Source organism: Panthera tigris, chromosome A2, assembly GCF_018350195.1.
Source record: "Panthera tigris isolate Pti1 chromosome A2, P.tigris_Pti1_mat1.1, whole genome shotgun sequence".
Classification (NCBI taxonomy): domain Eukaryota; kingdom Metazoa; phylum Chordata; class Mammalia; order Carnivora; family Felidae; genus Panthera; species Panthera tigris.
In genome coordinates, this window is record NC_056661.1 from 77,710,631 (window position 1) to 77,782,719 (window position 72,089).

General features: G+C 38.3%; 1 protein-coding gene and 1 long non-coding RNA gene across 2 annotated transcripts; one reads left to right on the forward strand and one right to left on the reverse strand.

The window, feature by feature from the left end:
- Positions 1–1,556: 1,556 nt before the first annotated feature.
- On the forward strand, positions 1,557–42,787 carry NAMPT (nicotinamide phosphoribosyltransferase). Its single transcript, XM_042964512.1, has 11 exons — positions 1,557–1,749; positions 16,637–16,793; positions 18,146–18,249; positions 20,403–20,531; positions 24,442–24,600; positions 25,313–25,449; positions 30,556–30,781; positions 31,591–31,710; positions 34,426–34,566; positions 35,655–35,789; positions 37,787–42,787. The coding sequence occupies exons 1-11, from the start codon at positions 1,693–1,695 to the stop codon at positions 37,895–37,897; spliced, it is 1,476 nt and encodes a 491-aa protein (XP_042820446.1). The 5' UTR covers positions 1,557–1,692; the 3' UTR covers positions 37,898–42,787.
- On the reverse strand, positions 37,162–40,809 carry LOC122233120. Its single transcript, XR_006210587.1, has 2 exons — positions 40,724–40,809; positions 37,162–37,492 (listed from the first exon to the last, which is right to left on the reverse strand). It is a non-coding gene; the product is annotated as an uncharacterized LOC122233120 (long non-coding RNA).
- Positions 42,788–72,089: the final 29,302 nt, after the last annotated feature.

A 72,089-nucleotide genomic window follows, 5' to 3' on the forward strand; every position in this document is an offset into this window, starting at 1 on the left:
AATAAAAAAATTTTAAATAATTCACTTAAATGTTTTAACAAGTTATTTTCCCCAGTAAACACAGTCAACCAAAAAAAAAGCCTCTTTTGTTTTCAACCTTTTTGCTGAAAATTACTCTAAATGTGTTATTATTTACTACTCTGGTGAGTGTATTGTCACTACCTTGGTATCTCACCACTTCCATGATCTTTGCCTGTACGGACTCCATACATGAAGGTGACTGTCCAGAACCTGTACTTACTCCAAGACCATAGTCTAGACCGAAGTTGCTATTAATTGAAGAGGTCTCCGTTTTCTTGTGATGAATTTCTCCATTCACAATGTACCCGTTTCCACCCCACTCTGCAGATAAAATGAGAGACTTTCACTAACTTGAAAAATAGTCTGTTAAGTCCCTGTACCAGTTTTCACTGAACCGTCCCCTCCATGGCTACTTGTATCTTGTAAAACCTAAATCTTACAACTAAAAAAAAGAAAAAAGAAAAAAGAAAAAAAAAAAAGGCAGCACCAGCTACTGACCATGTGGACAAAGGAAATCTGTTTCACGTAAAAATGCAACCACGTATAGGAACTGCGCAAGTGGATGGTCTGTACTTAGATGAAGTCATCTGACGTCGTTTCCCTTGCTTCTTATTTGGAGGTTGCCAAACCACTTCCCAAGATTTAACGATTCTAACAATGATGAAAGTCAGTTTTGCACCGTGTCAAAATCTTGGCCCGTTGTCGTTTACTTCTGGGCACTATTAGATTCAATCAGGCCTTGTACTTTCATTAGATGTGAGGACTGAATTCAACCCCCGCCTTCCCGCGCAGGGTATTTTCTCTGGGAAAATATCAAAACATCATTCAAAGGATCAAAGAGCTCAGCCACACAGTCGGAGGAAAGCGGAGTCGATGTGGCAGAGTAAAGGGGCCCCTCAGACCTTATTCCTCACCGCAGATCTTCCGATTTTAAAGAGTGGGTTAGAAGGACCAGGAGGGACAAGAGGGATGGAGGCAAAAGATTCGCTTTTCAATCCCAGCCGAAGACAAAGGTAAGTAACTGCACGGGGGGGGGATGGGGAGAGCGGCAGAGGGAGGCTCCTCGGCCCCCAGCCGGGTGGCGTGACTTCTGGAGGACTCAGAAAACGGGCCAGGACTGGGTAGGACGGGAAGGTGTCACGCGGCGGGCGAACCGGCTAATCGCAGAAGGAGCGAGGCTGGGAATTACCCCTCCCCCGCCCCTCACCGTCCCGCCGGGAAATGAAACCGAAGCAGGACCACAGATCCCCGGCCGGGACTGCCCGGCAGCCTCCGGTTTCCCGGAGCCAGCGTGCGGGAAAAAGAGCGCGTGCCTCACGTCCTCTCCGCCCAGCCCCGCCCCCCCGCGCGTTGCGCACGCGCAGCCGCGCCCCGCCCCTCGCCTCTGCTCCGGGATGATGGGGCGGGGGCGGTGAGCCGAGGTGAGGAGTCGGTCGGAGTCCCTGGGCTGAGAGCTCGAGAGCTGCCGCCGCCACCACCCCCCGCCGCGTCACGGCTCCCGGGCCCGCCCTCCTGTGGCCCCTCCTCCCCACTCCGCTTCCCCCCTCTTCTCCCCCGCCCCTCCGGCCGAGCGGTGACTTAAGCAACGGAGCGCGGTGAAGCCCATTTTTCTCCTTCCTCGCCGCCGCGCTGGGCAGCTCGCGGCGCGTGGCCCGCACACTCCCGCCCGAGATGAATGCTGCGGCAGACGCCGATTTCAACATCCTCCTAGCTACTGACTCCTACAAGGTAGAGGTTCGGGGCGGGGGCAGGTGAAGGGGGAAGAGAGGGCGCGTTCGGGACGAGCGCGGGGCTGTGGGGCGGGGGGCGGCCGGTCTGGGGTCGTGGCGCTGCGCGAGCCCGAGGGAAGAAGCGGGCGAGTGGCGGCGGCCGGATGAGGCAGGTGAAGCTGGCGCCGCAGTGGGGAGGAGGTGGATGGAGGAGGGATGGAGGGATGGACGGCAGGAGGCGGGGCTTTGGGGTGCGTGGTTGGGGGGGGGCGCGGCGAGGGGCTGAGGCGGGCCCCAGCCGGCGCCGCCCGCCTGCCCGCCGCTGGGCTCGGGGCTCGGGGCTCAGGCGGTTGTGGCGGGGTCGGGGCCCGGGAGGCTTGGGCGTCACCGGCCGAGCGCACGCTTTCCCCAGGAGCTCGGCCTTTTGGCCTTGGCCGGGTCGGATTGGGCCGGCCTGGGCGAGGGCTCTGCCGAGGAGAGCGGGTCAGTTAGGTAACGGCTCCTGGGGCTCGGCCCTGGAGAAAGGGAGTGGGGTTTGAGAAGTGGGTTTTCCCCGCCAAGCTGAATCGAGTGCACTTCCCCGCCCTTGCTGAGCAGGTACGTCCCTTCCCGAGGAAGAGGTGGGCGAGGACCTAGTAGGGGTGCTAGTAGGGGTGCCGCAGCAGCCAGCCACGTTCCTCTGCCTGTGGCCGGGGTGTGGAGGACACCTATCTGCCCTCGGGAAACATGCTGGATTCCCTCGTCCCACTCCACTGGGCTCCGTTTCAAACTCGTTTGCTCCTGGTGATCACTCGTGCTCCTTATCCCTGTTGTAAAGGCCGATCCCCTGCCCTTACTCCATTAGGGTCACTACAGGATTTCTGTGAAAAGGAATGTGAATCACGAGTTAAATGAACTGTAGTTTTAACCCTGGAGAACTTAGAGGAGTGGCACAACACAACATTGTGTTAATATGCCTATTGGACACTTCAGTGTATTGCTGCTCCATTAAGTTTGTTTGAAACCCACACAAATTAGTAAAGGAAAGAATGATTAAAGGAAAATGTGGCAAAGTTTTTCCCCCTAGTTTCCAAATTACATGAAGTAAACTGAACTATACTTTGCTAAAGCTTTGTTGGCCAACACACTTAAAAGATGAAATGTCAGGCCAGAAAACCCACTTGAACAAAATAAAGTTCAGTTTTTACTTGACAGTGTGGTGGTTTGAAATACAAAGGGAAAGCATATTTTTGGGTTTTGTTGTGAGGTTTTGCTTTTTGTTTCTTTCCTTAAATTTAATTGGACAAAGTATTTTGGAGAATCCCGTTTTACTTAAGTTCTGTTTTGTTCATTTCTTCCCAGGAGTTTAAGATTCTACTAACGATAATTTAGACGGGTAGTTACTTAAAACAGAGCCAAGTTTCCTTAACAAGTGGACTTTTAAATTGAATTTTAAAGTGGAAATCTACACCATTGTAAGGAGATCAAAGTATTATCAACTATGGTTTTCTAAGCCTTAAAACCTTCTCTTGTCTTAGGTCCTAGCATTTTGAGTATCTTCAGTAGTGATTTTAGAATGGTCTCATTCATAGTTTTCTCTTAATTAAATTTTTTCACCCAATTTTTTTCCTAACTAAGTCTTTAAAATGATTTCCAATTTTTATAATGTGGTAATTTATGATTTGATTGAAAATGGGAAATAGTTGATGGGTCTAACTTTTAAAAACAAAATGAGTGTAAATTCCTTTAGTTCGTGGTTCCTCGAGCCATTATACGTAAGGAATGTAAAATTGCCTTAACATCAGTTTTCTGGGATGCTTTTAATTAGAATGAATTACCATAAAGTTTTCTAATCTAGCAGGGCATACCTAATGCACTAGTAAAATTTGTATCTCTTTAATAGCTTATTCCTGCCCGTTTTCAAATCAGACTGGTATATTTTATTCTCTAATATGAAGCCTATTTGTTTTTTATATGTTTTTAAGTTTTTATTTTAATTTCAGCTATTTAACATACAGTGTAGTATTCATTTCAGGTGTACAATATAGTGATTCCATCACCCAGTGCTCATCACCCCAGTGCTCATCACAAGTGCCTTCCTTAATCCCCATCACCTATTTAACACATCCCCCCCGCCTACCTCCCCCTTGGTAACCATGTTTGTACTCCATAATTAAGAGTCTGTTTTTTGGTTTGTCTGTCTTTATTTTCTCCTTTGCTCATTTGTTTTGTTTCTTAAATTCCACATATGTGTGAAATCATGATATTTGTCTTTGACTAGTTCACTTAGCATTATACTCTCTAGTTCCATCCATGTCTTCACAAATGGCAATATTTCATTCTTTTTCATGGCTGAATAATCCATTGTGTGTGTGTGTATACACATATATACACATATATGTATGTATACATATATATGTACACACACACACACACCACCTCTTCTTTATTCCTCAATGGAGGAACAGTTGGGCTGCTTCCATATCTTGGCTATTGTAAATAATGCTGCTATAAATATAGAGGTGTATGTATCCCTTTGAATTAGTGTTTTTGTGTTTTGGGGGTAAGTACCCAGTAGTAAAATTACTGGATCGTAAGGTAGTTGTATTTTTAACTTTTTGAGGAATCTCCATACTGTTTTCCAGATTGGCTGCACCAGTTTGCATTTCTACCAACAATGCAAAAGTGTTCCTTTATCTCCACATCTTCACCAACACCTGTTGTTTCTTGTGTTGTTGATTTTAGCCATGTTGACAGGTGAGAGGTGATATCTCATTGTAGTTTTGATTTGCATTTCCTTGATGGGGAATTGATGTTGAGGATCTTTTGATTTATCTTTTGGCCATCTGTATGTCTTTGTTGGAGAACTATCTGTTCATGTCTTTAGTCCATTTTTTAATTGGGTTATTTGTTTTGTGGGTGTTGAGTTGTAGAAGTTCTATATATATTTTGGATTCAAGCCCTTTATTAGATACATCATTGTCAAATATATTCTCCCACTCAGTAGGTTGTCTCTTTTAGTTTTGTTGATGGTTTCCTTTGCTGTGCAGAAACTTTTTATTTAGACATAGTCTCAATAGTTTATTTCTGCTTTTGTTTCCCTTGCCTCAGGAGACATATCTAGAAAGAAGTTGCTACAGCCAAAGAAGTTACTGCCTGTGTTCTAGGATTTTTATGATTTCAGGTCTGACATTCAGGTCTTTAATACATTTTTAATTTATTTTGTGTATGGTGTAAGAAAGCAGTCCAGTTTCATTCTTTTGCTTGTAGCTGGCCAGTTTTCCCAACGCTCTTTGTTGAAGAGACTGTCTTTTTCCCATTGGATATTCTTTCCTGTTTTGTTGAAGATTAATTGATATGTAGTGGGTTTATTTCTGGGCTTTCTAATCAGTTCCATTGATCTGTGTATCTATTTTTGTGCCATACTGTTTTGATTACTACAGCTTTGTAATATATCTTAAAGTTCAGAGTTATGATGCCTCCAGCTTTGCTTTGCTTTTTCAAGATTGCTTTGGCTATTCGGGGTTTTTTGTGGTTCCATACAGATTTTAGAATTGTTCTACTTCTGTGAAAAATGCTGTTGGCATTTTGATAGAGATTGCACTAAATGTGTAAGTTGCTTTGGTTGTATAGACATTTTAACAATATTCTTCCAGTTAATGAGCATGAAATGTCTTTCCATTTCTTTGTGTTGTCTTCCATTTCTTTCATGAGTGTTTTACAGTTTTCAGAGTACAGGTCTTTCACCTCTTTGGTTAGATTTATTCCTAGGTGTCTTACTATTTTTGGTGCAAATGTAAATGGGATTGTCCTCTTAATTTCTCTTGCTGCCGCTGCATTATTGGTGTATAAAAATGCAAGATTTCTGTACATTGATTTTGTATCCTGCAACTCTGCTGAATTCATTTATCAGTTCTAATAGTTTTTTGGTGGAATCTTTTGTGTTTTCTATATGTGGTGAGACCATGTCTTCTGCAAACAGTGAAAGTCTTACTACTTCCTTACCAGTTTGGAAGCCTTTTCTTTTAGTTGTCTGATTGCTGTGGCGGGAACTTCCAGTACTGTATTGAAAAAAAGAGGTGAGAGTGGACATCCTTGTCTTTTCCATGACCTTAGGTGAAAAGCTCTCCATTTTTCCCCATGCAGGATGATGTTAGCTATGGGTTTTTCACATATGGCATTTACTGCATTGAGGTGTATTCCCTCTAAACCTACTTTACTGAGGGATTTTATCATGAATGGATGTTGTACTTTGTCAGATGCTTTTTCTACATCTATGGAAATGATCATGTGGTTCTTATCCTTTCTCTTATTTGTGTGCTATATCACATTAATTGATTTGCGAATAATCAGCCACTCTTGCAGCCCAAGAATAAATCCTACATGATCGTAGTGAATAATTTTTTAATGTATTGTTGGATTTGGTTTGCTAGTAATTTGTTGAGAATTTTTCATCTGTGTTCATCAGAGATACTGGCCTGGAGTTAGTGGTGTCTTTATCTGGTTTGATATCAGAGTAATGCTGGCCTCATAGAATGAATTTGGATGTTTTCCTTCCTTTTCCATTTTTTGGAATAGTTTGAGAAGAATAGGTATTAATTCTTTTTTAAATGTTTGGTAGAGGGGCACCTGAGTTGCTCAGTTGGTTAAACGTCTGACTTCGGCTCAGGTCATGATCTCACAGTTCGTGAGTTCGAGCCCCACATTGGGTTCTGTGCTGACAGCTCAGAGCCTGGAGCCTGGAGCCTTCCTCAGTTCTGTGTCTCCCTCTCTTCTGCCCCTCCCCTGCGTGCCCTCTGTCCCTGTCTTTCTCAAAATTAATAAACATTAAAAAATTTTTAAAAATATTTGGTAGAATTTGCCTGGGAAGCTGTCTGGTCCTGGCCTGTTGTTTGTTTGGAGTTTTTTGATTAGTGACTCAATTTTTTTGCTAGCAATAAGTCTGTTCCAGTTTTCTGTTTCAGTTTTGGTAGCTTATACGTTTTTAGGAATTTATCCATTTCTTCTAGGCTGTCCAATTTATTGGTATATCGTTTTTCATAATATTCTCATAATTGTATTTCTGTGGTGTTGGTTGTTATTTCTTCTCTCTCATTTGTGATTTTATTTATTTGAGTCCTTTCTCTTTTTTCTTGATGAGTCTGGCTAGAGGTTTATCAATTTTGTTGAGTTTTTCAAAGAATTAGCTCCTGATTTCATTGCTCTATTCTATTGCTTTTTTTAGTTTCTATATCATTTGTTTCTGCTGTAATATTTATTATATCCTTCCTTATGCTGGTTTGGGGTTTTGTTTGTTCTTTTTCTAGCCTCTTTAGGTGTAAGGTTAGGTTGTTCATTTGAGACTTTTATTGCTTTTTGAGATTGTCCTGTATTGCTTTAAACTTCCCTCTTAGAATCGTTTTTGGTTGCATTCCAAAGGTTTTGAACGATTGTGTTTTCATTTGTTTCTGTGTACTTTGCAATCTATTCTTTTATTTCCTGATTTACGCATTCATTGCTTTTTAACCTCCCTTGCCATCTTTCCAGATTTTTTCTTGTGGTTGACTTCTGGTTTCCTAGCATTGTGGTCAGAAAAGACGCATAGTGTGTCTTTGATCTTGAATTTGTTGAGGCTTGTTTTCTGGGCTAACATGTGATCTATTCTGGAGAATGTTCTGCGTGCAATTGAAAGGAATGTGTATTCTGTTTTAGGATGGAATGTTATGAATGTATCTGCTAAATCCATCTGTTCATTCAAAGCCATTGTTTATTGATTTCCTCTTTAGGTCATCTGTCCGTTGATGTAAGTAGGGTGTGTTAAAGTCCCTTATTATTATTGTATTCTTATCAATTAATTCCTTTATGTTTGTTATTAACTGTTTTATGTATTTGGTGTTCCTATGTTAGAGGCATAAATATTTACAATCGTTATATCTTCTTGTTGGATTGTCCCCTTTTTTATTATATAGCATCCTTTGTCTCTTGTTACAGTTTTTGTTTTACATTTATTTTTGAGAGACAGAGAACGCACAAGCGGGGGAGGGGCAGAGAGCGATGGAGATGCAGAATCCAAAGCAGGCTCCAGGCTCTGAACAAGCTGCCAGAACAGAGCCCAATGTGGGGCTCAAACCCACGAACCACGAGACCAGAACCTGAGCCGAGTTGGACACTCAACCAACTGAGCCACCCAGGAGCCCCACAGTTTTTGTTTTAAAGTCTACTTCGTCCGATAAAAAGTATTGCTATTCCAGCTTTCGTTTGACATTATTTGCATGGTAGATGTTTCTTCATCCCCTCACTTTCAATCTGCCAGTGTTTTTAGATCTAAAAGGAGTCTCTTGCAGACAGTATGTAGAAGGATCTTGTTTTTTATCTATTCTGTCACCCTATATCTGTCGACTGGAGTGTTTAATCCATTTACATTCAAAGTAATTATTATAAGATATGTATTCACTGCCATTATTTTTTTGTGATTGTTTCTGACGATGTCTCTGATTCATTCTTGTCTTTCTCTCATGGTTTTCTGGTTTTCTTTAATACATTTGGATTTTTTTCTCTTTGTTGCATGTTTATTAGTGGTTTTATATATGTGCTTACCATTAGGTTTGTATGTAACCTCTTTGGCATATAGTAGTCTATATTAAGTTGATGGGCGTTGGAAGTTTGAACCCATTCTTTACTCCTCTCCTTCCCACATTTTAAATACACGTTCTCATATTTTGCATCCTTTTATTTTGTGAGTTCCTTGACTGATTTTTTACAGAAATACCCATTTTTACTGATTTTCTGTTTCCTACCTTTATACTATCCCTTCTGGTCTCTGTTCTGCTCAGAGACTCCCCTTTAATATTTCTTTCAGGGCTTGTTTGGTAGTCATGAACTCCTTTAGCCTTTGTCTGGGAAACACATGATCTCTCTTTCTATTCTGAATGACAGCCTTGCTAGATAGAGTATTCTTGGCTGCAGATTTTTCCCATATAGCACTTTGGAACTAACATGCCACTACCTTCTGACTTGGAAAGTTTCTTCTGAAAGATCCACTGATAGCTGTATGGGGTTTCCCTTGTATGTTACTGCCTTCTTTTGTCTTGTTCCTTTAAACATTGTTTCTTTATTTTGCCACTTTAATTACTATATGTTTTGGTGTGGATCTGCTTTTGTTGATTTTTTTTGGAGGGTCCTCTGTGTCTCCTGGATCTGGATATCTGTTTCCTTCTCCAGGTTAGGTAAGTTTTCAACTGTTATTTCTTCAAATACATTTTTCATCCCCATTTCCTCTCTCTTCCGGGATTCCTATAATATGAATGTTACTGTGCTTGATGGAGTCATTGAGTTCTCTAAGTCTATTCTCGTTTTGCGTAATTCTTTTTTCTCAGCTTGATTACTTTCCATTGCTCTGTCTTCTAGATTATTAGTTTGTTTATGTTCTTCCAGGCTGTTGCTCATTCCATCAAGTGTGTTTCTCATTTCATTTACTTAGCCCTTTATCCCTTCTAAGTTATTCGTTATTTCTGTGTTAATGGTCTCACTGATGCCTTCCACTCTTTTCTCAAGTCCAGTGAATGTTTTCATGATCATTACTTTAAATTCTCTGACATGTTACATATATCTGTTTCACTTAGATCTCTGCCCATGGCCTTTTCCTGTTTTTCATTTGGAACAAGTTCCAAAATGTCTTCTCATTTTGTCTTAGTCTCTTTGCCTGCTTCTCTGTGTTAGGAAACTTAGCTACGTCTCCTGTTCTTGAGGGTAATGGCCTTATAAAGAAGAGGTCCGATAGTGCTCTATTGTGTAGTGTCCCCTGTTCCCCAGGGCCTGGCACTTCTGGGAATGTCTCCAATGTGTGCTGCATGTGCTCACCTGTTGTGTCCTTTAGGCCAGTCATCTATAGAAGTTCTCTTTGTCTGCCATGGGCAGTATTTGGTCCCTAGCCTGAATGTGGTGCATTTTAACTAGGTGTGCTCTGTTCTGTTTGTGAAGTGAGACATGTCACTATCACCAGTAGAACTGAGGCCCTGCAAATCTCCCACCTCAGGAAGTGCCATGTGCTCAGGGTTTGGCCCTCTTCTGGGCGAGGGGGCCCAAAGTGCTAGGACTGAGGCAAATGTGAATGGGAGGGGCAATTCCACCCAAGTGCACAGTGGCAGGGGGTCGTGGGGGCTTGGTGTAAGCAAGTTAGGTAGGGAGTGTGGGTGTTGCACTGGTTCCCACAGGTGGCCCTGTGCTTATGCTGAAGGGCAAGGGGAGTGAAATGGCTTCTGCCAGGGCCTTTGTTCCCAGAGGAATCTATCTATGAACGCTGCCTCTCTGGGACATGGTCCAAGATGAGCAGATAACCTCCCCACTGTGTGCCCTGGCTGTTTTGCAGATCACTGTTTTTTCACACTGTATGTTCATGGGCTGTTTGCCTGCCTTTTCTATAGGAGCAGGGCAGTGCCCTCAGCTGTATCCCGGCCAAGCCTCCTGACCTTTAAAACTCCAGGCTTTAAGCCCTGCTGATTGCAAGAACTCACAAAATTTGGCTCCTCTCACTTTCCAAGCCAAGTGCTATGGGGATTCATATTCCTCCGTGCTCCCTTGTGTGTTTGTCTGTCTGTAGCCCTTCTCCCTTCCACCATAGCGGCCACGATCTGTTTCTCCCAAACCACGTCTCCATACTTCTGCCTTCTTTTTTTGTGGCCTCTTCTCTACCTATAGTTGTGGGATTTGTTCTCCCGCCTTCAGGTAAATTTCTAGGGTATTTAGTATGATTTGATAATTATCTAATTGTTTTGAGACAAGGAAAGCCTAGGGTCCTCTTATTCTGTTGTCTTCCAAACTGGTCTAATATGAAATCTTTTTACTAAGATTTTTAATATCCCCCCAAAAAATATCCCTTAAGAGCATTTAGTCAGGTTGATATGTTTTATACCAATGGTTTACAACAGCACAATAAAATACATTGTGTATTCCATACTAATATTTTTAAATTTTATTTGCCTTATTAGTGGTCTTTATAGGCTATATCCCATTTTTACCTTTTTATCTTCTTAGATGAAAAGAGACAAATCAGAATCTTGATGTTAGAAGCAATGAAATTTTTATTTGGCAATTAAATGAAACTATTAGATATCCTTATCAGCACTTACAAAGTACTGGCTAGTTACAGTAGTGAACCTAGTGGTTTTAGACATGTTGATGGATAAGAGAATAACATTGATTTCTTTCTAAAACTGAAGAAAGAATAGTTGGTCGTCTAAGGACCATAAAAAGGTATTTTGCAAGTAGTACGATAGTGCTTAAGCACATGACAACACAGGTGCTTTGTTTGTCCTTGTATCCTCTCCAGAGGGTTCATTTCTGTAATCACATACTATATCATACATAATAAGGAACTGAGGAAACAGGTAAATGTGGTTGTTTTTCCATTTTCATCCTGGGTTCCTGTTTAATCATTTCAAAATGGCATAAAGCACAATTATCTACTGGGTTGTATTTACATTGTGCTAGGCCAGGTAAGGAAGGGTGCATTGAGGGGTGTTAGTCACTGCGGTGCTTAAAAGGCATTTGGAAATTTTCGTGAAGGAGACAGGTCAGGTTTCTGTTTGGGGGTGGAGGGTTCCCCACCTATCTCTGGGGTAGCCAATGATTAGTTTACAAATAACTGGCTCATTAAAAGATGCATTTCTGTTCCTTGTTCCTTTTCCTTCTGTGTGGATAATGTTTGTAACAATCTACAGCAGAGAATAGTTTCATTATTTCTGAACATTTATCCTGTTAGATAAAAATGGAAGATGTTGTCAATTAAGTTGAAAAAATATATATAGTGTATAACAGTAATCTCTAAGCAATTTACACATCACCCATTGTTATGAAATGTGTATTAAAGCATATCACCCATTGTTATGAATTGTGCTGTCCAGCGTGGGTTGCTTCTCAAAAGGTCATTTGTAAACTGGTTATCTAGAACTCAGCCCATTTTCATCAATTCATTTAATAAATATTGGAGATCTCCTAGGTATTTAAAAGACAAAAGATGTCTCTTAAAATTCAGAATGGGTGAAAATTGTTTTTAGAGAAGTTACAGAAGATTATATAATTTATGATGATGAGGCACCCAGGGTGGCTTTTGTAAAACAGATTTTGCTGTCTCATTAATGGCGAATAACAAACCTTAAAGGTTTGGGCTTTTTGGAAAAAGAGATGGGGATAGATGAGAATCCTCTCACTGGCAATTTTGTCCTGGCTGGGACTTTAGCAACCCAGTGTCTTTCTCTGACATGTCCCCATTTTTCATAGTTGCTTCTCTTTCATTGCTTCTGATCGGGCAGCTAAGTTATGTCACAGCGGCTCTCCTGGCAGCCTAATCTTTGTAAGGAGTGGAGGACTGTTGCAGTTTCTATGTCAAATTACCTGTGCATTCTTACAATGCAGTTTCCAGTAAGGTTTATACTATAAATTATAGGAAAAGCCCAGGCAATAGAAATAAAATCTTGTATGTAAGTTATGAATATAGTTCAGAGGAAGATTAACTTAGATCAGTAAAGTTTTATAAGATTTTGCAAAACAAAGATACCAGAAGCTGGTGTCCTCTTTGTCAGTTGATTAAATCTTTTTCAAGGGTGCAGCCAAAAAAGTACAAATTATCAAACGCTCTGTGCCAAAGAGGTTTAAGGGAAGGGGTAGTGTGATTATAACTGATTTGACAATTTCCTCTCTCCCCCAAAATGTAATCCAAATATTTTTAAGCCATACTTTTGAAGTTGTTATCGCTTCAAAAGCCAAATAGCAAAGAATTATTTTCTGTGGCAACAGAAGTATTTCCAGGACTTGAAAAATTTTTAAAAATGTTGAAAAGAAGATTGATTGATTGATTGATTTTTGCTATTTTAAGCACAGTAGCATTGAAGAGACATAAAGTTTTAGCCATTCATCGTAAGGCTGAGTGGATCGTCTTCTGAGTGCCCTTACAAATTTTGGAGATAGTAAAACTAATTCTGTGGCATTATACATGTTACCCCATGTGCTCTTATATACACGTGGTATTGTTAAAATGTTGGCTTATGATAATTATTTAGCTGTTAAAATTATAACTGGTAAAGTAGGTTAGTAGTGATTGCCTTTGGACATGTGATCCCATTATGAGAGGAAAGCTCTTGAAAAGACACCAAATAGACTTTATGGAAAATCTGGAGAAGCTCAGGAAAAAGTTAAGAGTCTGCTCTCACAGAAAGATTCTATGCAACTTAAATATTTCTCATATTTCTCTTTAAATGTCATACTTGGGACAAGGATATTTACCCTAGGGATTATAATTTTTAGAAGCTTTTCACGAAGTAAATCACTCACATGACTGTGAAATTAGGTTCTGTTAAAAGAACTGCATTTTCTTGTGTGCCTGTGTTCTTTACCACACGTGTATTTATGTACTGGTAGTGCTCTATTAGCTGTAGGAAAATCATGCTAGTTTAGGAAACATTTTTAGGAATAAGGTTTGCTGGGGATATTATGAGAAATTAGCTATTCTCATCTTATAAAAAATGCTAAGTTTACCGTAGAACCATTTTTCCTATTGATAGAAGCTAAAGTAGTGCTAAGAAAACCAACGTGATTTAAGAGCTTCTTTTGTGTAGTTTAATTTTGAATACTGTGAGACTTTGTTAGCATTACATGACATATTTAAAACAGCTCTAATCCATTCCTTCCACAGCCTTTCCCATCTCCGTAAACGGCACCCTTATTCACCCAGTTGCTCAAGCCAAAAATGTAGGAAACAGTGCTAATCCCTCCCCCTTATTATCCCCCACATCTAGTGTTTTAGCCTAATTCTCCTTTACCTCCAGATGAGCCACTGCTCTCACCTAAGCTAGTCTTTGGTGTAGTAATCTTTTACCTGATGGTCCTGCTTCCTCTTTGGTCACCTTGTAATCCATTATCCACCTCACTGTCCAGCTGATCCTTATAAAATATGAATCAGATCATATTCATTCCAGCTTAAAACATCCAGTGGCTTTCTATTGCACTTGATGTAAAATTCAAGCTCCTCGTGGTTACATGATCGTGTCTCTGCATCTCTCTGACCTTACCATGTATGTACTTCCTCCTTCTCTGCACCTCTAAGAACCAGCCATGCTGGCCTTCATCGTGTCCTGTCCCTTACGTCAGTGTGTCTTCTATCTCCTTGTTGTGTAGGTCACATGTCACCATCTCGGAGAAGCCTTCCTGGCCCCCTATTTACAGCAGTCTCTCAGGCCCCCTCTGGCCTATCATTTTCTTTTAAGTTTCCAAACCTCCATCTGTATCTGAAATTATGGTGTTTTTATATTGGTTTTCTCTGACCTTTCAGCCCTCATTAGCCCTTTGAGAATAGAAACTGTCTCAGTCCATTTTATTTCCCCATCCTCAGAATCTGAAACAGTGCCTGATATATAGTGGACACAGGATATATATTTGTGAATGAACTATTTATAAAATAACAATTAATTAATTTGATTTTCTGCTGTATCATCTTATTTTCTGAAGGTTCCCAGGTTCAGAGAGACCTTAACAGAAAGTAAAATGAAGAGGATAGTAAACCTACCAGAACTAGAATCATTGTAAATCATCTTTTGGCTGTATTTGTAGAATAGTATTTACTAAGAATCTCGGTTTAAAATTTTCCCCGATTTAAACAATGGTATAAGCCAATACAAATATATCTAACTATACTATTTTTTCTGTAAATGTATTGGGTGTTCATTGGTAGGTGGTTAATGGTAAATTAGATTTCATGGTTAATTACCTGAGAATTAGCTGCTTTAACAGTTCAGTTCTTAAACCTAGAGAACTGCAGAACAGTTCTCTAAAGCTGTCCAAAGAAGATGTTTTTTTAACGTTTGTTTATTTTTAGAGAGAGAAAGAGCAAGTGTGCACAAGCAGGGGAGGGACAGAGAGAGGGAAAGAGAATCCCAAACAGGCTCCATGCTGTTAGCATGGAGTCCAATGCAGGGCTCGATCTCACTAACCCGTGAGATCATGACCTGAGCCAAAATCAAGAATCAGACACTTAAATGACTGAACCATGCAGGTGCCCCTGTGCTAAGGTTTTAAGTACCATAATTAAAAAACATGGCAGAAGTAAAGCTTTAAAATTATAAACATGTTCAGTTATTGGCCAGAACTGGGACTCTATTTGTCTGATCGAAAAATTTTAGTATACTTTTAGACCAAAGAGGAGAGTTAAATGCTTTAGGGACATTTCCATTCAGCTTTAACTGTTTGGTCTACTCAGAAGATTCATTTACCTTCTCATACTTTTAAATTTGATGTAGAAAAAGTAAATTTATAAAGATGTACCTTTGAGTATCTGAACTGTAAAAGGTCAGGCTAACTACTGAGAGTCACAACTATGAATCTGGCTTTTATAAACTTGCATGATGTGATCCAGACCTTCCTTCAATTTTTACTTCATCATAGTTGACTTTTCTACCTCACTGCTTATTCCCACTAAAGGAGTTAAGAGTTATTTAGATTGTAAACTGGGCATTTTCATTTTTATGTACTTCTTGGGTATGTTTTTAGATAGTGTTCTCTTTTTCTAATCAGTTGAAATAGGGTATCGTTCATACGTATATAAATGTTGTTTTTGCATTTTAGTGAATCGGCTTGAAGATTTAACTGCTTTGGGTTTGGCTTTAGCTATTTCACTGAGCTGCTACTTCAGCCTCCAGTGGTATCAGTCTCCAGGTTCTAACCTTGAAAAAAAACCCTGGTGTAGTACTTCTAGGTTTAAAATTGACCACCCAGTTGCCTTCAAGCAGTGTACGGGTGCTGTTTTCATAGAGTGACAAGTTGCTTCTGTTGGAGCAGAAACATTTATTAAACATTTGTGATCTTTTTTTCTTTTGCTCTCTATATAGAGTATGTTCATCTTAGAATTTTTGTGCTAAGCTACAAAGGTTAAAGCCAAGTTTCATTGGGATTAAGATTGTGCAACCAAACAAGGAAAGCATTGGTTTCCCTTAAACTGAGGATCAGAGCTAACCAGGAACCATGGTTCATGTCACAGTGGTCATTCATGAAACTTGTGCTGCAAAGATTATTCCACCATGACCTACCTTACCACCCTGTACCTTAAGTTTTAGGACATGACCATTCCTAATGTTACAACAGAGCAAATACACATTATTCTCCCAGTTATTTTCTATAGGTAAAATGTTTTAACCACATTAAAATATTTTTTAAAAAATCCAACTATAATGAACTCACTTTTTTTCTTAAAACAAAGATTAATTTTCAACAATGACTCTTACCCATATTTATGGAAAAATTTATAATACTCATTTTTACGCTCCTAAGGATTTGATGTTGCATTGGATAGACTTATTTCCCAATTTGGTGGTAATTAGAGAACAAGTAGTATTATGTATGAAACAAGATATGTTTTCTCCTGCTGTTGCTTTCATCCAGGTTCCATGTGTTATTGTGAAGATCAGAGTCATTCTCCCTACCTGGCTGTACAGATGAGTCATGGGAAGCATTGCCTATTGACTTCTCAAACATACCACATTTAGATAGTAACAGTACCACCCTCTTCCAGTATGTTCTTTTATATCCTGGTTATGCCCCTGCCAGGCAGCTACGTCTCTCTTCCCCTGAAGGAAGACCATTCCCCAAGATCAAATGAGATAACTTTCTTCAAACTTTATTTTCAAGTGCCTGTCCAGCTTAGAAGCCTCCTACTTCCTTAAGTTCATTTGATTTGTTTATAAAAGTTAATACTCTCCTGTGGTTTTCAAAGTAAGATAGTGAACATTAAAAGTATCCTAATAAGTATGATACTTATTTTTTATTCTTTACAGCCGGGAAAAGAAGCTGATGAATAGCAAATAAGTTTAGTTTCTTTGGTTTTAAATAATTTCAAGCCCTTTCAGTCATGATTTCTATTCTGTTCGAATGTTTTCTAACTCAAGTATTGCTTTCCCCTTTAGGTTACTCACTATAAACAGTACCCACCCAATACCAGCAAAGTTTATTCCTACTTTGAATGCCGTGAAAAGAAGACAGAAAACTCAAAAATAAAGAAGGTGAAATACGAGGAAACAGTATTTTATGGGTTGCAGTACATTCTTAATAAGTACTTAAAAGGTATTATTTTTCCTAGTACATTTCAAACACTGCTTTTATGTAAGCTCTTTATAATTTTTCTCCTATATTGTTATATTCTTAATTTAAAGGAACTCATTGAACAGTTTAATTTTGATATTTACTAAATTATTTTGACTATTCTAGGTTTTTTTTTTGAATTGTAAAAAATGTGTTAATTTGAACACATAAATCTTATAATTTGGTATATGTGATTGGTTCTAAATATGAGAAAGGTTTTCTGAAACTAATAAACTTGGGAATAAGTTTAGAAAAGTCAGTAATTTTCTGAGGCTAATCTGGTATGTTAATAGATTTTAAGTCCTTAATTCACAGTAGAGGATTCATTATTGACCTGGGAACTCATTTTGAATCATGGTAGCAATTAGAATATTTTTATCATAGTCATTTTTATCTTAAAGGCCTATTTTTCAGAACTACCTGATGCTGCGGCCTTAGTCTCAAATGTATTTTAAAATGGAAAACCCCCAAAATAATTTCTGTGCAGTTTTATTTGAAAGTCCGTTTCTAGTTTGTTTTATAATGGTATTTCAAGGACGGTGGGGGGGGAACAGTTCCCAAAAGTTTTATACATTTTGGAAAATTTCATCTCTGACCTTTTGAAATAAAAATAATCTCAGAATTGAATACAGATTAAGTTGAATTTTACACAGATAAAAACTGAAAATTTTCCATAATCTTGACAAATTTTTAAGACTGATGTCACACTTCAATTTTACAGCTTAAAAACTTGATACAACATGACATTATTAATTATACCTAAAATATACTGACTACCTATTACAGGCCAGCATTATGCTAAGTGCTTCCTGTGTCTTAACTCAGTCCTCACAATCCTGTGAGTGGGTACTCTACTATTACCCTAATTTTACAGCTAAAGATAACTAAAAGTGTACTTGAGGAGCAAAAACTTAAACTTAGTAATTGTGAAAATTATTGGATTATCACCCCTGAAGACATCCTTTATGAATAAAGCAAAAATATTCACCTGGAAAATTGTCTGTATCAAATTTCAAGAGTATTTAAATTAATAGTGAGAGAAAAAACACATCTTAGAAGTTAACTTATTCCTGGGATTAAGAAAAAAAATACTCTCTGTAATAGTTGCTTCTGCACACCTGTTTTTCAAACTGGAAATTAACATAGGGTGAGTGATCAGAAGTTCAGATTCCATTTCTGGCTCTGCTGTTGACTCTGGGTGATCATTTAATCTCTCAGTTCTTGTTTTTTTTATCCACAGAATGGTGAAATAGGTAGAGACATGAATCCTACCACAGCTCAGCAATTCATAGAATGCCTTTAGAAATGTAAACAGGAAACGTTTGTCCTTTTAGGTAAGGTTGTGACCAAAGAGAAGATCCAGGAAGCCAAAGAGGTGTACAGAGAGCATTTCCAGGATGATGTCTTTAATGAAAAGGGATGGAACTACATTCTTGAGGTAAAAAATGTTTTTAATGTTTTGCTCTACTTTGGTTTTTCTTTCAGTTCAAAATTTCTTACAAAGGAATTTGAATAGAAGACTGTTCTATAATTACAACTTTTTTCTGTCTGGCCCAAATTTAAGAGCTATTTTAGACATTCTTGGGAAAAGTTAAGGGTAACATTTAAATATTTTTTTATGGTGGCAAATAATTAGTATATAGAATCTATAGCAGGTCTCAGTAATTTGTTGTAATATAAACAAATGATAATTTAAACTTTTTTTTTTTTTTTTAACATTTATTTATTTTTGAGAGAGACAGAGCATGAACGGGGGAGGGTCAGAGAGAGGGAGACACAGAATCTGAAACAGGCTCCAGGCTCTGAGCTGTCAGCACAGAGCCCGACGCGGGGCTCGAACTCACGGACCGCGAGATCATGACCTGAGCTGAAGTCGGCCGCTTAACCGACTGAGCCACCCAGGCGCCCCTAAACAAATGATAATTTAGATAGTGTTTTTCAGAAAGGTGATTTCCTCTTTTCTTTGAAAATATTAGGAAGGGGCATCATTATTTGGCAATTTTGAAATTTTGGTCTATTTTCTTGGCTGTAGCTTATCTAAGGCAATAGATGCAGTGAGTCTATCATTACCCAGTACTTGTAGGAAATTTCTCTTACTGAATAATTGGAATGGTTTGGTGTAGATCCATAAAGTTGGCTTTCATTCTTTATTGTACTATGATATTAATACCTAGCATGTTTGGATCAGTTACTTAATTTTGAGCATCCAAAGATACGGGAATTGAGTTAGAAGAGTTGAATGGTGGTGATTATTATGAAGATAGGTTGGGAATGGGATCTTTAGGCATCTTGGCGCGTTAAGTGTTAATTCATTTATATCTTAAAAACAAATGTCTTTTCCATTGTAGACTATCATCAACAAAATAATTACAAATACTTTAACTTTCAGGCCTATGTTGTCATACTGAGTTTTACTATTTTTTACTTATGGGTCTTTGAAGAAGTCAAGTAAGCACTCTGTGGTATAATTTCCCCGTATCTTAAGTAAGGTCAGTAAAATCTGGGGGCTAATTCCTGCACTTACCCTATTTGGTTTGTTGGGAAGAGAATAGGAATAGATAAGTGTTAGGCTATATATAATTCCCAGTAGCCAGGGTGATAAATCTTTTGATTTTTTATGTTCAGAGAATCGCAGGGATCTAACCTAGAGATGGTCTTATCTAACCCTGTTGGAAGAATAGTCTGAGACGAGAAATGTTGAATGACTTGCCCACAGTCTGAGTCCAGATTGTTGAGTCCGAGCTGGGATTTCTAAGGCAGTATTCTTTCTGCTGTATCGTGAGACTTCCAGTGCTTCTCATTAAACAGACTTTTCTTTTATCTATTTACCTATCCCAAATCACATAAAAACTACTAGGATTTCTGAAATAATTTGCCTTCCTAGCCAAAATGTAGCCACAGCCCTTACCTTTAAAAGAAGGGAGGTGTAATTAAATATCTGATCACATAGTCTGTAGCAAATATGTTGCAGCCTAGTTTTGGAGAGAATTGTTGTACTTGGATATTCATTGCCAAAGCTCTAGAAAGTATACTTAATGATTGGTCTATCCACTCTACGAAAACAGAATAAAGGGAAAACCTGCTTAAGGTTCTTGTACTGTCAGGGACCTCTCTCTCTTTTTTCCTTTTTTTGTTTGACATTATTTTGTTCGTGTTGCTCTTTAATAGTAGTCCCTTATTTTATCTTTTAGTATTTAGCTTTTGTTTTACAAAAATGGCGACTAGAAGAAGGAGTGTTCTTGGAAAATTTTTGGAATATGTTGGAATAAACTCTTCTTTTTTTTTGAAATCTTGAGAAAAAACAACTTTTTTGTTTTGACCAGTTTGAGATTATCTCTGTCTTCTGGTAGAAATGTTCTTAGCAGAAGTACTTGGACTACATAAAATGTAAAAATTAATGTCGGTGTCTAAACTGTTAAATCATCTTAGCTAATTTTAAGAGAATGAGGATATTACTAGCAATATAATAACATGTACAATTGCAGTTTCTGTGACAGTAAGTTTAGCTTCTGTAAAATATGAAGAACCTATTAAAGCAGGTATCTGATTATCATTTGCTGAATGAATAATTTCATTATTGTCTTTTACCAGAAATATGATGGGCATCTTCCAATAGAAATAAAAGCTGTTCCTGAGGGCTATGTCATTCCCCGAGGAAATGTTCTCTTCACAGTGGAAAACACAGATCCAGAGTGTTACTGGCTTACAAATTGGATCGAGGTGAATTGTTTTGTTTTGTTTTTAATTTTTATTTAACATTAATTGACAGATACCATATGTTTTCACTCTTATGTGGATCCTGAGAAACTTAACAGAAACCCATGGGGGAGGGGAAGAAAAAAAAAAAAGGAGGTTAGAGTGGGAGAGAGCCAAAGCATAAGAGACTCTTAAAAACTGAGAACAAACTGAGGGTTGATGGGGGGTGGGGAGGGGGAGGGGGGGTGATGGGCATTGAGGAGGGCATCTTTTGGGATGAACACTGGGTGTTGTATGGAAACCAATTTGACAATAAACTTCACATATTGAAAAAAAAAACATTAATTGAAGATGTAAAAACCATTCAACTGGGATTCTAGTTTTAAAATTGCTGCTGATAAAGCTGTGTAATCTACAATTTACTAAATCTTTCCAGGCCTTAGTTTCCTCATTTAAAAAATGACAGTTGAACTAAATAATCTTTAAGGTTCCTTCCAGCAAAATCTAACATTCTAAGACTTTATCTGTGTGAAATTATTAAGAACTAGTACCGGTAAGGCTCAGTTGGCTTCCGTCTCGTTTGTTGCAATCTGAAATCTATGTTGTCATAGAAAAAACTGAGAAAAACAGCACAGGTATATTTTTAGTAATTTAAGATATTTTGTGGATATTCTGTTCTAATTATACAAAGGGAATTTTGTTCAGATTTTTAACAGCTTTCTTCATTATCTAATCAGTTTAGAGCTGAGGCTTTACTACCTGATATGTCTCATCTAAACACACTCAACACTTGCTGATCATTAAGTCCAAAAAGGAGGATACATAATAGACTCTGAGTTTATATTGCAAGGCTTTTTATTTGTTTTCCTTTCATTTGGACCCAAGCAGTCCTGTCTTCACGTGCTCATAGTTTTGATATTATTTACATATGTAACCTAGTTAGCTTCTCAACAGTTCGATTTAGATTTTATCTATTAGAGGAAATATTCTAGAAAGTGACTATAGAAATACCACTTTCTATCTGAGAGGTGTTTTTTACTTAGTGCTTAGAACGGATTCTTTATCTTAATTAGTTTATTAAGCTCATTTGTTGTATTGTAAAATAATACATTTGAGGTTATTTATAAGGACTAGAAAATTTAGGGGAATTAAGAGGTCCAAGAATGTGTTTGAAATACAATTTCTAAGTTGACAGAAAATTTAAAACTTCTCTTTATGGGACATTAACTTATAGTAGGCTAATAGCCCCAGAAAAAAATGTTCAATTAACCAAAATAATGATTTTAAATGGTTTACTGCTGTGTCTTAAAACTTTGAATTAACTGTGAACTCAAAGTAAAAGAAAACTTATCTCATTATTAGTTTTTGTACAGGTGTTACAGAATTTGTACTGGGAAATATGTGATTTTAAGAGGATGGTATTATTAAAAACACAAGAGTAAGCGTTCTTAACCACAACATCTTGTCTACCCGTATATCCTTTTACCTTCAATGCCAGAAGAGCCCAAACAGATAAACCTTATTTTGAAAATCATCATCACTTTTTTCACTTTTTCTGTTTTCTGATTGAGGGTTTAGTCAAGAAGTACTTTTCCCTGTGTTTGATGGAATTCCCATAGAGCAGACATTTATGGAGGACTAGTTCCCAGTTCACCTGCCTCATGTATGTTTTTCTTTATCTTCAGAAGGTGAAAAAAACACCAGCCTTTGAAAACAAGCACCACCAAAAACCTGTTGTCATAATCATTATTTTGGTGTATTTCACTAAAACATAAAGTTAAAAAATTTTATATATAGACCCCTTAGAGGGGTAGTTTGTTAGCAAATAAAGAAATACCACTTTTAATACAAGAATTATTAAATGTGGGGTGCCTGCGTGGCTCAGTTGAGTGTCCAGCTCTTGATTTTGGCTCAGACTTTGTGAGATCGAGTCCCACTGATAGTGCGAAGCCCGTTTGGGATCCTGTTCTCTCTCCCCCACTCTCTCTGCCCCTCCTCTGTTCTCTATCAAAATAAATAAACTTAAAAAAAATTTAAAATAAAAATTTTTTAAAGTAAAATCCAGTGTGGGAGTGCTGGCTTTTGAAGGGAAAAAACATACATAGGTACGTGTTTTTATTTGCTTCTGCAACAGAACTTCCCTCAAATTTACCTTCTATTCTACTAATGTATATGATTTTAAATAACTTCAGTCCTTGCCAGGTATTTTTATCTAAGCCACAGTTGTTTATGGTCTGACACAATCCCTATTTTAGTTTCTGACAGATCCTGTGTTTTATAAAAAATTGTGTTTACACTAGATACCAAGTCTCCAGAAGAGACTTTTTCATAGTAACTTTGCATCCTTTGTGGGTTTCTGTTGTGAGGGTTAGAGAAGGTTTATCCTAATCTTATCCATCCCCAGCCCAAGTTTACCACCATGTGTATGAAATCTGTTACCAAATCCAACAAACTTGTTATTTACAAACTTAAAGTTGTTCTTCAGGCAACCCTTGTTTTGAAACATTTTAAATAATAGTGTTCCTTCCAGTAACCTCTCCCAGTGTATGTTCAAAGTTACTAATAATATCCTTTGATTGTTACTAACCATACACTGAATTTTAAAACCCACTAAAATTATTGGATTGCTTTAGCAATATCAATACTGGTGCTCGAAGAAACCTTAATTCTCGTCAGATTTCAAAACCTGTTTAAAAGAGCCTAAAGGTTTTGCAAAGGTGTCTCAGACTTACAAAGGGGCTGAGGAATGAACATATTGAGCTAAACTTAACTGTTTCTTCCAACCAAAAAGCAAAACAAAACCTTTTTGCTATTAAAAAGAATTGTAAAATAGATGGTGATCTCACAGTTTTACAGCACATGCAGAAATGTTTCATGTGACTTTTTTTTTTAATTTTTTTTTTTTTTTAATGTTTATTTCTGAGACAGAGCATGAGCGGGTGAGGGACAGAGAGAGGGAGACACAGAATCTGAAGCAGGCTCCAGGCTCTGAGCTGTCAGCACAGAGCCCGATGTGGGGCTCTAACTCACAGACCGTGAGATCATGACCTGAGCCGAAGTCGGACGCTCAACTGACTGAGCCACCCAGGCGCCCCTCATGTGACTTTCTTAAAATGACTTGCTAAAAGCCAAGGATGTAAAGCATAACTCAGTTAATAGAATTCTCTAGTGCTAAGCAAAAGTATATCTGAACTAAATAACCTACCAGTAGTCATAATAGATCCAAGAAAAATTAGGTCCAAGACTATAAAGAGGAGTAAATGAGTAACTTCTTTAGACCCAATACACCATTCAAGGTGTATTCCCGTGCTGCTGCATAAACTGTTTGATGCAGGTCCACATCAAGTAAAGAAATTGAAGATAGCCTAACTTACTTAGAAACTTCTACGGTGGGGCACTCAGGTGTTGGCTCAGTTGGTTGGGTGTCCGGATCTTGGTTTGGGCTCAGGTCATGATCTCACCATTTGTGGGTGTGAGCCCCGAGTCGGGCTCTGCACTGACAGTACAGAGTCTGCTTGGGATTCTCTGTCTCCCTCTCTCTCTGCCCCTCCCTGACTCGTGCTTTCTCTCAAAAATAAAAATAAACTTAAAAAAAAAATGTTTTTAAAGAAACTTTTATGGTAATTGCCTCAACATCCAAGTATGAGTGTAATATTATTTGCTTTGTGGCACTTTGGATAGAAACTAGGTAATCTGATGTTCTCTACTGTTAAGGTCCTGCTGTGCTTATCCTTTGTGTTGCTGAGCTGAGAACTGAGCTGTGCACTCTATCTGGAATGCACGTGGTAGGCATCTTGCAGTATGGTTGAGACGTCTCACTAGTATTTCCAGTAGTATGGAGGTCTAGGACATACCTCCAGAGAAAGCAGGGAGTTTCCTCAGAAAAACTCAGCATTTTATGTTCTAATATTTGTGATTAATTTTGTCACTACAGACTATTCTTGTTCAGTCCTGGTATCCAATCACAGTGGCCACAAATTCTAGAGAGCAGAAGAAAATATTGGCCAACTATTTGCTGGAAACATCTGGTAACTTAGATGGTCTGGAGTATAAGTTACATGATTTTGGCTACAGAGGAGTTTCTTCCCAAGAGGTATGGAAGTATGAAGTGCACTTCATTTAATAAAATGTGGTTTGTTGGTTAGATTGCCATTATAAATTTGGGGGGAATTTTGATAGTGACCTTGGTTCTGAGCAGGCAACATTTTGAAATTCCAGGGATTCAGTCAATATATATATATTATAAATATATATATATTATATATTTTTTATATATATTATATATATATATACATATATATTATATATATTATACATATATACGTGTATGTACATATGTATACATGTACATATACATGTATATAATATATATATTATATATGTAAACTACCTACTATGTGTTAGCTTCTGTTCAGAGTACCTGGAATAAAGCTTTCAGCAAATATCCCTGTCCTTTCTCTGTTAGATGGATGATGGATGGACAGACTTAAGTGTAACATATTATAATAAATATAGCAGATGTCAGATAATGCTACAGAGAAGCACAAGGCACAGAGTAAGGGAAAAGAGGCTGGTGGGAAAAGGGGGGGTGGGTCATTATTTGGTAGGTTTCTTTGAGGAGGTAACAGTTGACTCCTTAAATATTTAGGAAAAACTGGATCTTTGCCATAAGGAACTATTATGTCTGATAATGGTATCTCTAAGGATATCTGAAGACAGATATTCCTTTGAGAGCTATGCTGCTTTATACCTCAAAGTATGGGTCTTTTTCTTTTTTGGATTTTGGTTTATGGTTTATTTTCCAGACTGCTGGCATAGGAGCGTCTGCTCATTTGGTTAACTTCAAAGGAACAGACACAGTAGCAGGAATTGCTTTTGTTAAAAAATACTATGGAACGAAAGATCCTGTTCCAGGCTATTCTGTTCCAGCAGCAGAACACAGGTAAAATTCTGTCTTCATCTGCCTATTATCTAAACATTTGTTTTCTGAAATGATTTTTTTTCACTCTTGTATTGGTAATTCAGTGATATTTTGCTTAATTTCAGAGCCAGGTACTACAGTAAATCCTCATGAATTTAAGCCATACAAATTTAGCATTTATACTAGGCATAAGGACTAGTATCAGCGAGGTAGAGAACTTTGAACCATCCTCATGAAAACAATTTAAGAGCTTGCTTTCAACTCTCACATTCCCATGTAAGTTTTATTTTAGGAACTTTTTCAACTGCTCTATTGCCATATGCAGATAGGTTTCATGTGTTAAATCTAGAAGCACTCACTATAAAACTTGGTCACTTTTTCCCTTTTCCTGCTTTTCTACATGACCTCACATAACCTTACCCTGGAAGCTGTCGCTTGGACCCAGTGCCCTCAATTGTAGAAAAGCTAGTAAGGCCTTTTGATGAAAGGAAGAGAGTTTATATCCTTCCTACGCTTCCTTATGTGACGTTAACTAAACATCTCAAGTTAAACTAGGGGCTGCAGCTGCCCTGCTCCTAGTGATAACTTTGTCAGAAGGCAGTGGAGTTTTTACAGTGTACGACAAGCCTGATTTCTGGTTCTTAATAGCAAAAAATACTTACAGTAATGAGTTTGGGAAAGTTTAGTAAGTTCTGCTCATACTCGGATCTTGCAGGGTTCTAAAACCAGCAGTGAGTTTTAAAATAAAGCTGAGCTTTTGTCCAAGGCAATCTACTGGGTGCTAAAAGGGATAGGAAGATATAAAAAACTGACCCTATATTCAGTATAAAAATAATACACTACAAACACTCTGCTCTGTTGATTAAGTACTTTTAAGGTGTTAGAGTGCACTAGTGTGCAAGGGAAGGAAAGGAAAGATGTTCTCTTCCTGGCAGGACCGAGAAAGTTTTATAGAGACAGTATGTGAAATCTTCATTTCTTGAAAGAATGGTTAAATTTAATGGGAGACATGAGCGAGCAATCATTCTGAATAAATCTTTTTTGCGTGCCTACCACACGTCCAACATTGTCTTGAAAGAGCAAGAATGAAAGAGGAGAGTGACTGTGCTTTGGGAATAAGGGCTGAAACAGATTTTGTAGGGAACATGGGTTAGACTCAGAAGACAGGTTAACCTGTAAACGCCCTTAAATTCATCTTGACATTGAATGTTAACTATGTGCACATCATGCGAGGTTATTCTAATTCCTTTTTTAAATGGGAGTGGGCATCGAAGTTTTGAGCGTAAGCAGCTTTGTCATCAGAGAAATATTTTAGGATGGTTGTTTTGATAGGATATATTATGAATTGATAAAAAGAGAAATAAGAAATTAGGCTGAAGAGGAAGCTGTTCTAACAATTTGGAGAGATGCACAAAGGTTCAGAACGAAGTGGCTCAGTGAATGTTAAGTGGCTAAACACAGGCAATGGCTTAGGAGACAAAGTTGATAGAACTTGAGGATTCGGATTGGAGCTGGCGGAGGGTAGATTCTGCTAATATTTATGAGCCTTGCTGTATCAGTAGGGCCCTTGTTAAGGATTCTGACAGTCGAGACTCATCAGAGTCAGAACACAAGGATGTTGGTTCTACAGTTACAGTATTTTTATTTTGGACTTAAGGAATATCCATATATTAGACTCTTAACTGATGGTTTTGCTTCACAGTAGTAATATCACAAGTATGAATCTGAGAAGAAAGGTATCTTCTTTAGGGTTTTCATGTTAAGACAGGGTGAAATCCATTTTAAAGTCTCACAGTAGTATTTACTACATTTGTAAAATTTACTCTTTAATATATAAAAATATTTCAGATGCTCTTAAATAGAAAAGTCTTTTAAACAATACATGGTATAGTGAAAAGAGCTTGGAAGTCAAAGTTGGGAAACCTGAGTGACTTAGTGACCCTACAGCTGACATTCTGGGTGGCCTTGGGCAAGTCACTTCCCTCTCTTCCTCCGTTCCTCCATCCAGCCAGACAAAAGGAAGAGCTAAAATTTTTTGTCTCCAACATCAGAAGGTCATTAAGGATAAATGAGCTAACATCTAAAATCACTTGGCCACCTGGGTGGCTCAGCAGTTGAGTGTCCACCTCTTGATTTAGGCTCAGGTCGTGATCCCACGGTCGTGGGATCAAACCTGGCATCAGGCTGGGTGCTGAAAAATGTGGAGCCTGCTTAAGATTCCCTCTCCTTCTCCCTCCCCCCTCCTCCTTCCCCCTCCTCACACTCTCTCTCTAAAATAAAAAAAAATTAAAAACTTCAAAATAAGAGAACTCTAAAGTTTAGAGCATTGCCATTATGGTTATAAATATTTTCTTAAGGAATGTATGAATCTGGGCTTAGAAATATGCCACTATCATTGTTTTAACAGAACTTTTCTGTTTTCTTCCCAATGTTCTACCAGTTCACATAGTCAGATTATTTCTATTCATATAGTAGGTTTTCATATTCCTGATTTACTTATTCTGAGCATACTTATTCTGAGCCAAGCATATGTTAAAAAAAAAAAAAAAAACAAAAAACCACTGAACCCAAAGATGTGGGGAGAGTTTGGTTGACCAAAAAATTTAAGAGAGACATTAGACTATTTAATATAGAACCCAATTTAAAATTGTACATCGTGTGGTTAAGTGCTTACATTCTGTGGTTGATGTGAGCTTATGTAAAACTGCCTTGTTAAATTATATAAGTAAAACAAAATAAATCAATAGAAATTGAGAAAAAAAAGAAATATGCTATTGTGTAACCTTTCCCTCAAACTTTGGAAAGGTATCGATTTGATGCTGGAAATTAGAATAATAGCATTAGGAGAATTCATTGAACAAATATTTATGAGCTCCATATACTATCATCGGAAGAACAGGTGTTATGATTGGATTATGTAGAGGCTGCTGCAGGAAATGTCTCCAGGATGATGATGTTATAAAGGTAATCATCTCCCTGCCTAACAAGTAGATCTGGAGTCCAGAAGAAAAACCTGGACTAAGGGACAGATTCTGGAAACCCTTACCATGAGGGGATTTTTTAAAAGCTTTGAATATTTTTCACACAGGGAGTTGTATAGAGGAAAGCAAGTGTGCAGGTCAGAGCCTATGTTGGATTGAAGGAGAACATGACCTCTGAGGGGGACTGTAAAGGAACCATAGAAATAGGAAAAAATAAATAAATGAAAATGAGAGAGAGGTCACTGAAGTCATGAAAAAGGAAAGTTCAAGTGCCAGAGAAAGGAAGTAAGGTAAAGACTGAAAATGAACTTTGCTAGACAATACAAACAGCAGAGTTAGATGACTGTATCAGTGCATTGCTGGTGAAACAGAACTGTGTAGTCAAGGAGCTCTACCTGTAGGAGGTCATTATTACATTACAAAGCTCTCTGGCATCGGTATTGAGCTTAATTCTCTCCATCCTTATTAAGAGGACAATAGTAGTTGACAGAAGGGGGTTTTCTTTGCATCTGAATTTTCCCTTCAGCCTGCAGACGTTGGCATAAAGTCGGGAGTTGGCATCATAACTACTAGCAGCCTCTGGAGTTGTTAAGAAGAGTGTTCACTCTAAAATGAGTTTTATGTAAATAGACTATCTCTCTGTTTCAGATAAGAGTAGTCTCTGGGTAGCTGGCTCTTTATAACCCTGAAGTGTACATGCTCTGTTATCATCAGTGTATCATTGACAGCAAGGGAAAATAGTCTACCCCAGTCCTTTAGGAAAATAATAAAATAACAGTTTCAAATATAAATTAGTATGACTCTTCAAACAGTTCTGAGATAAACTTATACCTACATGGGGTTATATAATAAGTGAAATGGGCTCTCTTTCCATTACTTTACTTAGCAAAATGGATGGGGTAGAGGAGAAGACTAGAAAACTAGGGAGAAGGAAAAATTGCTGGGCATGAAGAATTGGTAAAAGTTTTTCAACATTATTAGATTCTATTTAAGAATTTTTTAAATGATTTATATTAATCAAGAAGTACTTGTTACAAATAATTATTCAGTAAGAACTATTATTGAGGACATTGTGAAAATCACTGTAACGGTTTTTGCCTAATAGAAACTCACATCTTACTTCCCATCATAATTATGTTTTGCTCAAACTAAGTATTAAAATTCTTACATTCCCTGGGCATATATTAACTTTATAGATGAAATAAATGACTGCCTGTTACTGGCCATTTGAAGATATAACAGGTAAAGGGTTGGTTGGCTGTATGTATGTATGTGTGGTATAGTATAAATAACTGCCTAAGTAGTTGCCTTTAAGTATAGGAGTTTTAAAGATAAAAAAGACTAGTGTATGTCCCTGCTATTATTGGTATATGGTTTTGAAAGCTCACAGAAGGGAGCAGGTCCTTGCGTTACGTAGCAAAATAACGGGAGTATGTGTTCATTGTTTCTCACATCTTGGCATAATGTACAGAGTGCATTCAGTAGCTGCTTGTTTTAGTCAACTAATTTTATTGTATTTTTTTTTTTTAATTTTTTTTAACGTTTATTTATTTTTGAGACAGAGAGAGACAGAGCATGAACAGGGGAGGGTCAGAGAGAGAGGAAGACACAGAATCCGAAACAGGCTCCAGGCTCCGAGCAGTCAGCACAGAGCCTGACGCGGGGCTCTAACTCACGGACTGTGAGATCATGACCTGAGCTGAAGTCAGACGCTCAACCGACTGAGCCACCCAGGCGCCCCAATTTTATTGTATTTTTTAAGTGAACTCTACATCCAGCGTGGGGCTCAAACTCACAACCCTGAGGTCAAGAGTTGTAGGCTTCCAGCTGTGCCAGCCAAGCACCCCCTAGTTAACTGATTTTAAATGAGTAGGTTTAGGAATACAAAAAAAACGAAAACAAAAAGTTGGTTGAAAATAGGAGTTAAAATAACTATGAGACAGGAATAAGATTCCTGATAGTATTAAACATCAGCCAAGGGGTGGTTTGGCCCAAATAGTCGATGATCCTTATTACATGCATTCAGTAAACTAAATCTCACCTTTGCAGTGTTGATGGTATTAGAAGTATGTAGTACATCAGATATGATTTAGGAATAGATAATGTGTCTGCTTAAGTAAATCTGTATTTTCATTTTGTTTTCTAGTACCATAACAGCTTGGGGGAAAGACCGTGAAAAAGATGCTTTTGAACATATAGTAACACAGTTTTCATCAGTGCCTGTATCTGTGGTCAGCGATAGCTATGACATTTACAATGCATGTGAAAAAATATGGGGTGAAGATCTAAGACATTTAATACTGTCAAGAAGTACAGAGGCACCACTAATAATCAGACCTGATTCTGGAAATCCTCTGGACACTGTATTAAAGGTAAATTTTAATACATAACTTGATTATTAAAATGCCTGTGGACCCACTGTATCAATACTGTTGTAGTTTCATTTATGCACATGACATTTCAGAACCATTTCTGGACCAGGCCCCTTATTTTAGAGTTGCAGCTCAGGGAGAGTAATAAATTTGTCCAAGGCCACACATTAGTAACAGAAAAACGATACCCACAGTTCTGGGTTATTTATGTACTGTCGAATAGATAATACTGTTGAACAGATATTTTCTGCTTACCTTGAAAATTAATAGTATTAATCCTGTGCTTTGGTTACCAAGTTTGTGTTTTTTCTTTACTACAAGTCATTGCTATACCTTTGAAGTTTTTAGTGCAAAAGAAATATGTGGAAGGTGATGTGGAATAAAAAGAATTCAAAAATACTTTTCAGGTAGTGATTCTTTAGAGATACTGTTGATCCTCAGTAGAGCATTGTTGTTTTGGTTTTTTTTAGTGTTTAGGACTTGGTTTGCCTTCTTCAAAAATCATTAATAAGAACAAGTTATTTGATGCCTATTGCTAGAAAAATATTGTGTTAGGTGCTTTACTTAAGCTATGTCATATAATCTCTGTGAAAACCCTATGGTAAATATTACTCTCTCTCCAGATGTGGGGTCAATCTCATGAACCATGAGATCGTGACCGGAGCAGAAACCAAGAGTTGGGACTGAGCCACCCAGGCGCCCCAGCAAAGTCCTTTTTTTTTTTTTTTTTTTTTTTTTTTAACTTTGAAACCTTTTCACACTTTTTTTGAGTTTGTTATTTTGTGTTGTATGTGTATTTTCCCCTACAGGTTTTGGATATTCTGGGTAAGAAGTTCCCTATTACTGAGAACTCAAAGGGCTACAAGTTGCTACCACCTTATCTTAGAATTATTCAAGGGGATGGAGTAGATATTAATACTCTACAAGAGGTATGTGTTTTATATTAAAGGTCCAATAAGGCAATCCTTATAATTAAGCTCTTTATTGGTTTGATAAATAGCACATTAATGATTTAAACATAGTTGTGATTCTTTTCATAAATGTGAAAAGCATAATGATAGCATATGTCTTTTCTGTTAATTGCTTAAAGTTTGTAATAAACGCAGTTGACCCTTGAATAGCGCAGGGGTTAGGGTCATGGACAGTCCCCTATATCCCACACAGTAAAAAAATCCATGTATAACTTTTGACTCTACCAAAACTTAACTCCTAGAAGAATGCCATTGACCAGAAGCCTTACAGTAACATCAACAGTTGATTAACATGTATATATGTATTATGTACTGTATTATATACTGTATTCCTAGTAAGCTAGACAAAAGAAATATTTCTTTTATATAATTATATATAATAGATATTTTATTAGAAAAAATATTAGGTAAAATATTAAGAAAATTAAGGAAGAGAAAATACATTTATAGTACTATACTGTATTTATCAAAAAAAATCTGTGTATAAGTGGACTGGTGCAAACAAACCCATGTTTCAACAGGCAGCTGTACTAGTGAGTTAAGGTCTAGGTGTATCAGCCATACCACACTTAACTACTCTCTGTCCTTAATTGGGCACCCTTGATGATGAGCCTGAAGAAGCGTCAGCATGAAACAAAATGCTAAACAACATTTCCTTGTATATAAAACAAAACATTTTGACACTGCTTAAGTAGGTGTGTTTTATTGGAATGGAGCTGCACATACTTGACAATTTATTATAAAACTTGAATGGTATTAATGTATGCTTTCTTAAAAAGTATAAAATGGTTTATCACCTCTTCTAAACATTAACTGTCATCACTGTTACTGTTAGATTTAGCCAAACAGTGTTCTATTATCTTAAAACTTTTGCCTCTTTTTCCCCCAAATAAGCTTTTAAAGAGCTATTATTTCATTTTAACAAATACCTAAAATACTCCATAAAAATTAAGGCTGTCATTTGATATTATAATTTAGACTACTCTCGTAAAACCACTGATATTTTAACGTCTATCAGCCTCAGATGGTATCCATTTTCATAACACAAGTTTATTAAAGGATTTTTCTGTTTGCAAGAATTTGGTGTGGTGAGAGTAAGGGCAGTATCCAAACTGTAAATAGTTTGTGTTCCAAAAGATCCATATAAAAGAAAGAACTATTGCATATAACAAACTGTTTCTGTGGTGATGTGCATGTAAAGTTCCAGAATGAGGTTTCTGGAATAGATCGCTTGCAGTTACAGAAATGAGGTTTTTTCCACCCAGCTCTCCCAAACCGCTTTACCTAAGAAAAGTGGAAACTCCCCAAACTCCTCTGATTTGGTGTTGGGACATTAGGGGCTTCCATGTGAGAAGGAAGGAAGGCATAAAGTCCACAATGAGGAGGAAGACCTAAGTATAGAAATCTCAGCGGGCATTTTTTTAATAGCTGTTGTCTCCTTAGCTAATGTAAGGGTTTCTTACTTCATCATCAGTTAAGAACTGTTACCCATACCTGCATTTTAGCCGGTTTAGCAGGTGCTGTCACCCACATTTCACCCTCTTTCAGATGAAACATCATGGGCAGGGACCTGTGCCATTGTCAGAAAACCCATTAGCTCTTCTCATGGCTCAGACCTGGCATTCAGCTCTTTAAAAGTCAGGTGGTTCAGTCAGGTATTTGAACTTCCCTTTAAAAACCAAAGTTTCCTTTCCTTTTTTTTTTTTTAAATGCTGAGAATGCAAGTGCATTTTTTTAAGTTGAGACTGAGTTTAAAACTTGAACTTTTTTTTTTAACTTTACAAACAAGGAGTTAAATATTGAGACAGGTACTCTTTATTCATCCCTGACCAAGGTTTCACCAGTGCCAGTTTGTGTTAATGCAGATGCACTTGTGTGTTGGTTTACATAAAGGGTAATACCTGCTTTCTTCATCCTGAAGGGGGCTCAAAATAAGTTTTCCGAAGTAGGAAAAGGAACCGTATGGTTTTGCTTCCTACATATAGTAGATGCCTTAATTTTGACACAATGAAAAATCTGTTTAACTTCAAACTTCTCTCATTGTCAGCCTCACTTTTGAACTTGGCTCTTCATGGTCAGTCTTCCCTGTGACATGTCATGAAGTTGATGGTATAACCCCACTCTGGGGTTCTTGTGTACCAGAATGAATCCACTTATTTCAGTAAAGAGGCAAAAATCTCTTTTGTGTTAGACACAATTCACCAGGTGAATCCTTGACTCCACAGCCATACCCCCAGGAGGTCACCCCGTACACAACCCAGCTCTCCTGAGCAAACACACGAGTGGTCCTCCACTGTCTCCCTGGCAGCTGTCAACACATTTGTGTTCATGTAGATTTCCGGCACAAGACCTTACCTGTCTTATCACCAGTTACTTCTCATTCCCTCATTTCCTTCATTCCCCCGACCCTAACCACAGCCACAGTGACAACACAACAAATTCAGGAGCTCTGAATGAAATCCTCCTTCTGCACTTACACCTCAGCCCGGCATTTTTGAAGGTGGGTAGGTCTTTTGAAAGAGAAAATGTGGACTATAACTCTGTAGGCCTTACTCTTCACTGTGTATGGTGTTATAAAATGGCTCCAGGATGTTTTACTTTATTCATAACTATGACCCGGGGGAAATAACCTCCTTCCTCTTTCAAATTACTTAGTGTTTTTTGATCTTCTAGATTGTAGAAGGCATGAAGCAAAAAAAATGGAGTATTGAAAACATTGCTTTCGGTTCTGGTGGAGCTTTGCTACAGAAGTTAACAAGAGATCTGTTGAATTGTTCCTTCAAGTGTAGCTATGTTGTAACCAATGGCCTTGGGGTATGTCCTTCAACTTTTACTCTTGTGTTAGTACCTTCTTTATGTGTCAGGTAGAATGCAGTTACTGAATGCAGTAGTCAAAGGATATGTCCTAAACTATGTTGTCAGGTACCACTGACCTTGACTCAAAGCAAGGAAAGAAAAGAGATCTTAGGTAAAAAAAAAATGACATGACTTGGAGAAAGGAGGAAAAAGATGATTATTTGAGAAGTAATGCAGGCCAGTCATTGCCCACTGGTTCAGTATTAGAGTCAAAAAGTTGACCATTTTGAAGGGGAATGTCAGCTAACCCAGCCATCATATATGAAAGATAAGCAGGTGTGTAAGCACCATCAGTGTTTTAGGAAGGTGGAGCATGGAGTGGGAGTTGTGATACCAGAATCCTGTTCTAATAGCCTTAGAACAGGACCCCAAGCTGCCTGATTCAGGCAGCTGAACAACAAGGATCTTTGTAGGCTCTTGAGACTCTATGGATCCAAAGGTGGGAGTGGGAGATATTAAGAATTCTTCAGAACACCTGGGTTCTGGGTTGGTTCCTTGCTTTCCTCACCTCTGTCTTTGGAACCTTGGAGTTGATTCATCTGCTTCTCCTCCAGAGCATCACTCCTTGCTTCTATTATGTTGGCCTCCTACCTTTCTGCTCTTTAAACAAACCTTGTGTTCTCCTCAGGTTCTCTAGGTCTTTGCTTTTCATAGTAACAAGGAATAAAGTAAAAGGTAACAAAAGGAAAAGTTATGGAGTATGGAATGGAAGCCTTTACCTTAGTAAAAATCTTAGTTCCCTTGCCACAGATTATATAATACAGTTGACATAGTTTTTTTTTTTGTTTTCTTTTCCCAGTAGCCTGCATGTGCTATACTGGAATGTTAGAAAGGATATTCAAGACTTCAATTTTGTTCATAACCCTTTTCCCTAACAGAGGACTCTGTCTTCCAACAGAGACTAGAGTTCTGTTTCTAAAAGCCCGATGTGGATTCGTTTAGTTATACCAATAAAGTGCCTTAGGTTTATATATAAATTATGTATAAACTTTGTTCTTTAATGGGAATAACATTCCTGATTAGTCTTTTATTTCTCTTTCTTCCAGATTAATGTCTTCAAGGACCCCGTTGCTGATCCCAACAAAAGATCCAAAAAGGGCCGATTATCTTTACATAGGACACCAGCAGGGAATTTTGTTACACTTGAGGAAGGAAAAGGAGACCTTGAGGAATATGGTCATGTATGTTATCTTTGCTGATCTTCCATTTTATGAAAGCGGGCTCTTATGTTGCATTTTTAAAGTATCTCCAGAACGTTTTTTTATTGAAGGACAAAGTACTTTTGCTATAAAACGTGTGCGGTTGCTAACCTAGCAACCAAAATAAAATGAAAACCAAGAAGGAGCTAGATCATAAATAAGAACTGTGCATACAATGGGTGACAAACTAGGACATTTCATAAAAAAGCAAAAGTTCATCCACACAGTGAGCAGCAGGGTAGTGGCTGATGAACTTCAGCAAGCCCTCGTGTACTCCACCGTACTGTCAGTGCCAACTTGGCAGCAAGTCCTTTCTGAAAAGGAACGGCTAAAAATACTTAAAGGAAGCTATTTATGTTGTAAAACTGGTAATTTAATAAAGGAAGGGCTATCCAAATTCTAAGGTGTTGAAAGATAATCCCATTTTTTAAAAACTTAACAGAATCCAGTTGAGATGGTTTTCTGTAGTCTCCTGTGCTTCTCACAGCAATTCTGGGCTACAAAAGCAGATTATGTTATCTTAATATAAGATGTGAAAACATTATGACTGGATTCTGATTACATAATAATAATAATAATAATAATAATAATAATAATAGGTGAAACCTACATTAAACCAAGTTTTCGGATTCAAGTCAACCAAACTGGAAAAGTTTATGGTATGCTTAAGTGGTCCATATGATCTGATGCTCTTCAACATAAAAAATACACTTATATTTGTGAACTCAGAAGCTACAAAATGTATTTTAGCTGCTGGATTGAAAAAAACTCATTTTTAGAGGAAAACTGCTCCAAACATAAAACACTAATTTATCACTGTAGATTCTTTATACCATTTCAGATATTCTACTTATGGTATATGTGATACTAAGTTTTGAGCTAGAACTGAACATTTTTCTGTATTTAATGAAAAATAAGTTCCTAAACAAACTTTTCAATATAGCCTGTTGTTCAGGTCGTTGAGTAGCATTCACTGAACTCTTGTAGCTACTGAGAGTTTGCCGAGTGAGTGTGTCCAGATGGACTGATAAAGTCAGTGTAGACAAAGCCCCAACAATGGCTTTAAAATGCATTGATTTCAAGAGTATGTAAATGACACCCTAGAACATCTGAGGCAGTAATCAGTTATAATCATCTAGGCATTTTAAGAATAGGAACCACCATTCCTTGATGATATTTAACTTTATGAAAGAAAAGGTTATGCACCTCAATCTTGATGGAAAACTTAGGCACAACAGATTACATCTGTCGATTTTTCAAAGGAAACCAAGGGCAGACAATTTCTTAGGGAGACGAAAGTGGCTTTCTCAGACTTAAAAGGGAATTCAGTTTTCTCAGTTGACTGTTGTTACCCTTGCATCGATCAAATGGATTATGTGTATCAGTAACTTCTGGAATATACACCGAGTTTTTAAATCCGTCATTGAGCATTCATCAAGAAGCCAATACTTACTTCTGTTTCTGGTTTGGTTTCTTTTTTTTTTATGTTTTTTTGTTGTTGTTCTAAGTCCAAAACTCAGTGACTAGGAAATTTATTAAATTCCAGGGTTGTAAGTTTAATCAGTGTTGAGTCTGTTGTCTAGGAACAAGGGAAGGCCTGGCAGGCTTTCCTTGCTCACTGTCAGTCATAATTATCAGCAACAGCCATGATTCTTCTGGGCAACCAAGCAATAAGCATCTTCCACCTGGAAAAATAAAGAGAAGGATCAGCTACCGTTTTCGTGTTTTCCCTTCAAGGAAAACTTTTACGAATATTTAGATTATTGCTTTATATAAAAGCTAAATATTTCTACATAGCCATTTTAGATAGTGCCATGCTTTCCGCCTGCTCCACCAGCACTGCGTGTAAACATTCATAATTTGAATGCCATCAAACATCTCTGTATTTGACTAGTGAGTCTGACTCCTCAAAGCCTTAACTTATTTTGCTTGATCGTCTGATATAACGGTTACATTTTAGTCTTATTATATTTGTGCAGGATCTTCTCCATACTGTCTTCAAGAATGGGAAGGTGACAAAAAGCTATTCATTTGATGAAATCAGAAAAAATGCAGAGCTGAATATCGAACTGGAAGTAGCGCCTCATTAGGGTTTATGACTGGGTGTGCGTGCTCGCCTGCGTGTGTGTGTACATGTGCATGCATGCACGTGTGCACCGGCGTGTGAGTATGTAATCATGTTTATTGTACAGATGTGGGGGGTTTCTTTGTGTTTTATGATACATTACAGCCAAATTATTTGTTGGTTTATGGACATACTGCCCTTTCATTTTTTGTTTTTTTCCAGTGTTTAGGTGATCTCAAATTAGGAAATGCACTTAACCATGTAAAAGATTAATGATAAGTAAGCTTTTTAGGGCCCTTTGCCAATAGATAGTAATTCTATCTGGTATTGATCTTTTCACAAATAACCGAACCCAGAAACTTTTATATATAACTGAAGATCACATAAAACAGATTTGCATAAAATTATCATTGATTGCTTTATGTTTATATTTAACTTGTATTTTTGTACAAACAAGATTGTGTAAGATATATTTAAAGTTTCAGTGATTTAACAGTCTTTCCAACTTTTCATGATTTTTATGAGCACAGACTTTCAAGAAAATACTTGAAAATAAATTACATTGCCTTTTGTCCATTAATCAGCAAATAAAACATGGCCTTAACGAGTTGTTTGTGTTATTGTACAATTTGAAAGTTATGTCAGGACATACCCTATAGAATTACTAACCTCACTGCCCCTTGTAGAATATGTATTAATCATTCTACATTAAAGAAAATAATGGTTCTTACTGGAATGTCTAGGCACTGTACAGTGATTATATATGTTGGTCATTGTATTGTACCAGTGAAATGCCAAATTTGAAGGCCTGTACTGCAATTTTATATGTCAGATATTGCCTGTGGCTCTAACATGCACCTCAAGATTTTAAGGAGATGTTTTTAGAGAGAATTTCTGCTTCCACTACAGAATATATACATAAATGTAAAATATTAACAAAAGTGGAAGTAGTGTATTTTAAAGTAATTACACTTCGGAATTTATTTTTCCTATTCTATAGTTGATATGACTGAAATGAATTACTGGAATGGGTAGTGAGTGTACTTATTTTAAATGTTTTGATTCTGTTATATTTTTCATTAAGTTTTTTTAAAAATTAAATTGAATATTAAATTGTATGGACATCATTTATTAAACTGAATCCCTCCATAAATAATAAGTTTGAATAGAAAAGTCTTAACCAAAAATAGTAAGTTGGCTACATGCAAAGCAAAGCATTCAACATCAAAATGTTTTAGAGTGATTAACTGCTAGATTCTGAGTCTGTCATCTGACTAGAGACCAGGTTTGGTTTTTTAATGATTCTGTTTTATTTATATCTGTTGTTCTAAGGCAGGAGGCCGACTAAGGCCTGCAGGCCAAATTCAGACTGCTATTTTTGTAAATACCTATGTCTATGACTGCTTTCTCAGGGCAGCACAGAAGTCAAGTAGTTACATAGTGACCATATGACCCACAAAGCCTGAAATGTTTATTACCTGGCCCTTTTGCAGAAAAAGTTTGTTGACCCCTGGGGTCTAAGAAGAGGAGCGTGCCTTGAAGTATAAGAGAAATGTTGAGTTCGGGGAAGGGAGGAAGCTTTGTTGATAAGGAGTTTGTCTCTTTTATCCTTTCTTTTATTTAAACATCTCATCTTGGAAGACTGATTTCTGAAAGCTTTAACATGACATTAAATGTGAAATTTTAAATACTGAAAAGCCATAAATCATCTGTCCTAAACAGTTACATGAGAAGGTATTTATCAGTGGAATAATCGAAGTAGAAGTCTGTTAAATGTCTCCTATAAACATCATTAAAAAGAACATGGTTTTTGCAGATGATTCTAAACCCTTGTTTAATGAGAACAATAAGCATTATTTACTTTTATTAAGAGTTTTCATCCTGTAATTCCTGGTGGAAAATAGTTTTAAGCTGATTCTTTTAAATGTATCTAAAAATTAGTAATATTAAGAAGAACACAACTTTCTTCACAAAATGTGATGGGGGTTAGAGAATTTAAAAAACCATATTTATTACCAAATAACAACTTGGATAAACCATCCATAAGTTTGGTTTTCTTTAAACATGGGAATTCTACTATAAACAGTATTCTTTGTGTGCTGGGACTTTCAGCAGTTTCAGAGTAGCTGGAGTTTTACTTTTAAAAAATCTACACTTGTACATGGCCGTAGATTGTAGAAGAGGTGGAATGATTAATTCTTTTAGCCACTTGGAACCAATGAGTCTGAATTTGTCACTAAGCACTTAGTATTTGGCCATCCCCATTCTCAGTAGCAAATGGTTAACATAGTTCTCAAATAGGATTCCACTGTGTGTCACCTTTCAATCAGTCTAACTCTTCCAGACAAAAGCAAATGGCATGTATGGGTTTGCTTAGGTCCTTAGATTTGCAGTTGACATCAGTTAATCCCTCTCAATTCATACTATCATGAAGTATTTGTATTTTAAATAGAAGATAGGAGTTCTGTGTTAAGACTCTTTATTTGTACTCTATACTTAAAGTCAAATGGTTTTAATCCCTTATTTCCTTTCTTGAAATAAATTGTTATGAAAAATATTTTATAACAAAATTCATCTTGGAAAACCAGAAAGAGAAAAATGGCAAGGTAATTATTGTTCTGTTTGCCATAATTTAGAATTCAGCACTTAAACAAGTATTTTGTAGTTTTACATTCCTTTTTAACCCATTCAGTGGAGAACGCTCAGCTTTTCTCCCAAGTTGTATGTTAATTCTAATATGTATACAACATCAAATATAAACATGTAATTAACATGGAAATAAAGTTTAGCTCTATTAGCGAAATGTTAAATTTGACTGTGTGCTTCAAATAATGGCCATTTCTAGACTTACCCTCTTTTAGGTACTCCTCTATTTTCTGCCTTGTGCAACCATCTGAATGGCAGTGCCTCTTATTAAGGACACTGGAGAGAGACCAGATCTGGAGGGAAAGGGCAGAATTTCTAGGTTAAGATCTTTCATGAGATGCTATAGAGACACTTAGATGTGGATGTTAGGTAGCTGGATATACAGATTTGGGGACACGTGAAAGGGTACCTCACTAGGAAGCATATAAAATATGGCCTGGCACACCACATGCAAAATCCAGCCCGTCTGTTTTTGTAAACAGAGGCTTTTGGAATAAGCCATGCCCATTAGTCTAATTCTTGTTTATGGCCGCTTTCACGCTACCATAACAGAGTTGAGAAGTTGCTAAAGACAGACTTTGTACCCTGCAAAGCCCAATGATTTTACTTTATGGCCCTTTAAAGTAGAAAATATGCCAACCTGCTGTAGAGTACAAGGAAAAGAAAACTGAGGGAAAAACCAGAGGAACGCTACAAAAGTTAAGTGGCAGAAGGTAAGAAGGCAAAGGAGACTGACAAGTGGTAGCTGAAGAGATGAGAGGAAAACCAGGAGGAGTAAAGGAAGAAGGGAGTTTTTCGGCACAGTACGGAATGCTGCTGAGAGACCAAGTAGAGTGAGGGATTAAAAGCATCGACCGAATTTAACCGGGAAATACCAGTGGCTTGCAAACATTCCCTCCACAGCAGCTGAAGCAGCACATGGCAGAAAGAAGCTATCTTACAAAACTTTGAATTTTGGACATGAAAAGGAGAGAATGAAGCAACAATGTGTCTCCCTTTCCCGTTTTAGCTACTGCTTTACTTTCTAAAAAGGACCCGGGCAAGAGGGAGAAGTTAAAGATAAGAGAGCCAAAAGGAATCAGTGATGCTTTTGGGTTCCATACAAGGTTGGAAGAGGATGGGGTCCAAAGTGCCTGTGGAGAAACTGGTTGGCTTTCACAAGGAAGGGGTGGGGTGCTTCTATTCTAGAAAGAAGGAGAAGGGGATAGGTGCACATGCAGGCTTCGGTTTCCTCGTTAAAGTCAGAGACCAAAGGAGACTGGACTTTTGAAAAAGGTTTTAAAATGGTTTTTGTGGAGAATGAAGTGACCAAATGTACAGCAGGATGATAGAATGGTATGGAGGACCCACCTATTTGGTGACTGAGAATTTAAAGTTTAATTTGCCTGTTGTGATCTTTGTTGTTCCCCTCCATAGTAGCACCCCGATGCCTGGGTACAGAGAAAATGGAGATACTTGCTGTTTTGCCAGATGAGTTTGATCAAAGGGATGTTAATTGAATAACTGCTGAAACAGTGGTCCTACATATTTAAACTGTGGATAGGTAAGGACATGAGGGCTACACAGAGCATTGGGAAGACAGTAAGGAACCTGATGGATAGTCTGATAACAGATCTGGGCTGCTGGGAGTTGCTGGAACAAGCAGGTTTGGAAGGACAGGAAACACTAGTCTCAGACCAGGATGTGTGGATTAGTGATCAGAGAGGAACAAGGTCATGGTGGAGTGTGATCTTGCAGTGGCTAAATGAAGACCATGAGACCAAACGAGAACAGGAAACCTGAAAGGACAGTTGGGTGGGATGGTGGACATTAAAATCATCCAGGAGGACGGCAGAAGTTGAAGTAGAGAGGAAAGCTAGGTCAGGCACCGACATGTTCAGTGAATGAAGAGAAGTGACCAGGAGGTCAGCAGGAGGCAGCATCAGTGAAGGGTGTGAGCCTCAAAGAGGGCAGAGGAGACCATGGACTCAGGCCAGCCTGCAAGAGGAGGAACTCAGGGTCTGAGCACGCATGGACGAATACAGACTGATTAAAAAGCACCTGTGTATTGCCAAAGGTTTGATGTCCTTTACCAGGCCCTCAGTCAATATTTGTTGACTTGATGAATGAAGGGAAGGAATAATTTAGATTTAAAAAAGTCTTGATTTTATTAGCTTGCTACAAACATCCCTTCCACTGACACAGGCCCAAGTGTTCAAGCCTTTAAATACGTTTTTGAGTGTGTTTTGTCTTGAATGTTAAGATTTACTTTTTTTTTTTTTTTTTTAAAGCAACCAAAGCATTCTGCAGCCAATTAAAATCAGTCCTCTCTCTTGTATTCGGGTTCTTCTCACCTTGTTTTAAATTATTGTTTTATTCGAAGATATCTGTTCCCTAGAGACAACTCCATCTTTATTTGGTTCACAGTTCTTCATTCTATTAAAACTTATTTATTAAAATATTTGTTTGCGTTATTCCAGCAAAGAGAAATACGCTCTTGAAAGGAATTTTAGAATCAAATTACCAACTTCACCAAAATTTTTTTAATTAACATAAAAGGGGGTCCTTGATGATCAGGAATTTTGCCTGTATGCTATCACATGGGTGGCCAAGCCTTCACTTTACTGGTACAAAGGACTCTTGGTGACTTAATTAGTATTCATAAGGGACATGGAACTTTTACCACTTTTCAGGGCTTGTGCTGCTCTCTTGGTGAGTAGTATAAGCTGCCAGGTCACTTTTCTGCCAGTCTGTAGCATAGTCTCCACAGAAAAATACACTCTTCGTTTATATTGATTTATATTCATCCCAGAAAAAGCAGTATCATTCTTTGATTGACAACAAATTTTATTTTATCCTGTAATTGGCTATTGAGCTCTTACTTCTTTGACTTAAAACTTAGGGAAGGCATAGGTTTTAACGAAGATGGATTAGTTACTGTGCTTATGAACAGTCCTGATGCACGAACTGGCTACAAGTTTGATTCTGATGCGGTCTTCCTGAGTAGCCTGAAGATTCCTACCAGATTTCTAAGCTTGGGAAAAAAACAATTCTTATCTTCAACCTCTCAGTTTCTATTCCTTCCTCTTCAGGAGCAAACATGTTCCTGTTTCTTCCTTTTAGGAAACGTAAATCTCGTTAACATCAGCTCTACGCTCCCTTCTTCCATTCAGATCCAGAGTTCTCAAGCTGTGCACATTTACCGCCTCACTTTTCCCACCCCCCTCTGGTTCTCGTCCCTCATACAGTGACCTCTTGATTGCCAACTGAGTGTGTTTACTTCTGATCTCATCAGAGGATCTCTTCTGTATTTGCCACTAATAATTCATTCCTTAAAACTACTCCTTTGTCCTCTGTTGTAATATGATGTCTCCCTTCTCTTCCCTGGGCTCTTATTCACACACTTACCTTTTAAATGTCCTATCCCATTTAACTCCACATTCATCTTGGCTGATCTCAGCCATTCTCATGGTCTCAGCTATCCCCTATCTACTAAAGCCTCCATGCATTGATCTCTAGCCCAGACCTCTGAATTTTTCTACCTGTGATGCATTCCCACCCAGAGACCTACTCAAATACAGCAGGTCCAAACTTATCATGTTCCTGGATTTCTACCTAATTTGGGGGTTCAACCACCCACCCAAATGAGACTTCCCACTCCATTACCCCACATGTGATCAGACTCACAGTCCTGTTGATCTACATACTAAATATTATATGTCTTCCCTCTAACTCTCATTTCAGACTTGCGAATCTCTTCCTGAAACAATACAAAAAATATAACGAGTTTTCCTATCCCAGACCCTCTCCCTCCCATTCTATGACCAGAGTATATTTATAACAAAATCCAATAGCTTTAGTCCCCTGCTTAAAACATTTGAAACTCCCTCTAGCCTCCAGGATAATGCTCAGAATCCAGCCTAACCCACAAAACTCTGATCTGGCCCATGCTACACAGATGGCCTCATGTTTTGCTTTTAATTTTCTGTGCCAGCATCACTGACTTGCTCTACCTTACATTCACGCACACATATTCACAATACACAGTTTTCTGCCTTTGCTCATGCTGACCTCTCAGCCAAGAATGCCTTCCTCTGGCTAACACATTTTAGGTGATTAGGTGATAATGCCTCCAAGAAGCATTCAACAACTCGCTTATCTGCCATCCTTAACTCCACATGCCCTTCTGGGCTCCACAAGTATTGAGTGTATTTCTAAACTAGCACTTGCAATCCATAGATCTATGTCCTATGGTGTAGGATGGTGTTTTATTCATCCCTGCTTCCTGCATTCAGCACACAGTACACACTCAAATGTTTGTTGAATAAATGTCATTAAGATAAACACTTAAAAAGTTGATTTATTTTGAGAGAGAGCGCGCACAAGGTGGGGAGGGACAGAGAGAGAGAGAATCCCAAGCAGGCTCTGCACTGACAGCCAGAGCTCAATGTGGGGCTCAAACTCACAAACTGAGATCGTGACCTGAGCCGAAATCAAGAGCTGGATGCTTGACTGAGCCAACCAGTAGCCCTAAGACAAACACTTTTCTATAATGTCTACATAATGCTAATACCCTGAACATTTCACTAAGTGTTTAAAAAGTAGAACATTTATATTTAGTTTTTTTTAATGAATAATTTTCAAAGCATGATCACATGCTACTGTCTTTTTGAAAAATCATTACAGTATATTCATGAAATAAAGGGTTTCATCAAAATGTAGATTAGAGCCCAGAGATTGGATGATGGCATGAAGTAGGAGGCCCCTAGGTACGCCGGGTCCCGTGAATACAAGATGAGTATCAAATCATTCTAAATCCCCCAGAAATTGACCTGAAGACTGGCAGAACAAACTCCACAACTAAAGGTACAGAAGAAGCCATCATGAAGAAGTTAGGAAGCGGGGAGACGCGGTTTGGGAGAGAAACGGATCGAGGCTGCTGTGGTGGGGAGGAAGCTGCGGTCACGGAGACAGGCTAGAGGCAGACTGACACAGGGAAATGAATGCTCATAGCACTTGGCTTCGAAAGTGACAGGGGCCAAATTTCATGAGTTCTTGCAGTCAGTAGGGCTTAAAGCCTAGAGTTTTAAAGGTCAGAGGCTTGGCTGGGATGGAGCCCAGGCGGAACCCAAGGGCACTGTGCTGCTGTCGCAGAGAAGGCAGGCGAACAGCCCACAGACCTACAGCGTGGAAACAGATGTGAAGCGCGCCTGAGGCACACAGCGGGGAGGTGTCTGCTCGTCTCCAAGCATGTCTCCGAGAGACAGGGTTCATGGAGAGACCCTTCTGATGATAAAGGAACGGCCGTTTCCCTCTGCCACTCCTCAGCGTAAGCACAGGGCAACCTGAAGGAACAGCGCAGCACCCACACTCCGTACCTACCTTAATCACACCAAGCCCCGACACCCGGTGGAACCGCCTTTCTAGCCCTGCTGCCTGAGTCCCAGTGTGGTGGGCTCCTTCCCCAGAGGACTTCCCCAACCTACTGTGCACACTGTCTACCAACTTGGGAATATCGCAGGGTCTCAATTCTGGTGGTGGTGAGGTCTTGTTTTACACGCACCAAAGCTAAAACAGCACATTCAGGCCAGGGATGAAATTTTACCACCCACAACAGGAAAAAAGAGCCTCTGCAGATGACTGCCCTGAAGCATAAAGTAGCCAGGACACGACAGCCGAGCACACGGCAGCACACGTTGGAGACATGCAGAAGTGCCAGGTCCTGGGGAACAGGGACACCACATGGCACAGTACCACAGGACCACTTCTTAATGAAGCCATTACCCTCGAGAACAAGAACAGGAGTTGCAGTTCTTTCCTGACGTATGGAAGCAAGCACAGAGACTAAGACAAAATCAGAAACTTGTGCCAAATGAAAGAACGGGACAAGGCCATAAGCAAAACAGATTAATAAGTAACATGCCTGATTTTTCTTTTCTTTTTTTAATTTTTTTTTTGAGAGAGCATGAGTGGGGGAGGGGTAGAGAGGGGGGAGACGGATGACCTCAAACAGGCTCTGAGCTGTCAGCACAGAGCCCGACGCAGGACTCAAACTCACAAACCATGAGATCATGACCTGAGCTGAAGGTGGACGCTTAACTGACTGAGCCACTGGGCACCCCAACAGAGAATTTAAAGTAATGATCATAAAAAAAAAACAAAAACAAAAACAAAAAAAAAAACAAACACCTCACTGGACTTGAGAAAAGAGGGGAAGGCATTAGTGAGACTATTAACACAGAGATAAGGAATAACACAGCAAAGATAAAGGGCTCAATAAATGAACTCAGAAACATGCTTGATGGAATGAGCAGCAGGCTGGGAGAACATAAACAAATTAATAACCAGAAGACAGAGTGATGGAAAGTAATTGAGCTGAACAAAAGAGAAAAAAAGAATTATGCAAAATGAGAATAGATTTAGGGAACTCAGTGTCTCCATCAAATACTCAAATTATCAGAGTCCCTGAAATAGAAGAAAGAGAAAAGGGGGAATAAAATTTATTTGAAGAAATAATAGCTGAAAACTTACTTAACCTAGGGAAGGAAACATATCCAGGTATAGGAGACAAAGAGGACTCCCCACCAAACCCCCAAAATCAACAAAAGCAGATCCAAAGACCTATTGTAATTAAATAGGCAAAATATAGTGATAAAGAAAAAAAAAATGTAAAAGCAGCAAGACAAAATAAGACAGTGACTTACAAGGGAAACCCTGTAAGGTTATTAAGGGATTTTTCAGCAGAAACTTACCAAGCAAAAATGGAATGGTATGATATATTCTAGTGCTAATTGGGAAAAATCTGCAGCCAAAAATATCAAGCAAGGCTATCTATCGTTCAGAATAGGAGAGAGAGTTTCCCAGACAGCAAAGACTAAAGGAATTCATGACCACTAAATGAGTCCTGCAGGAAATATTAAAGGGGACCCTGAGTGGAAAGGAGAGACTAAAAGTGACAATATAAAAATAGGAAACACAAAAGCAATTAAAATGAGTATTTCTCTAAAACGTCAAGGAACTCACAAGATAAAAGTTAGTAAAACATGACAACATATACCTAAAATGTGGGGAGGAGTAAAGAATGGGTTCAAACTTAATCTTCAACTTAATATAGACTGCTGTATGCCAGAGGTTACATACAAACCTAATGGTAACCATTAGGTAACCATCAAAAACCACTCAAATATGAAACAAAGAGAAAGGAATCCAAATACATCATTAACGAAAACCACCAAACCATGAAAGACAAAAGATGAGAGAAAATCTTGAGAACCACAAAAAATAAGTAAGGTGACAATAAGTACATATCAGTAATTACTTTGAATGTAAATGGACTAAACACTCCAATCAAAAGACACAGGGTGACAGAATGGATTAAAAAAAAAAACCCAAAAACAAGACCCATCTACATCCTGCCTACAAGAGACTCCTTTTACACCTAAAGACACATGCAGATTGAAAGTGAGGGACTGGAGCAACATCTACCATGCAAATGAATGTCAAAAGAAAGTTGGAGTAGCAATACTTATATCAGGCAAATTAGACTTAAAAACTATAACAAGAGACATAGAATGATACTATATAATAAAGGGAACAATCCAACACGAAGATACTATAAATATTAATGCTTCAACATAGGAGCACCCAAATACATAAAACAGGTAACAACAAATATAAAGGAACTAACCAATAATAAATACAACAGTAGTAGAGGACTTTAACAAGCCCACCTACATCAGGGGACAGATCATCTAAACAGACAATCAGCAAGGAAACAATGGCTTTGAATGACACTGGAACAGATGGATTTGACAGATATATTCATAACATTACTCCCCACAACAGCAGAATACACATTCTTTTCAAGTGCACACAGAACATTCTCCAAAATAGATCACACAGGCCACAAAACAAGCCTGAACAAATTAAAGAACGTCAGAGTCTCACCATGCATCTTTTCTGACCACAACATAATGAAACTAGAAGTCGACCACAAGAAAAATACTGGAAAGTGACAAATACACGTATGTTAAATAACATGCTACCAAACAATGACTGGGTCAGCCAGGAAATAAAAAAAGAAATAAAAAAGTACATGGAAACAAATGAAAATGAAAATGCTATGGTCCAAAACCTATGGGATGCAGCAAAAGTGGTTCTAAGAAGGAAGTTTATAGCGATACAGGTCGAACCCAAGAAGCAAGAAAATTCTCAAACAACCTAATTTTACACCTTAAAGGAGCTTGAAAAAGAACAACACATAAAACCCTAAACCAGCAGAAGGAAAGAAATAATAAAGGTTAGAGCAGAAATAAATGATACAGAAAGAAAAAAACAATAGAACAGACCAATGAAACTAGGAGCTGGTTCTTTGAAAAGATCAATGAAACTGATAAACCTCTAGCCAGACGCATCAAGAAAAAAAGAGAAATGACTCAAATAAAACCACATACGAAAGAGGAGAAATGACAACCAACACCACAGATATACAAATAATTATAAGAGTATTATGAAAAAATTTATGCCAACAAATTGGACAACTTAGAAGATAGGGATAATTTCCTAGAAACCTACAAACCACAAAACTGGAACAGGAATAAATAGAAAATTTGCATAGAATGATAACCAGCAAAGAAATTGAATCAGTAATCCAAAAACTCCTAAAACAAAAATCCAGCACTGGATGGCTTTACAGGAGAATTCTACAAAATATTTAAAGAAGAGTAAATATCTATTCTTCTCAAACTACTCCAAAAAAACAAAACAAAAAAAAAAACAAAAAAAAACAAAAAAAACAAAAAAAAACAGAAAAGGAAGGAAAACTTCCAAATTCATTCTATGAAGTCCAAATTACCCTGATACCAAAACCTGATAACAGACACCAAAAAAAGAGAACTACAGGCCAATATCCTTGATAAACATAGATGCAAAAATCCTCAACAAAATACTAGCAAAACTGAATCCAATAATACATTAAAAATATTCACCATGATCAAGTGGGATTTATTCCTGGGTTGCAAATGTGGTTGAATATTCACAAATCAATCAGTGTGATACATCACATCAATAAGAGAAAGGATAAGAACCATATGATCATTTCAACAGATGCAGAAAAAGCATTTGACAAAGTACAACATTCATTCATGATAAGAATTTTTTTTTAAAAACCCTCAATAAAGTAGGTTTAGAAGGAATATACTTCAACATAATAAAGTCCTTATATGAAAAACCCACAGTGAGGGGCACCCAGGGTGGCTCAGTCCAACTTTGGCTCAGGTCATGATCTTATTAGGGTTTGTGAGTTCAAGCCCCATGTTAGGCTCTGTGCTGACAGCTCGGAGCCTGAAGCCTGCTTCAGATGCTGTGTCTCCCTCTCTCTTTCAAAAATAAATAAACATTAAAAAAGAAAATTAAAGAAAAGCCCACAGCGAACATCCTACTCATTGGGGAAAAAGAGAACTTTTACCCTAAAGTCATAAAACAAAGATGTCCAGTCTCACCACTTTTATTCAACATACTATTGGAAGTCCTAGCCACAGCAATCAAACAACTAAAAGAAATAAAAGGCATCCGGATTGGTAAGGAAGAAGTAAAACTTTAACTATTTGCAGATGACATGATATATAGAAAACCCTAATGACTCCACCAAAGCCTACTACTAGAACTGATAAATTCAGTAAAGTCACAGGATACAAAATTAAATACAAATCTGTTACATCTCTATACACCAATAATGAAGCAAGCAGAAAGAAATTAAGAAGACAATCCCATTTACAATTGTACAAAAAATATTAAGACACCTAGGAATAAAACTAACCAAAGAAGTGAAAGAACTATACTCAGAAAGCTACAAAATACTGATGAAAGGAAATTGAAGACGACACAAAGAAATGGGAAGACATTCCATGCTCCTGGACTGGAAGAACAAATATTGTTAAAATGTCTATACTACCCAAAGCAACCTACACATTTAATGCAATACCTATCAAAATACCAGCAACATTTTTCACAGAAGTAGAACAAACAATCCTTAAATTTGGATGAAACTACAAAAGACCCTGAATAGTCAAAGTAATCTTGAAAAAGAAGAGCAAAGCTGGAGGCATCACAATTCTGCACTTCAAGTTATATTACAAAGCTACAGTAAGCAAAACAGTATGGTAGTGGCATAAAAATAGACACATAGATCAATAGAACAGAATAGAAAGCCCAGAATAAATCTACAACTATTTGGTCAATTAATATTTGACAAAGCAGAAAAGAACATCCAATGGGAAAAAGACAGTCTCTTCAACAAATGGCGTTGGGAAAACTGGACAACAACACACAAAAGAATGAACTTGATCACTTACATCATACACAAAACTAAACTCAAAATGGATTAAAAACCTACGTGTGAGATCTGAAACCATAAAAGTCCTAGAAGAGAACATAGGCAGTAACTTCTTTTACAGTGGCCCATGCAAATTTTTTCTAGATATGTCTCCTAAGGCAGGGAAACAAAAGCAAAAATAAACCATTGGGACTACATCAAAATAAAAACCTTCCACACAGTGAAGGAAACAATCAACTGAAAGGCAAGCTAGAGAACTCAAGAAAGTATTTGTAAACAACATATCTGATAAAAAGGGTAAGTATCCAAAATACATAGAACTTATACAACTCAACACCTACAAATCAAATAATCCAATTAAAAATGGGCAGAAAATGTGGACAGATCTCCAAAGAAGACATACATATGGCGAAAAGACACATGAAAAGATGTTCCCCCATCACTTACCATCAGGGGTATGCAAATCAAAACCACAATGAGATATCACCTCACACCTGTCAGAATGGCTGAAATCAACAACACAAGAAACAACAGGTGTTTGTGAGACTATGGCGATAAAGGAACACTCACGTGCTGCTGGTGAGAATGCAAACTGGTGCAGCTGCTCTGTAAAAACAATATGGATATTCCTCAAAAAGTTAACAACACAACTATCCTACCATCCAGCAATCGCACTGCCAAAGAATACAGGAGCACTAATTCAAAGGGATACACACACCCCCTGCTTATTAAAGCATTATTTATAATAGCCTAGATATGCAAGCAGCCCAAGTGTCCATCTATTGATGAGTAGATTATGTGGTATATACATATATATATATATATATATATATATATACACATATATACATATATATATATATATACACACACCTATACACATACACACACAATGGAATATTCAGCCATCAATAAATGAATTCTTGCCATTTGTAATAATGAGGATGGAGCTAAATAGTATAAATGCTAAGCAAAATAAGTCAAAGACAAATACCATATGATTTCAGTCATGCGTGGAATTTACAAAACAAAAAAAATGAAAAGGAAAAAGACAAATCAAGAAACAGACATTTAACTATAGAGAACAAACTGATGGTCATCAGAAGGAGGCGGATGGCTTAAATAGGTGATGGGGAAAAAGGAGTGTGTGTGCTTGTTGTAATGAGCACCGGGTGATGTCCGAAACTGGCGAATCACTCTATCATACACCTGAAACTAATGTAACGCTGTATGTTAACTAGAATTTAAAATAAAACTTAAAAAGCCAGAAATAAGCAAAAATTAAAATAATAGATTTAAAAACTAAGGTATAAAAATGATACATTATTTGTATGCAGTTCACTAGTTATTAATTTTCCTTGGGTCTCAGACATCTGAGAATTGGCTCAAATCTATGAACCCTCTTGGCAGAAAAATTCTTATTTGCAAATAAACAAAAAAAATTGCACAGAACAACTCAGTTTTTCCACCAACTCCACACTGGGAGCTCTAGTTAGTAGCAAAGCAGAGATGAGCATTCAAAGCTATATTTACCAAATGCCCTTACCTCTCTTTGAATTTCTAGTGGTGCTCTTAGGAATTGTAAGATTTTAATTACCTTCAATTGTTTTGGTAACAAGGCAAAGTAAGTAAATATAATTTTAACTCAATTCTCAAATGGTTGTTAAATAGAAAATCAACTGAGTAAATTTAAAGACAAGCAATTCATGGAAAGCAGGGAGCATCCCACTAGAAAGGAGCTCCACTGAGCTGTAGAGAAGCCAACATTTTTTTAAAGGCAGAAAGGTGGCAGAAAAAAAAAATTATTAGCAAAGAATTCACTGTTTCATGGCAAGGTCGTCCTCCTAAGGGGAAGAGAAGGGCCTATGAGGCAGAATACCTCAGTAGTGCTGGCCAGGTGATTCCAGATTGGCTAAAAGTTTCATTCCTGGGGTGTTGAAAATGCAATTAGGAAAGCATTAAGTCTTGGTTTGCTGGGTTTAACACAAGTGACTTCATTTTGGGCTGCGGTCTCCAACAAAGTTCTGCAGGGTTCACTGATGCAGATTCCAAAATTGGTGGCTATTTTAAATGCCTTTTGCTTTTGGATTGAGAAGCAGAAGTTTAGAGAGGAAAATTAAGAAATATTACCAGGTGATGTGGGAAGAGTAAGAAGATAACGCAGGAATCTTCTGTGCAAATCAACAGCACCAAACTTTTGACAAAAGCTTTCTTTGTATTTTTATAACCAGAAGATTTTGTTTCCAGAAACATATGAAGGCTAGGTAATTCTGACCATCCTATCACCAAAAACAACAAAAACTAATGGGTAACTTTTTTTTATTGTTTTATTTTATTTTTTTAATGTTGATTTATTTTTGGGAGGGAGGGAGAGAGACAGAAACACAGAGCGTGAGCAGGGAGAGAGAGGGAGACACAGAATCCAAAGCAGGCTCCCGGCTCCAAGCTGTCAATAGAGACTGATGGGCTTGAACTCCCGAGCTGTGAGATCATGACCTGAGCCGAAGTTGGACCCTTAACCGAATGAGCCACCCCTTTAATATTGTTTTTATTATTGTTTTAGAATAATCTGACAAGACACTAAGAAATTACCAGATCAAAATCCAGGTGAAAATAGGACCCTGGAGAAAGAACCAACCCCTAAAGGTGATTTTGTCCTGGGGCGTTTGCCAAACCTTGGGACTATGAACTTTACTTTTTAAGGCCTGACAGGACATGGTTAACAGAAATCAAAGACCCTCCTTCTACAAAGCAGGTCCCCAAAGGGCTAGGGTGAGGATGAACCAATAGTAAACCCACCACCACATTAGAACACTGCAAGAAAAGTTGCTTTAGGCAGACAAAGTTGACCAAAAAAAAAAAATTAAAAAAAAAAAATAATAAATAAATAAATAAATCCCAAAGAACTTACCAACGTAAGCTAGGCCTTGCACCTTTCTGAAGTCCACACACCCTCATGTTACAGAAATGTCAGGCTATACATTTGGTTTAAACTGGACTGGTAGAGTTCCCTAACTGCACGACAGAATATAAATCCTCTCCGAAAGGACTCTCATCATAAACCCCAAAGGATCCCCAGAATAGTTTTCTAAGGAGAATGAGTGGCTCACAAAGTAACTAATTACACAAGGAAACAAGACATCATGAAGGAGGGTGACTGCAATGGATCTGTAAAAGGTTCAGATATTGGGGGTGCCTGGGTGGCTCAGTCGGTTGAGCATCCGGCTTCGGCTCAGGTCATGATCTCACAGTTTACGAGTTTGAGCCCCGCATCGGGCTCTGTGCTGACAGCTCAGAGCCTGGAATCTGTTTCAGATTCTGTGTCCCCCTCTCTCTCTGCTCCTCCCCTGCTTGTGCTCTGTCTCTCTCTTTCTCTCTCTCTCAAAAATAAACATTAAAAAGAAAAAATTAAAATAAAGGTTCAGATATTGAAATTCTGAGACATTCTAAAATAACTATGCTTAGTGATTTTTAAAAATAAAATAACTTGGAGTTAAGAGGACAGAGAAGTTGGGGGACCCTGGGCTTTCCTCGTCCCTCAAACACAGCTGTATTGAGGTCAGATCACTTGGAATATCCAGGAAATTGATCTGCAGACTGGCAGAAGGATGTCTGCAGTTGGAGGAGGACGGCGTGGCAGGTGTGACATGTATGGAAGTGAACTGGGTGAGAGAAAAATGGCTGTGCTGCGGAGGGGAGGGAACCCTTATAGTGGAGAGACAAAAGGGAGAGAAAGAGAGAAGGGTAAGATTGCATCATCAGTTCGCACAGGAGGAAAAACCTCCCTGGACCACAGACTGGGGAGCCAGAAGTACTGAGTGTTACAGGATATTTTTTTTTACAAACAGCATCTGGAGCTCAACTCTAAGGTTTTGGACATGTGTGACTTTCTCTGGAGCCGAGCTGTAACAAGTGCTCCTGGGGAGGAGGAAGCTGGCCCCAGAGGGCACGGCATGGTATAGAATCTCAGGGGCTCATTGGGAGAGAACATCCCCCTTCCTGGAGTACTTCTGGAAGAGGGTATATTGCCTCCCCAAGGACAGAAGACCTTGTGGGTGCCAGCAAAAGGCGACAGAGGTGCACCCAGAGAGAATATAACCTTTGCTGATTTTAGTGGTGCTACACCATAGATTCCACACACTGCACAGGTGTGGGACTGCTTTTCAGGGACAAAGGACTTCCGGCACAGCGTGAAGATGTTCTACCCTGGAGGAGGGGGGGCAGGACCACGTAGTGCCAGGTCCTTTAACACTTCAAGTTTTGAATCCCAGCTGTGTGCCAAAGAAAAAATGCAGGAGTGTTGTGGCTCAGGGTGAGCTGACTCCCTCACTATTCTGGGAGGGCTGCCTAAAGACGGGGGCTGTGAGATCCCCTGTCCAGGGTGAGATTGGGATGGCGCCATTTCCCCCCCCCCCCAACACCAACACGGTGGGACTTCAGAGAACGACACGGCATCCCCCAGTGGAGGTAAGATCTGTTTACATCAAACCCCATCCACCTGTGCCTGGCAGCTGCTTATTTCCTGGGGCAAGACTTACTCTGAGCCAACACAGTGAGACTCTCCCCCAGAAGACCAGCACAGCCAGCACCCCACATCCATCAATGTACTGAAAATTAAGTGCTTCAAAATTACACCTGAAGTTTTGGTGGAAATACGACCAGACTTACTTTTTTTCCTTTTTTTTTTTTTCTTTTGGAATCAGGTTCATAGTTCCTTGTTTGTTTTTTTTTTCATTTTTTTTGTTTTTGTTTTTTGAATCAGCCTTATATTACTTTTTTGATTCTCCATTTGGGTTTTCGTTTTTTGTTTTTGTTTGTTTGTGTTTTGAGATTAGGGTTTGTTTTCCCTTTTTTTCCAGGGTTATTTTAAATAACAAATCAAAGCACACCTAGTTAAAGGTCCAAAGGCTCCCTACTGCAAGCAAGGCAGAGCTCTGCAGAGGACTGACCAGTGGGAAAGAGCAGCCAGAATGCAACAACAGACTGCACACAGCATACACAGAAACACTTCCTGAAGTGCTAGGCCCTGGACAGTGTATGACCCCTTTTTAATATAGCAGTACTCTCAGGTGCAGGAAACATAACAAGCTTTTAAAACACACAAAAGACAGAAACTTGGACAAAATGACAAGATGGAGGAGTTCTCCCCAAAAGAAAGGTCAAGAAGGAATCACAGCCAGGGACTTGCTTAAAACAGGTATAAACAATATATCTGAACAAGAATTTAGTTAGTCTTATGACTACTAACTGGGCTTGGAAAAAAGCATAGAAGACACCAGAGAAACCCCTGCTGCAGAGATAAAAGACCCAAAAACTAGTCAGGCTGAAATAAAAAATGCTATAACTGAGATATAAAACCAACTGGATACAGTCACAACAAAGACTGAAGAAGCAGAGGACAGAACAGGTGATAAGATAAAATTATGGAAAATAATAAAGCTGCAAAAAGAGGGGAAGGAAACCATTAGATCATGAGGGGAGACTTAGAGAACTAAGTGATTCCATGAAACAAAACAATATCCATATCATAGGAGTCCCAAAAGAAGAAGAGTAGGGGGGAAAAGGGCAGAAGGTTTATTTCAAATTATAGCTGAGAACTTCCATAATCTGGGAAAGGAAGCAGGCATCCAAGTCCAAGAGGCACAGAGAACTCCCTCAAAATCAACAAAAACATGTCAACACCATGACATACCATAGTCAAACTTGCAAAATACAAAGATAAAGAGAGAATTTGGAAAGCAGCTAGGGACAAAAGGTCCTTAACCCACAAGGGCAGACACATAAGGTTAGCAGCAGACCTGTCCACTGAAACTTGGCAGGCCAGAAGGGAATGGCAGGACATATTCAATGTGCTGAGTGGGAAAATTTGCAGCCAAGAATTCTTTACGCAGCAAGGCTATCATTCAGAATAGGAGATAAAGAGTTCCCCAAACAACTAAAGGAGTTCATGACCACTAAACCAGCCCTGCAAGAAATATTAAGGGTGATTTGGGGGGAAAAAAGACCAAAGTAACAAAGCTTACAAAGAACCAGAGAACATTCCCAGAAACACCAACTCTACAGGTAACATAGTGGCATTACATTCATACCTTTCAATAATGACTCTGAATGTAAATGGACTAAATGCTCCAATAAAGAATAGGGTATCAGAATGAATAAAAAAAATAAGATCCATATATATGCTGCCAACAAGAGACTCATTTTAGACCTGAAGACACCTGCAAATTGAAATTAAGGGGATGGATAACCATCTTTCATGCTAATGGACATCAAAAGAAAGCCGGAGTAGCCATACTTCTAGCAGACAAACTAAATTTTAAACCAAAGACTATAACAAGAGATGAAGAAGGGCTTTATATCATAATTCAGGGGTCTATCCATCAAGAAGATCTAACAATTATAAATATTTGGAAGCACCCAATTTGGAAGCACCCAAATACATACTCAAGTAATAACAAACATAAAGAAACTCATTGATAATAATACCATAATAGTAGGGGACTTTAATAACTCACTTACAACAATGGATGGATCATCTAAGCAGAAAAATCAACAAGGAAACAATTGCTTTGAATGACACACTGGAATGATGGACTGAACAGATATATTCAGAATATTTCATCCTAAAGCAGTAGAATGTACATTCTTCTCAAGTGCACATGGAACATTCTCCAGAATAGATTACATACTCAGTCACAAATCAGCCCTCAACAGGTACAAAAAGGTTGAGATCATACCATGCATTTTTCCAGTCACAATGATATGAAACTTGAGTTTGGCCACAAGAAAAAATTTGGACAGCCCTCAAATACATGGAGTTTAAAGAATATCCTACTAAAGAATCAATGGATTAACCAGAAAATTAAAGAAGAAATAAAAAAAATACATGGAAGCAAGTGAAAATGAAAATCTGACAGTCCAAACCCTTTGGGATGCAGCAAAGGGAGTCCTAAAAGGAAAGTGTATTATAGTTCAGGCCTATCTCACAAAGCAAGAAAGGTCCCAAATACACATTCCAATCTTACACCTAAAGGAGCTAGAAAAGGAACAGCAAATAAAGCCTAGAGGCAGCAGAAGAAGGGAAATAATAAAGATTAGAACAGAAATAAATGATATGGAAGCAAACAAGTAAACAAAAAACAAAACTAAGAGCTTGTTCTTTGATTTTTTTTAATGTTTATTCATTTTTGAGAGAGCGAGAGCAAGCGCGGGGGAGGGGCAGAGAAAGAGGGAGACACAGAATCCGAAGCAGGCTCCAGGCTCTGAGCTGTCAGCACACAGCCCGACACGGGGCTCAAACCCACAAACTGTGAGATCATTACTTGAGTCAAAGTCAGACGCTTAACTGACGGAACCACCCAGGCACCCTTAAGAGCCGGTTCTTTGAAAGAATAAACAAAATTGACAAACCCCTAGCCAAATTTCTCAAAAAGAAAACAGAAAGGACCCAAATAGATAAAATCATGAATGAAAGAGGAGAGATCACAACCAACACCACAGAAATATCAACAATTGTAAGAGAATACAATGAAAAATTATATGCCAACAAATTGGACAATCTGGAAGAAATGTACAAATTCCTAGAAACTCACAAACTACCAAAACTGAAACAGGAAGAAATAGAAAATTTTAACAGACCCATAACCCACAAAGAAATTGAATTGGTTATCAAAACTCTACCAACAGAGGCACCTGGGTGGCTCAGTTGGTTAAGTGTTCAACTTTGTCTCAGTTCATGAGCTCACGGTTCATGAGTTTGAGCCCCACATTGGGCTCTATGCTGACAGTTCAGAGTTTGGAGCCTGCTTCAGATTCTGTGTCTCCCTCTCTCTCTGCCCCTCCCCCACTTGCACGTGTGCGCACGTTCTCTCTCTCTCTCTCTCTCTCTCAAAAATAAACATAAAAAAAAAAAATCTACCAACAAACAAGAGTCCTGGGCCAGATGGCTTCCCAGGGAAATTCTACCAGACATTTAAAAGACATGTTCCAAAAAATAGAAATGGAAGAAAAACTTACAAACTCATTCTATGAAACCAGCATTACCTTGATTTCAAAACCAAAGACACCACTTAAAAGGAGAATTACAGGCCAATATCCCTGATGACCATGGATGCAAAAATTATCAACAATATACCAGCAAATCAAATTCAGTTATGAATTGAATATGAATCAAATTCCTTAAAAGAATTATTCACCATGATTAAGTGGAAATGTGATACACCACATTAATCAAAGAAAGGTTAAGAACCATATGATCCTCTCAATAGATGCAGAAAAAGAATTTGACAAAATACAGCATCCTTTCTTGATAAAAACCCTCAAGAAAGTAGGGATAGAAGAAACATGCCCAATATCATAAAGGCCATATATGAAGGCCCCATAGCTAATATCATTCTCAATGGGGAAAAAGTCAGAGCTTTCCCCCCAAGGTCAAGAACATGACAGGGATGTCCACTCTCACCACTGTTGTTCAACATAGTACTTGAAGTCTTAGTTTCAGCAATCAGACAACAAAAAGAAATAAAAGGCACACAAACTGGAAAGGAGGAAGTAAAACTTTCACTCTTTGCAGATGACAGGATACTCTACATGGAAAACCCAAAAGACTCCACCAAAAGTCTGCATGAATTCAGCAAAGTCACAGGATATAAAATCAATGTACAGAAATCTGTGGCATTTCCATACACCAATAATAAAGCAGCAAAAACAGAAATCAAGGAATCAATCCCATTTACAATTACATCCAAAACCATAAGATACCTAGAAAAAACCTAACCAAAGAGGTAAAAGAGTTGTATGCTGACAACTATAAAAAACCTATGGAAAAAATGGAAGAAAATACAAAGAAATGGAAAAACATTCCAGTTCATGGATTGGAAGAACAAATATTGTTAAAATGTCTATACTACCCAAAGCAATCTTCACATTCAATGTAATCCCTACCAAAATAACACTAACATTCTTCACAGAGACCTAGAACAAACAATTCTAAAATTTGTATGGAACTAGAAAAGACCCCAAATAGCCAAAGTAATGTTGAAAAAGAAAACCAAAGCAGGAGGCATCACAATTCCGGACTTCAAGCTGTATTAAAAAGCTGTAGTCATCAAGAAAGTATGGTATTGGCACAAAAACAGACATGTAGATCAGTGGAATATAATAGAGAACCCAGGAATGGACCTAAAAATGTATGGCCAACTAATCTTTGACAGAGCAGGAAAGACTATCCAATGGAAAAAAGATAGTCTCTTCAGCAAGTGGTGCTGGGAAAACTGGACAGCGACATGCAGAAGAATGAACCTGGACCACTTTCTTACACTACACACAAAAATAAATGCAAAATGGATGAAAGACCTAAACATAAGATAGGACACCATCAAAATCCTAGAGGAAAACACAGGCAGTAACTTCTTTGACCTTAGCCACAGCAACTTCTTACTGGACATGTCTCTGGAGGCAAGGGAAAGAAAGCAAAAATAAACTATTGGGATCTCATCAAGATTAAAAGCTTCTGCATAGTGAAGTCAACAACAGACTGGGAGAAGAGATTTGCAAACAACATACAGGATAAAGCATTAGTATTTAAAATCTATAAAGAGCTTACCAAACTCAACACTCAAAAACAAATAATCCAGTGAAGAAATGGGCAGAAGACACGAATAGACACTTTTCCAAAGAAGACATCCAGATGGTTAACAGACACATGAAAAGATGCTTAACATCACTCATCATCAGGGAAATACAAATCAAAACCACAGTGAGATACCACCTCACACCTGTCAGAATGGCTAAAATTAACAATTCAGGAAACAACAGATGTTGGCGACGGGAACACTTCTGCACTACTGGTGGGAATGCAAACTGGTGCAGCCACTCTGGAAAACAGTATGGAGGTTCCTCAAAAAAGTAAAAATAAAACTACCCTACAACCTAACAATTGCACTACTAGGTATTTATCCAAAGGATACAAAAATGCTTATTCAAAGGGGCACATGTACCACAATGTTTATAGCAGCACTATCAACAATAGCCAAAATATGGAAAGAGCCCAAATGTCCATTCACTGATGAATGGATAAAGATGTGGTATTTATACACACACACACACACACACACACACACACACACACACGCACACACACACACACATGCACGCACGCACACACATGCACGCACGCACACAATGGAATATTACTCGGCATCAAAAAGAATGAAATTTCACCATTTGCAACAACACAGAGCTAGGGTGTATGATGCTAAGCGAAATAAGTCAGAGAAAGACAAATATCATGAGTTCACTCATATGTGGAATTTAAGAAACAAATGAATATAGGGGAAGAGAAAGAAAATTAAGTTAAAAACAGAGGGAAACAAACCATACGAGACTGTTAAGTACAGAGAACACACTGAGGGTTGCTAGAGGGGGGTGAGGTGAGAAGATGGGCTAAATGAGTGATGGGCATTAAGTAGGGCACTTGGTGGGATGAACACTGAGTGTTACATGTAAGTGATGAATCACGGGGTTCTATTCCTGAAGCCAATACTATACGGTATGTTACCTAACTTGATTTAAATAAGTAAGTTTGTTAAATAAATAAATAATGTAGTAAATAAGTAAGTAAAATAACTTGAAAATACCCGCAAGGAATGGAAAATTTTTAAATGACTCAACAAAATGCTAATGTTAATAGAACTTGTGGAAATAAACAATACAGAAACAAATTAATCAGATTTGACAGTTGCAGAGGGAACAGAAGGGCAGACAGCTCAGAAGGCATTTTTCACAATATAGCACAAAACAAATGGACAAAATCAAAAAGACGTCAAGCAACATGGAAGAGGGAAAGGACTAACATATGTGACTAATCAGAGCTATGGAAGAAGAAAGAGAAAACGGGGTAGATGTACATTTCAAGAGATAAGCATTCAGGATTTATTCAAATTTGTAAGGAAGAAGCAACTCTCTAAAGATTAAAGGAGCTCAATGAGGGGTGCCTGGGTGGCTCAGTCAGTTGAGCAACTGACTTCAGCTCAGGTCATGATCTCACGGTTTGTGAGTTTAAGCCCTGCATCGGGCCCTGTGCTGACACCTCGGAGCCTGGAGCCTGCTTCTGATTCTGTGTCTCCCTCTCTCTGCCCTCCCCAACTCATACTCTGTCTCTGTCTCAGAAATAAACATTAAAAATAATAAAGAAAGACAGAAAGACAGAAAGACAGAAAGACAGAAAGAAAGAAAGAAAGACAGGAAGGAAGGAAGGAAGGAAGGAAGGAAGGAAGGAAGGAAGGAAGCCAGAAAGAAAGAAAGAAAGAAAGAAAGAAAGAAAGAAAGAAAGAAAGAAAGAAAGACAGGAAGGAAGGAAGGAAGGAAGGAAGGAAGGAAGGAAGAAAGAAAGAAAGAAAGAAAGAAAGAAAGAAAGAAAGAAAGAAAGAAAGAGCTCGATGAATTCCAAGCACACCCAAACACATTACTGTGAAACTACACATCAACGATGGCAAAGAAAGGATGTGAGAAGCAGCCGGAGCGAAAAAGTTGGCATTCTAATGAAAGAGACTGACAGCTGAACTCTCCACAATCAAAACCAGAAGATAATGCAACATCCCAAAAGGACAATGGTCCTAAAAGGAAACCTCTGCCAACATAGAACCCTATTCCCCCTAAAAATATTTTTCATGAATAAAGATAAAATAGACATTTCAGACCACCAAACACTGAAGGTTTTCCACCAGCATACCTTCACTAAAGGAAGTTTTAAGAGAAGAAGGAATAAAGAATAAATGTAGTAGATATCTATGGAAAAACGAAATTGGCTATATGAAATAATGATGCTGTCTTATGGATTTAAACAATACTTAAAATCTACAGGTACAGTTGAAATCCACAAGTATAGCAAAGTAAATGCAGTTACAAGTGTTCTGAGGCACTTGAATCACCAGGAGGAGATTAAATTTATTGATCAATTTCAGACTTTGTTAAGTATGTATGTTGAATTCATAGGAATAGGTACAAAGTATGTTACTTTCAAACAGGAAAGGTTAAAATTTTTCAAAAGATGGGCAAAACTGAGAGAAAAAGAAATAAAAACAAGTGGGACTAACAACAACAAGAAGAATGATACATTCTCTCTATATAACACATATGAGTAATACATACATATATTCTATATGCACAAGTTACAAAATAGAAAGGTTTGGTATTTGCTTGTGTTTTTTTTAATCTAAGTATTTGCTGCTTACAAGAGATACATCTAAACTATAAGATGCAGGGTGCCTGGGTGGCTCAGTGGGTTAAGCGTCCAACTTTGGCTCAGGTCAGTATCTCACTGTTTGTAGGTTGGAGCCCTGTGTCGGGCTCTGCTGACAGCTCAGAGCCTGGAGCCTGCTTTGGAATCTGTGTCTCCCTCTCTCTCTGCCTGTCCCCAGCTCACGTTCTGTCTCTCCCCGTCTCTCTAAAATATAAAAATGTAAGACGCAGAAAGGTTGAATATGTTTTCTAAATTAGCAATTCACTAAAAAATAATTGCTATTTTCCTTTAAATCAGATGACCTGTTTGCTCAGGGTTGCTGACCCAGACAGGCTAAAACAACACATTGCATCACTGGGCTCCAGAATGGTGATAAGTGGCACTCACAAGGAACAGAGCATTCTAGCTATGTGCTCCTGCCTTTCTTTACCAAGCTTTGTGGATAATATGTGCCTCTGGCAAAGAGCTCTTTCGGTCTTCCCACAGCGTATGGGGATGCCCAGGAAGCCACTTTAGGAATGCCAGAAGACATTTCAGGAAAAGATACATTCTGAGAAATAGTACCTGCTGTTGATTCTTTTTCTGAACTCTCTTGTATCCAATTTTTATATTTTTCACATGCATTCACTGTGTATTTCCGCAGGGTTTCAGTGCATCACCTTTGTATCAGTAACGAGTAGGAAAGGGATAGGTTGAGAATTATCTGTGGGGGCTTTTCTGAACCTGAACATTTGCTACTTGCCACAATACAACAGCAAGAAAGGCCTGTGTAATTTGGATAAACCACCAGAGTATTCTTAAACACCCATCATTTCTGGTTGAGAACCACTGCTCTATATAAAACACTACCCGGATATTGACTCAGGACTATATGCTCTATAAACCATATCACCTCTATTCTAAACCTTCAGCTGTGTTCCCTCTTCTGCTTGGAGAGCAAAGCAAAGTGAAAGATGTGCCCAGAATGGTTTTATGAGATTGATACAATTTGTCATCACCCTAGCCTGCCTGAGGAAGGAATGTCGCTATATTTTTCCTATAGGGCGCAAAGAGGAGAATGACTTAGCTCTGGGAAAAGGACACATTGCATATTATTTGCAGGCTCTGCAAGTCTATTAACATGTCAAAATGTGTCCTTTCTGCTCCTCTTCAGATATGATAACCTGGAAAAATAAACCTCTAAGGAGGCTTCTAGCAACAATCTCCACACACAGAAGAGTTCTAGGTATACACTTTTCTATTACATATATTCCCTAAAAGGGGCAAGTGTAGCTGTTATTATCTCCAAACGGCAAGCATTTTTGACAAATGGAATTACAAGTGCTGGCCTCCTAAGACAAGACAGTGGCATGCCCAGGACTCCTCGGGAAATGAGTTTTTCCGAGTGCTGGAGGTGGGTGGGGAGAGCTTTCAGCTATCGAGAGCCACTGGCCCACTGAAAAAAACTTAGGACCATGTAACTGAAAAGCAACTTCATTCAGCATTGTGTGTATGAGTATGTGTGTGTATACATATGTGTGTATATATACATACGTGTGCGTGTGTACACACACATACACACGCACACACACTCATTCTTCTCCTTAGCTAGTTTTAAAATTAGAAACACAAAACAAAATAATCAATATACATAAGACAAATAGTTAAAAATCTATTTCAATCGCATATTATATCCAGGGACACTTGAAATCTAGACAAGCAAAAAACAATATTCACTGGTTAAAAGGATTCTTTGGCAGTCCTTATCTGTTTCCATCACTAGATACTGTACATTTCAGAGGCAGGAGCAAGGCACAGCAGACCTTGAACAATTACATGCTGAGTGAATTAAGTTTCATCATCCTAGCTCATTTCCACCTCACTGTCAACCCCCTCCACTGTCAAGCCACATCTCATTCTCCAGCGGTCTCATCTACTGCATACCCCCCAAAGCCTTGTTAACCTGAGCCACGTGCTGATATTTAAGGAAAAAAAAATGATCAGTGAGAACTGGTCAACCATTCCAGTAGCTCTTGTGTATCCGCATCTTGTGGGGGAATTTCTGACTTCTTATTTCCATCTGTTTTACCCGGAAAAGGTCAAATTTGATCATTCCTCAACAGACCCCCAAAACTACAAGTGGTTTGAAGCTCTCAGGATTTCACTGTTCACAAGGCCTGACCTCTCGAGGCAGTTAGAACTCCCTGAAGTGCGAACCGGTTGCACACATATACCTGTGTTACCGGACCCTTACTTTGGGCAGTGCACTCGGATACTGTCGCACCTGTTCTGTTTGCTTCTCTTCTACTCCACTCTACTCTGTTGTTTTGTTTTCTAACACTGATTCTAGACCACAAAATTGATTTCTGGAACCACTAGTGGTCATGACTTGCAGTTGAAAAACACTGACCTAAACTGACCCAAGTACCACATCACCCTCCCTGGTCTCACATTCACAAGACCACAGCTCTCCAAGAAGCCCCACACCAAGCAGTTCCCAAGCCAAATTTTGGAGCTCCAAGTCTAACTAGATGAGCTTCAGGAACGTAGTGAGTAAACAGACTTGCACACTGTGCCATATCCTATGTAAAGAAAGACGAGAAGGGAAAGGAATGAATCGTTAGGCTTGCTAACTCTGTGCTAAGCATGCTGGGAGTCTGCATGAATGATCTCCCTTCATCTCTTCAACAACTCTCTGTGGTAGGCATCACCCCCACTTGAGAGGTGAAAAGGCTGATGAGCATAGATGGAAAGCAACACACACAAGGCCACACAGTTAGTAAGGAACAAGATTTCCAGCCAGGACTTTGTGACTCCACAGGCCACCATGCTCATCTTCCTGACCATATTGCATCAGCCACGAGGAAGGACCTTTTCTCTTGCATCTGTCCAAGGGTGGCTTCTCACTCCAGACCTGGCTTTACCTTTTTTTTAAGATTTTATTTTTAAATAATCTCAACACTCAACGCAGGACTCACATTCACAACCCCAAGATCAAGAGTTGCATGCTCTACTGACTGAGCCAGCCAGGCACCCACAGATCTGGTTTTCTATCACTTTCTCCAGGAAGGACCCTCCGAGAAGCCACTATCTGTCAACCCCTAGATGTACAACTGGCACTTGATTTTTCCATGAGATTCTGCAGTGCTTGGTCATTGCACATGCAGTGTGTGCACAGTATCAAATGTATATGATATGCTCTTCTGCCAAAATCACACCCAGGCTCTCAGTAAACAGGCACTGGCAGTTCTTGGAGCTGCACGTCAGACTCCGTGATTCTCTCCTGGTGTCTCATGTGACCCAGCTACTTGAGAAGGACTAGCTAGAGCATTTCTAGCTATTTTTAGTTCCTTCTGACACTGACCTAGGCTGTTCACTGAGGAGGCCGTAGGAGATGGGAAGGCCTGTATCAGCTTCCTCAAAATGACTTCTCAGGCAGCTGACTGCCTGCAGCTTTGTGACAAGACTGAAAATAAGAAATCATATGTGCATCGCTTTCCAGGTGGGGGAATAAAGAACAAGCAATCCAGACTGCCCACCAACAATCCAGACAGCCACCTGGGCTGGCTGAGGCTGTGGGAGAAAAGAAAGCAAAGAATATAAAGCGGGAGGTAAGGGCTCTCTGACACGTCGGGCACCAACGAACGCCTAAGGGCAAAACCATGAAAAGAACCAGAGACCGGAGCTCCTTCCTGACTTCCTCCTTCAGCTTTCCTCATAGGATTTCTGGTGGAGATGGTACTAGGAGGGAGTCAAAGGCAAGCTAATGCCCCCCATCCAGGTGGGGGGCTGCCCAAGAACAAAGGAAAGAGAAAAACCAATGATTAGCTGATAGAGATCGCAGTCATGCAGGACAGGAGGCTCCAGCAGTTTGCAACTGTCTTAATGATTTACAAGAAAGGCAATCTCTAAAACATTCCTCCAAGAAACTCCCAACTGTCTTGTCTTAATGTCAACGCCTTACCAGAGGGAAAAATAACTTTAGCTCAACAATAGCAAGGCCTCCAGTAACTTGAGAGTCCTCTTTAGCCTATGAAAGTCCTTCTGGAATCCTCCCTTTTTCCTTAACCTTCCCCCCAACTCCATAGTATATAATTTGTCACCCCTCACATTTATAAGGCAGTTCTTTCTGCCCACAGTTCCTGTCCCTGGGCTTTGATAAAACCACCTTTTTGCAACAAACACATACCAGTAATTCTTTCTTGGCCGTTGACTCCAAACCCCAACACTTCAAACTGCATCAGTACCATGGGAAACTGAGAGCAACTTGCCCAGGCTGTGTACTTGGAGAAGCACCCTGCACTCATATTGTGGTAACGGGGGCTCAGCCTAATAGATACAAGGCAAATTCCTTTGGTTGGAACATGTCCTTCTTCAGACTGTAACTGAACTATCCAGTTGCCAATTTGGCATATATTCTGATCCAATCTCATTTTTTAACATCTTTATTTATTTTGAGAGAGAGAGAGAGAGAGAGAGAGAGCATACGTGCATGAGTGGTGGAGGGGCAGAGAGGGAGGGAGAGAGAGAATCCCAAGCAGGCTCCACGTTGTCAGCACAGAGTTGTAAGGCCCTGTAAGACTCTATCTCACGAACCATGAGATCATGACCTGAGCTGAAATCAAAAGTCAAGTGCTCAATTGACTGAGCCACCCAGGTGCCCCTCCAATCTCACTTTTAAAAACTCTTCTATATCTATTGGTTTAAGGATATGTAGAGAGAGTGCAGATATGTACAGATATACAGAAAAAAATATATATGGATATGTAGAATAATCAGAGAGAGAGAGAGAGAGAGAGAGAGAGAGATTGTACTCAACACTTTCACTCTAATAGACCAACACACATTAGAGATGATAATTGATACTTAAGAGAAAGATTGTCTTTTAGTTCTACTACCTTTGCTCAAAGGAGCTCTAGCCCCAAAGAACAAATCAGGTCTTTTCAGATCATTTGAACTGATATTTTTGTCTTGCCACAGACTAAAAGGAAATAGTTTTTTAGCCTTTCTCTGCTTCTCAGAGCAATAAGAAAAATACTAACATTTTACAGTATAGTCAATGGTTCAGCTTATTATAATCTGAAGACTGATGTGTCTGTGTTCACAGCTACCTCCATTTCAAGTTTTTGACATTTAAATAATCCATCTATCTATGAGCACGTTTCTTGATGAAGGGGCAGTAGCATCTATTCCAAACATTTTCAGCATTATCAATGGCTGGTTTCTATGATAAAACAGCAGAATTGAGAAGGGGTTCCTTTTCACCCCATTCCAAATGAAACCCAAACTTCATTATTTATATTTCTTCACACCTAAAAATAACAATAATTTTTAATATCATCAATGACTGAGTCAGTGTGCAAATTTCCCCAACTGTCCCATATTTCTTTTTTTAAGTTCATTTATTTATTTTGGGAGAGAGCATGCAGAAGGGGCAAAGAGAGAGGGAAAGATAGAGAATCCCAAGCAGGCTCCACACTGTCAGCACAGAGCCTGGTGTGGAAGCAACTCAAGGCTCAAACCCATGAACCACAGATCATGACCTGAGCTGAAATCAAGAGTTGGATGTTCAACCGACTGAGCCACCCAGGCACCCCAACTGTCATAATTCTTAAAAGCCTATTGGAAGTACACATGAAGCATTCTCCAGGATATATCATATGTTATGTCACAAAATAAGTCTTAATAAATTTAAGAAGACTGAAATCATATCAGGCATCTTGTCCAACCATAATGGTATGAAACTAGAAATCAGTTATAAGAAGAAAATGGGAAAATTCACAAATATGTGAAGATTAAACCACATGAACAAAACCAGTGGATCAAAGAAGAAATCAATAGAGAAATCAAAAAATATCTTGAGACAAATGAAAACAAGGATTACAATATACCAAAATTTATAGGATGTAGCAAAAACACTTCTAAAAGGGAGAGAACTCCATATAGATAAATGCCTAATTAAGATCTCAAACAACCTAACTATACACCTCAAAGAACTAGAAAAAGAACAAATTAATCCCAGAGTTAGTAGAAGAAAGGAAATAACAAAGATCAGAATGAAAAGAAATGAAATAGATACTAAAAACAAAATAGAAGAGCCTGATAAAATTAAGAGATGGTTTTTTTGAAAAGATAAAATAGGTATACCTTTAGTCAGACTCACCAAGAGAAAGAGAGCTTAAATGAGAAATAAAAGAGGAGACATTACAACTGATACCACAGAAATACAAAGGATCATAAGAGACTGCTATGAACAATTATATACCAACCAATTGGACAACCTAGAAGAAACAGATATATTCTTAGAAACACAACCTACCAAGAATGAATCATGAAAAAATAGAAAATCTGAATAGACCAATTATTTGTAAGAAAATTGTATCGGTAATTAAAAACCTTTCAACAAAGAAAAATCCAGAACCCAATGACTTCACTGGTGAACTCTGTCAAAAACTTAAAGAATTAATGCCAATCCTTCTCAAACTCTTCCAAAAAATAAAAGAGGAGGGAATACTTCCAAACCCATTGCACAAGGTCAGCATTATCCTGATACCAAAACCACACAAGGACACTACAAGGGAAGTATAAGCCTATATCCCTGATGAAATGGATGTGCCCGACCAAATATTAGAAAACCAAATTCAAAAGTACATTATCAGGGGGCGCCTGGGTGGCTAAGTCAGTTAAATGTCTGACTTCAGCTCAGGTCATGATCTCACGGTTTGTGGGTTTGAGCCCCACACATGGAGCCAGGAGCCTGCTTCAGATTCTGTGTCTCCCTCTTTCTCTTCCCCTCTCCCATTTGTGCTCTGTCTCTGTCTCAAAAATCAATAAACATTAAAAAAATTTAAAAGAAAAAGTACATTATCAGGATCATACGTCATGATCAAGTGGGATTTACTTCAGGGATGCAAGTATGGTTCAGCATCCACAAATCAGTGTGATACACCACGTTAACAAAATGAATGCTGGCACTCCTATGATCATCTCAATAGATACAGCAAAAGCATTTTTGACAATATTCAACATCCAGTCCTGTTAAAAAAACTTTTAACAACTGGGTATAGAGGGAATGTACTTCAAAACAACAAAGACCATATAAGACAAGCCCACAACTAACATCATACTCATTGGTAAAAAACTGAAAGCTTTTCCTCTAAGATCAGGAATAAGACAAGAATGTCCACTCTCACCACTGTTAACACAATACTGTTAATCCTAGCCTCAGCAATCAGACAAGAAATAAAAAGCATCCAAATTGGAAAGGAAAACATAAAACTGTCACTATTTTCAGACAACATGATACTATATATAGAAAATCCTAAAAGCTCCAAAAGACTATTAGAACTAATCAATGAATTCATTGAAGTTACATGATACAAAAAAAAAAAATCAGCAGTGTTTCTATACACTAATAATTAACAGAAAGAGAAGTTAAAAATAATCCTATTTATAACTATATTAAATAAAGAGAATAAAATACCTAGGAATAAATTTAACTAAGGAGGTGAAAGATTTGCACACTGAAACCAAAGAAGTTGAAAGAAGGACAATTAAATGAAAGGTATACAGTGCTCATGGATCAGAAGAATTAATATTGGTAAAGTGTCCATACTACCCAAAGCAATCTAAAATTCAATGCAATCCCTATGAAAATTCCAATGGTACTTTTTAACAGAAATAGAATAATCCAACCTAAAACTTTTATGGAACCACAAATGACTCCGAATAGCCAAAGCAATCTTGAGAGAGAAGGGCAAAGTGGGAAGCATCATACTTCCTGATTTCTAACTATATTATAAACAGAACAATACTGGCATAAGAACAGACACACAGATCAACAGAACACAATACAGAACCCAGATATTGTGTGTGTATGTATGTATGTATGTATACACACACACACACAGTCAGTTAATTTAAGACAAAGGAGCCAAGAACACTCAATAAAGAAGAAATACTCTCTTCCCTAAGTGGAGAGGGGAAAAGTGGACAGCCACACGCAAAAGAATGAAACCGGATCACTGTCTTACACCATACACAAAAATCAACTCAAAATGCATTAAAGACTGTACCATAGAACCTGATAGCATAAAACTCCTAGAAGAAAACATAAGCTGTTTGACACTGGTCTTAGTAATGACTTTTTGGATTTCACACCAAAAGCAAAGGCAACTTATTTTTACAAAAAAGTGGGACTACATTAAATTAATAGGCTTCTAGACAGCAAAGGAAACTATCAACAAAATGAAAAGCCAACCTACAAAAAGGGAGAAAATATGTGTGAATCATTTATTTGATAAGGGGTTGATATTTAAAAAATATATAAGAAGTGCTCTTGCTGTGATGAGCACTAGATGCTGTATGGAAATAGTGAATCACTATATTTACAGCTGAAACTAATATTACACTGTATGTGAACTGGAATTTAAATAAAAACTTTAAAATATGTACATAAAGAACTCATACAACTTAAAAACAAAAACTAAACAATCCAATTTAAAAATAGGAAGTGGATCTGATATTTTTCCAAAGACATATAGATGGCCGACAGGTATATGAAAAGGTGTTCAACCACACTATCATGGAAATGCAAATCAAAACCACTATGAGATATCGCCTCACACCTATTAGAATAGCTGTTATCAAAAAGACAAGAAATAACAGTGTTACTGAGGATGTGGAGAAAAGGGAAGCCTCCTACACTGTTGGAGGTGGGGGGGGATGCAAATTGGTGCAACCACTTTGAAAAACAGTACGGAGATTCCTCAAAATATTAAAAATAAAACTACCATATGATCCAGAAATGACACTTCTGTTATTTATCCAAAGAAAGTAAAATCATTACCTCAAAAAGATATCTGCACCCCCATATTCACTGCAGCATTGTTTACAATCACCAAGATGTGGAAACAACCTAAGTGTCCTTCAACAGATAAATGAATCAAGAAAATGTGGTATACTATATACACAATGTGATATTATGCAGTCACAAAAAAGAAGGAAATCCTGCTCTCTGCGACAACAGGGATGGTCCTT

Bases quoted from the DNA above. Each gene is read 5' to 3' on its own strand.
- NAMPT (XM_042964512.1), top strand. From the start codon at position 1,693: ATGAATGCTGCGGCAGACGCCGATTTCAACATCCTCCTAGCTACTGAC. The intron at 18,250-20,402 runs GTAAAAAATGTT...GTCTTTTACCAG, and splicing joins GATGGAACTACATTCTTGAG to AAATATGATGGGCATCTTCC. The intron at 35,790-37,786 runs GTATGTTATCTT...ATATTTGTGCAG, and splicing joins ACCTTGAGGAATATGGTCAT to GATCTTCTCCATACTGTCTT.